The 72,089-nt window shown below is 40.9% G+C and overlaps 2 protein-coding genes and 4 pseudogenes across 2 annotated transcripts; 4 read left to right on the top strand and 2 right to left on the bottom strand.

The window, feature by feature from the left end:
* The first annotated feature begins 3,932 nt into the window (after positions 1–3,932).
* LOC125929133 (olfactory receptor 7A17-like) lies at positions 3,933–4,940 on the top strand. Its single transcript, XM_049640058.1, has one exon. The coding sequence runs from the start codon at positions 3,933–3,935 to the stop codon at positions 4,938–4,940; it is 1,008 nt and encodes a 335-aa protein (XP_049496015.1).
* A 17,512-nt stretch (positions 4,941–22,452) lies between these two features.
* LOC125928741 (olfactory receptor-like protein OLF4) lies at positions 22,453–23,370 on the top strand (annotated as a pseudogene).
* An 8,466-nt stretch (positions 23,371–31,836) lies between these two features.
* LOC125929136 (olfactory receptor-like protein OLF4) lies at positions 31,837–32,850 on the bottom strand. The gene has a single exon (XM_049640061.1). It carries the CDS (start codon positions 32,788–32,790, stop codon positions 31,837–31,839), a length of 954 nt encoding a protein of 317 aa, XP_049496018.1. The 5' UTR covers positions 32,791–32,850.
* Positions 32,851–42,976: 10,126 nt separating this feature from the next.
* On the top strand, positions 42,977–43,206 carry LOC125929137 (NADH dehydrogenase [ubiquinone] 1 subunit C1, mitochondrial-like; annotated as a pseudogene).
* Positions 43,207–44,704: 1,498 nt separating this feature from the next.
* LOC125928740 (olfactory receptor-like protein OLF4) lies at positions 44,705–48,351 on the bottom strand (annotated as a pseudogene).
* A 12,629-nt stretch (positions 48,352–60,980) lies between these two features.
* LOC125929132 (olfactory receptor 7A17-like) lies at positions 60,981–62,015 on the top strand (annotated as a pseudogene).
* Positions 62,016–72,089: the final 10,074 nt, after the last annotated feature.

Genomic DNA, 72,089 nt, shown 5'->3' with positions numbered 1-72,089 from the left:
ATGGAGGGAGCCACAATCTTGCAACTGCAGTTCTGAAGACATACATTTCACAGAATCTTCTCTCACATTAGGTATTCATTTAAAATTTTTATTTAAAAGACAAACAGGCATATGCTAGAGGGCTTTATTTTCCACTTATTTCATTACCTGGAGCCGGAAAATATTTCTGGGTTCGTTAGCCATTTACTTTCTCTGTCGTACTTATTTGGGAAAGTTCTTTGCCTTGTATCCTGGGGTCTGAACATTCTTATTCCTGCTTTTGTTTGTTTGTTTGTTGTTCTTGCTGAATCACTTTCCTTTTGCTCTTTGATTGCATTCTTTCAACGAATAATTCTCCTCCTACACCGATATTAAACTGTATGCTAACCAACTAGAATGTAAATAAAAACATGAAGCAAACAAAAGAAATAATTGCAAAATTTTAAGCCAAGTTTGCTATCTGCTGTTTAATTCTTGTATGTATGTACAGATATATTTTCTGGGTGGTGTGAGAGTTTATAAACTTTGAGTGGTCAAGTCTATCAGTCATATTTTGTCTCCCACCCATTGCTTTTTATGTGCCTTGTAGTAATAAACTGCCTTTTGTATGTATTGCCACCTTCCCTCACATCTGTGATTCCTCACTATCTTTTGCTTCTTGTGATTAGATCCGTCCTCAGAGCTAGCAATCATCCTTCTACCATCCTGTGGAGACATGAATTCCTCTTGCATTCAACTTATATCTTTCTCACAAGAATGTGTGACTCCACTTATGTTTATATAGGATGAAATTATAATTTTAGATAATGCTCCCTGCACTACTTTTAAATGAATGATAGTTATAAATTATATTTTCATATCTGCTTTTGGTTGTTGCCCATGCCATTTTGATATAGAGACCTGTGTTAATGCGATGAAATTATTGTTATTTTTAACCTTTTCTTGCAGAAGACAGTCTTTTAAAATTCAATTTCAATTAACAAGGTTGTTTTGAATCCACTATGTTTATCCTGGTTTTCTTGTTCCTGCTGTTCTTTTTATTTTATAAACTCCACTTTCTTTTTTTAAAATTTAATTTAATTTAATTTAATTTAATTTAATTTAATTTAATTTAATTTTCAAGTTGGTTAACATACAGTGTGTACAATGTGCTCTTGATTTTGGGGGTAAATTCCCATGATTCATCGCTTACGTACAACACCCAGTGCTCATCCCAACAAGTGCCTTCCTCAATGCCCATCACCCATTTTCCCCTCTACCCTGCCCTCCTACCTCCCCATCAACCCTCAGTTTGTTCTCTGTATTTAAGAGTCTCTTATGGTTTGGCTTCCCTCCCTCTCAGTTTGTAACTATTTTTCCCCTTCCCTTCCCCCAAGGTCTTCTGTTAAGTTTCCCAAGTTCCACATACGAGTGAAAACATTGATACCTGTCTTTCTCTGACTGACTTATTTCACTTAGCATAATACCCTCCAGTTCCATTCACGTTGCTGCAAATGGCAGGATTTCATTCTTTCTCATTGCCAAGTAGGATTCCATTGTATGTATATACCGCATCTTCTTTATCCATTCATCAGTTGATGGACATTTGGGCTCTTTCCATAATTTGGCTACTGTCGATAGTGCTGTCGATAGTGTAAACATTGGGGTACATGTGCCTGTATGAGCCAGCACTCCTGTATCTCTTGGATAAATTCCTAGTAGTGCTATTGCTGGTTCGAGGATGTGGCAAAATGGGAACACTTTTGCACTGTTGGTGGGAACGCAAACTGGTGCAGCCACTCTGGAAAACAGTGTGGAGGTTCCTCAAAAAATAAATTCTATTTTCTAGAAGGGTGTTTCTATCTCAGTGCACACCTTTATCAAATGGCAAAAATGAACAAAGGAGGTGAGGTCCTGCTCATTTGGATCTTAGATTAAATGAAGAAAGTAGACTGGGTGACATAAATGTGTGTGCGACATAATGCACTCAGGGATATACAGATGAAGAAAGGAAATAGGTTTTTGAGGCACGTACAGGATTTTATAGGGTAGACTGTAGGGATGCCTACACACGTTGGACAAAAATCAGAAACAGGAGGAGAGTTGCCCGATGAGTTTGCCAAAAAAGAGATTAAAACCCAAAGCCCAGGAATTACAAAGGAATGTGAGGGAAGGGCCAGCTTCATCTGTTCCTGGGCCATATGAGAATAGATTTGTTGGTGTTCCAAGTTCAAAGAGCAAATATCTGTAGATTCCAAATTTGAAACCCAAGTTTCTGATTATGCAAGTTTGGAATTATATATTTTTTAGAAAAAGTTTTTTTGAGCAAATAATCTTTGAAAATCTCCCATTTTTTTGTACTCTGTGCATTTCATTTTGTGAATTGTTGGTGTCTTTCCTTGCTTGTTATTCTGGTGGGATGTCTTGATAACATGAAGACATTCATACGTTTTCTTTTGGATAAATTGTTTTTGCTGCTTTATTATTCTAGGCATCAAGGAGATGTACCTGGGGTTGGGGTGTCACCAGAACCAGGGACACCTTTCTCATCACCATCGCTAGGGGCCACCTGAGCTCATCAGATCTTTCTCCCCACTTTTCTTGCTCTCAGTTTTTGAATTTGATTTTTTAGTTTTCTTTAAACACTGGACATGAAATGATCTTATTAAAATGAAGACCCATGTTTACATGCTCATGGAATTTGGACACATTTTTACATCTTTAGAGGAAAGACAATCTGATGTTGACAGCCTGCCTTGTATCATTGTTTGTATAATATTGTGGCCATAGGTGAGAATAGCTATAGGAGGCTATAGTGTGTGTGTGTATGTGTGTGTATGTGTGAGTGTGTGTGTGTGTGTGTGTCCACGTGCGACATAGTGGTTCTCAAGGAGAAGTCCTGAAACCCATAGCTCTAATACATGACCCTTAAAATACAGGTGCCAGATTACTACCAACATATGAAGCTAAGAAGGCCCATTTCTATTCAAAGATTCCTTGGAAACGAAATTAATAAAGTGCAAGGAACACCATGTGAAGGAGGGATTCCTTGTGCTGGGAAGTTTCATCAGTGTCAGGGAGGCCACCTCATTCCTCCACATTCCCTGCCACCACCTCTCATCAGTCTTCCTCTCGCTCCTTCCCCTGGACACACTGGCTTTCTTTTGAGCCTGGGTCTTTAACACATTATGCAAACAACAAAAGGCAGGATGGTGAAGGGGAGTGGGAGACACTGGCTTCCGGTTAAGGAATTCCTTCCATGTTCAGGAAGGGGAGACTCACAGGAGTAAAAGGCCCAGCGGAGGGAATACTGTAGTGATGCTGTCACAGGCTGTGTGGTGACAGATGGCAGCTCCAAGCCTGGTGAGCAGGGCGTGATGTTGACACTTGTTGAATCACTGTGTGGCGCCCCCCAAACTAACGTGACCTGGTGTGTCGACCACCCTCATGCTTTAAAAAATTAATTTAGAAAAACCCACGTCTTTCCTCAGAGCCGTCACACTCATAGTTCCCTCTGATGGGCACGCTCTTCCCCAGAGGACCTTGTGTCTCCTGTCTCCTCGAGGGCTCTGTTTACATGTGTGCCTGTGTGCCCGAACAACCAGGAAGAGCCATCCCTCCATCCACGCTTCCCTTTACACAGGCTTTGTTTTTCTTCACAGCACCTGTCACCCCTGATATTTTATCTGGTCTCATTTGCTTATCCCCTTTCTCCATCACTGAACCCTCCAGGCTTTTGTTTCTAGACACTTATACACTTTGCGTGAAGGTTAGTCAGTGCTCAAGGTTATTCCTCAAACGGGTGACAGAATTCCTCATTAAAAGTATAGAAAATATGAGCACTTGGGGAAAATGTTAAGTGTGGGAAGTGAATACCTATTCAGAGCTGGCATGGAGATGCTAAGAGGGGACAAGTTCCATACAAAAATGATGGATATTCACTTTTGATGCAAAATAAGAATTGTAGCATTTCAATGATATTTGCAATGTTCATTATCGAGAAAATTAGTCATGTTATTTTTTTGTTCCCTGGTAGTCACCTCCAGCACACGAAACCAGGAAATGATACACATATTTCTGAATTTTTTCTTCTGGGATTTTCAGAAGGTCTAGAACTGCAGCCCCTCATATTTGGGCTTTTCCTCTCCATGTACCTGATCACTGTGTTTGGCAACCTGCTCATCCTCCTGGCCGTCAGCTCTGACTCCCACCTCCATACGCCCATGTACTTCTTCCTGGCCAACCTGTCCTTTGTAGACATTTGCTTCACCTCCACCAGTGTCCCGAAGATGCTGGTGAACATCCAGACTCAGAACAAAGTCATAACTTATGCAGGCTGCATCACACAGATGTACTTTTTCCTACTCTTTGCTGGATTGGACAACTTTCTACTGTCTGTGATGGCTTATGACCGATTTGTGGCCATCTGTCACCCTTTGCACTACACAATCATCATGAAACCCATCTTCTGTGGACTGCTTGTTCTGGTGTCCTGGATGGTGAGCACCCTGAATTCGTTATTACAAACCTTAATGATGTTGTGGCTGTCCTTCTGTACAGAAGTAGAAATCCCCCACTTTTTTTGTGAAATCAATCAAGTGGTCCAACTTGCCTGTTCTGACACCTTTCTTAATGACATGGTGATGCATTTTGCAGCTGGATTGTTGGGTGGTGCTTCCCTAGCAGGGATCCTTTACTCTTATTCTAAGATAGTTTCCTCCATACGTGGGATCTCATCAGCTCAGGGCAAGTATAAAGCATTTTCCACCTGTGCATCTCACCTGTCAGTTGTCTCCTTATTTTACTGTACAGTCCTAGGAGTGTACCTCAGCTCTGCTGCTACCCAGAGCTCACGGTCAAGTGCCACAGCCTCGGTGATGTACACGGTGGTCACGCCCATGCTGAACCCCTTCATCTACAGCCTGAGGAACAAAGACATAAAGAGGGCTCTGAAAAGAATCGTTGGGGTTCCAGGGACGTAAGGGTCAATTGTCCTGGGGCTGAAGATGTGCCCATGATTGCAGGGCTCAAAGCCTCAGAGACAGGAACTGCTATCCCTTTATCAGACTGTGGAAGTAGAATCTGATCTTTCTATTTCTTTCCTGGAATTTCCATTTGTTTGATTTCAACTTCTCTATACATTTAAGTAAATCATTTTATTAAGCTTCTGCTCTGTCTGATGTACAGTTTATCCTTTGTCCATTTTCATACGTTCCCAATGTTTTCCCCATCCTTGGGTCACAAAGGCCTAGAAATTTCTGTATCTTACAATGGGAAAGTTGGATTTCTTTTTCTTTTCAAGATTTTATTTAAATTCATGTTAGTTAACATATAGTGTAGTATTGGTTTCAGGAGTAGAACTTAGTGATTCATCATTTACATGCAACACCTACCACTCATTAGAAGTGCCCTTGTTCATGCCCATCACACATTTAGCCCATCCCCCCACTCACCTCCCTCCAGCAACCCTCACTTTCTTCCCTATCATTAAGAGTCTCTTATGGTTTGCCTCCCTCTCATTTCTATTTTATTTTTCAGAAGTTGGATTTCTTAAAAATATTTTCATTTCAAATGACTTCTATCATGCCAAGTAGATTTCCCCAAGATTTCCCAAAAGAATAATCATTCCTCACATGGAAGAAAACTACAGTTGGCCACTAAGCTCTTTACATAATTCTATTGTCCAGGAGAATACAAAACCACAGTGTTCACCTTGAGTCTGTCAATCTTTTTATATCATTACCTTAACTACTCTTCCTGAGAATGTGGACTCTAACAGTGTTCCTTAAAATGAACAGGCTAAATGTCAGGATATTGACATCGATGTCTAAGGTAGGAAAGCCCAGGCACTCACCGATGCCCATGAACATTCCCACAGACATTTCCCTGACCAGAGCCTATGCTGTGACTGCACTGGCCCTTGGGGTACTTACTGTGATTGCAAGGCACACCTCCACAACACCTATCAGAGAACTCTAAAAAAACAAGGTTTATTACTTATAGTCTCTGCAAGGAATAGGCAGAAAGGTCTGGAGGGACCGTACGGAAATTCAGAAGGAGAGAGAGAAAGGCCACAATGGCAGGCCCTGACTTTATTGGGGTCTCTGGTCAGAGTGTCTAGGGGTTTGCAGGTTCCCTCTTTGTTGACAAATTTAAAACATAAATTCTGGCACAGAAAGGGAAAATCAGGGTCACTCATGTGTCAGTATGTAGGTTACCCACGGCTTTCTGAAGAGGTGCTTCAGACTGGGTGTGTTCTGAGTAGTTCTCTGGTAAGTAGAAGCGTTCACCTAGGTGTCTAGAATGCCACCATCACCGCTTGTTCATAAAGTCATTGGAAATAAACTAGAATAACAGAATGATCATGACTGCGCTCCTCAATTGTCAGATCATGTGCCATAAATAAAAAGCAGCATCTTCTGGGGCCACTGGGTGGCTCAGTTGGTTAAGCACCCGACACTTGGTTTCAGCTCAGGTCATGATCTCACAGTTGATGAGATCGAGCCCCGCATTGGGCTCCCCTGCTGACACCATGGAGCTTGCTTGGGATTCTCTTTCCCTCTCTCTCTGTGACTCCATCACTCTCCCCCACTCTCTGTCTCTCAAAATAAATAAATAAACTTAAAAAAAGCATCACATCTTCTAATTGCCTCAGGTCTGTTCGCTTGGGTTATTGTGTCAGTCAGCTATTGCTGTATAACATGCTGTCCTTGTCAAATGAGATATCATTATACCTTTACAATCAAACGGAATCATATGCTGGGGAGTGTTTCTGATCTCTGCTGGGCTCCTCATGGGTCTGGGGTCAGGTGTGAATCTCTACATTGTGTTTCTAAGGCTCATGTGTGATGTTGTGTTTGGCTGTAGTGCTCTTCTGTCTTCAGTCAATTTACGGGCTCTTGTTACTACATTTGTACATGGAGGTTAATCTTCTACTTACAGAAAAAATTTGTTTATTGTGGGAATTACTTAATGTAATTCCATAGTTCATAGACTCATATTAACACTTGAATTTCTTCCTCATTAGAAGTGCTATCTCGCACCCCTCTTAAGTGAGAATCAGCTACCTGGTCTCCAGATCCTACCCTTAGCTATGCACCATTAGTTTTTTTCCCACTGAATTAAATCTTTGGAGTATAATTGTACACACCAACCTGCATATGTAACGTGTACACTTTGGTGAATTAAAGGAACTACACAAAAATGAAGAGTACTCAGTGCAAGTTTCTATTTGGGTATAACTTAAGACTGTTACATAGGCTTTAACTGCTTTGTTAGGTAATTACTAAAAATTTAAGCATCCCGGGCATCATATTCCCTATTTTTGATGGTAATGTGGGATTCGAAACATACCTGCATATGGACATTGCTGGGAATGATAAAATATGTGGAACTTCTTTTTTGACCTCAAAGAAAACATTTTAGGGTAATGGTTGTGTCTTGGGTATGTGTGTGTTTGCATACATTTTTCTTGCAAGTAAGTTCAGTCATCGCATATGCACACACACAGATGCATTTACGATTTCATCTTTTATGTTGGAAGGAAACCTGAGAGAGAACTGGGGAAGATGGCACTGAAAAGAATCCACATGAAATGGTTGCATCAACATGAAATGAAAGGATGCAGAAATACAGCCAAAGATTGAAATGACAAAGAATGACTTTAAGTTTGATCAGACTTCCTTCCTGTCTCACTGGCTCAAAGGCCTCATAGACCATACCCGCATTTATGCCCTGAGGAATTAATTCACTCTACCAGCTAATGGGAAAGAATATCTCCAACTTGATTTAATTTTTCCTTTCTACCTACTGTGTTTTTGATATCAATTGCCCTTATCCAAGGGAAGCTGATGAGAGAATTGAGTCTTAAACTCAGTTCCTGCAAAGAATTTTATTGACTGTGTCCCTATGAGGTTTCTACTGCTGCTGTAAACTATCCCCATGCTAGCTGCTTAAAACAAACACATACACACTCTTACAGTTTTGGAATCAGGGCTTGGAGGGAGTCTCATCGGGGTAAGAGCAAGATGTCTGCAGTGTTGAGATCCTTCTGGAGGCTCAGAGGAGAATCTATTGCAGTCTCTGTTGCTGGCCACCTCTTCCTCCACCTTCAGAGCCAGCGGGGTAGCATTTTCAAAGTCTCTGTGACGCCAACTTTTTGTCTCCCTCCGCAACATTTGGAGGACCTTTATGGTTACCTTAGTCCCACCTGGACAGTCACAGTTAACCTTTCTATCTTTTTGTCTTTTTAAAAAATCTATTTTCCCTCAAAAATTTTTTAACCAAAGTGTAATTAACATCCACTGTTTTATTAGTTTCAGTGGTACAATATAATGATTCAACCATTCTATACATTTCTTAGTACTCATTAGGATAAGTGTACTTTCTTTTTAAAGTTTTAATTTAAATTCCCTTTCATTAACATACAGTGTAATATTAGTTCCACGTATACAATTTGGTGATTCAACACTTCCATAAAATACCAGGTGCTCATCCCAACAAGTGCAATCTTCAATCCCCATTTCCTATCTCCCCCTACCTCCCCTCTGTTAACCCTCAGATTGTACTCTATTATTAAGAGTCTGTTTCTTGGTTTGCCCCTCTCTCTCTCTCTCTCTCTCTTTTTCTCTCTCTCTCTTCCTTTGCTCGTTGTTTTGTTCCTTAAATTCCACATATGAGGGGCACCTGGGTGACACAGACAGTTGACCTTCCAACTCTTGTTATAGGCTTAGGTCATGATCCCAGGGTTGTGGGATTGAGCCTGCATTGGGTGCTGTGCTGAGTGTGGAGCCTGCTTAAGATCCTCTCTGTTTCCTTGCCCCTCTCCACCTCTCATGCTCTCTCTCTCTCTCTCAAATAAGAAAATTCCACATATGAGTGAAATCATATGGTATTTGTCTTTCTCTGACTGACTTATTTCACTTAGTGTTATCCTCTCTAGCTCCATCCAAGTCATTGCAAATGGAAAAGTTTCATTCTTTTCTATGCCTGAGTAATATTCCATTATACACACACACACACACACACACACACACACACACACACCTCTTCTTTATCCATTCATCAGTTGATGGATACTTGTGTTGCTTCCATAATTTGGCTATTGTAGCTAAAACTGCTAAAAACACTGGGGTGCATGTATTCCTTTGAATTAGTATTTTTGTATACTCTTTGGGTAAATACCTAGTAGTGTAATTGCTGGATCATAGGGTAGTTCTATTTATAACTCTTTTGAGGGCTCTCCATACTGTTTTCCACGGTGGCAACCGTGCACGGTGCAACAGTTTGCATTCCCACCAACAATGCAAGTGAGTTCCCCTCTCCCCACATCCTCACCAATGCCTGTTGTTTCTTGTGTTGATGAACTACAAAAGACCCCGAATGGCCAAAGTGACCTTGAAAAAGAAAAGCAAAGCTGGAGGTACCACAATTACAGACTTCAAGTTATATTACAAAGCTGTAGTGATCAATACAGTATGGTACTGGCACAAAAGCAGACACGTAGACAATGGGACAGAATAGAAAACCCAGAAACGGACCCACAACCTGTGGTCAGTCTTTGACACAGCAGGAAAGAAAATGCAATGGGAATGAGAGAGTCTCTTCAACAAATGTTGCTGTGAAAACTGGACAGCAACATGCTAAAGAATGAAACTGGGCCACTTTCTTACACCACATGCAAAAGTAAATTCAAAATTGATGAGAGACCGATACGTGAGACAGGAAACCATCAAAATCACAGAGGAAAACCCAGGGAGTAATCCCCTTTGACATCAGCCTTAGCAACTTCTTTCTAGATGTGTCTCCTGAGGCAAGGGAGACAAAAGCAGAAATAAACTATTACGACTTCATTAAAAAAAAAAGATAAGTGCCCCCTTAATCTCCTTTATCTTTCTCACCCATCCCCCTGCACAACTCTTCTGAGGAAGCCATCATTTATTCTCTATATTTCAAGAGTCTGTTTCTTTTGTCTCTTTTTTTTCCTGTTTTTTAAATTCTACTTATCAGTGAGATCATGTGGTATTTGTCTTTCTGACTGGCTTATGTCAATTAGCCTTATACCTTTTAGGTCCATCTGTGAAAATGACATGATCTCAATCTTTTTTTGTAAATGAGTAATACTCCATTGTATACTATATACCACATCCTCTTTACCCATTCATCTATTGACGGACACTGGGTTGTTTGCATATCTCAGCTATTATAAATAATGCTGCAAAAAACACAGGGGTGCATATATCTTTTCCTATTAATGTTTATGTTTTCTTTGGGTGAATATCCAGTAGTGCATTTACAGGATCATATGTTAGTTCTATTTTTAATCAATATTTCATTCCACGAGGCCTCACCAATATACATTTTCACCAACAGTACACAAGGGTTTCAATTTCTCCCACCATCACTAATCTTTCTCTCTTACTGTAAGTTGATTAGCAATCCTGTTCAATCTGCCACCTTAATTCTCCCTCGCTGTAAAAAATAACATGTTGATAGGTTCCTGGGGATTAGGGAGTGCACATATTTGAGAGGCCCTAATTTTGCTTTCTAAAAAGTGTTTTCAGAAGTGTATTAATTTGTGTCACCCAAGGATCTGTATATGAACGAAGCAAACAGAATTTACACAGCCTCTAAAATGAGTGGGTACATTATTCCCTCAAAATGAGACGCAATGATGATCTTTGGTGCGGAAGACCGAAACTTCCTATGCCTATCTCTAACACAGGATCCCAGGCTTGCTCATCAAAGAGTGGTCTATAGACCAGGATTCATGCATCAATGTCACCTAGAAGCTTGTTCTAAAGGCAGAATCTCTGGGCCACCGGGACTTGTGATTCAGCTCCTGCATTTGTAGTGGGATCGTGTCGAATCATGGACACCTTGCAGACCAGGTGAAGTTGGAGAAGTGTTGGTCTAGAATAGGTGTTCTCACTTATTAACTTTGACATCTGGGACAGCATAATTCTATTTGTGGAGGGTGTTTTCTTGTGGACGTGGGTGTTGAGAGCATCAGGCATTACCAGCCATGCCCAGGGGAAAATTCATTTCTGGTTGAGGACCACTGTCCCCAAGCTTGAGAACTAGAAGCATCCTGACAGAATCACACTCATGGCCCATCGTATACTTGAGCAACGACTTTGGGCAGATCACTAGATGCCACCAAGTGCTATTCCTGCATGGAGAAGGGAGTTCAGAAACGTTGTTCTTCAGGGATAACATGTTTACAGAAAACTGAATCAAATAATCCCCATAAGGTGCTCATTACAAGTGATAGCACATACAAAGACCTAAGGATATATCTTATAATTAACAAACACTTTATAAGTGGGACCAAGGGACAGCTTTTAGCTTGAGATAAAGTAAGAAATTCCTAATTGTAATGGCAAACGTATCTTGAACCCAATGTGCGTTGTGCCCAAGGTTTATTATCAGAAGAACCAAGTTCTCCACCTCATTTAAAAGAAGAATAAACATGACTGGAGATCTCTGGGTCCCCACCACAAGTCAGTGCCTTGAAGATAAAGAGACCTAGCCCTAGCGGGTTCCTCAGTCTTAGACCTGGAGGAAACTATAACTGGGAGCTGAGATGAAGTGCTAGGAGATTATCAGGAAGGAGGCAAGTTCAAAGAAAAGGAGTGAAAAAAAATCCACCACAGTTTCGCCTTGAGACTGTCGATCATTTTATATCACAACCTGCATCATTCCTCCTGATGATGTGGACTCTAACAGTGTTCAGTTTCAGCCTCTGGCTATTGACACGGTGCTCTGGCTATTGAAAGCCCAGGCACTCGCCTGTGCCCATGTGCCTGTGGACATTCCCATGCACATTCCCTGGCAGCCTATGCTGTGACTGCACTGGCCCTTGGGTTCTTATTGTAAGTGCAAGAAACACCTCAGGAACACCCATCAGAGAACTCTAAAAATGCAACATTTATTACTCAGGGATCCTGGAGAGCCCGTGGGACACCCTAAGGCCATTTGAGGAGGTGTCAGTGGGAGAGGGAGACATTGAGAGGGAGGGAGAGAGAGAGAGAGAGAGAGAGAGAGAGAGAGAGAGAGAGAACTGCTGAGGCATCTGGTTTATTGAGGTCCATGGCCAGAGTGACTAGGGTTTTGTGTCTCACACCTTAGTGGACAATTATATATGAGTAGATTTTGACTACTGAAGGGGAAAAGCAGGTTGATTCATGGGAAGTTATTTGAGCTCGCCAGGGCTTTCTAAACAGGTACTTCATGGCAGGGGCAGTCTAAGTAATTGTATCACACACCTGACAATATATTTATTCAACATGGTTGTCTTTGAAATGGATGCCTCAGAAATCAAAAGCTTAATTTCAGGCACTTACTCTTACCATGCTACTGTATTTCATAACCGGTCTTCTGGTTTATTCTGTTATTCAGCTTGGTGTCCAGAGAGCCTACCATAGCCACTGGCAAACCTGATTAGCATAAGGTAACTCCCAGTCGAGTCTTCGGGGAAAGACACACTTGAATAAACAGATCAACCTGTTATTTCCTTAGTGTCAGGATGACATAAATATGAGGCCAAATTTCAGAACACGCATTTTGTTACTAAACAAAATTTTCTTTTCTTTTATTTTTTTCCTTTTCTCTTTTCTTCTTTCCTTTTTTCTTTTCTTTTCTTTATTTTCTTCCCTTCCCTTCCCTTCCCTTCCCTTCCTTTCCTTTCCTTTCCTTTACCATCAGAGTTCAGGCTGTGCATCTATGTATTAAAGATTCGTGTCCACAACTGATGGGGCTTATTCATTGAGGTACAGGATTGCTTAATGTCTTCTATGTTTTATCACTGAATTCTCTTCCTGTTCCTATTTGAGAACTTCCAATATTACCTGCTAATATGACTCTTTATGGTGTATATGAAATAATTTCTTTTCTTAATATTTGTCATAAATGCTAAGGGATCCAAATGAACACCATCAACATCATCCATTTCGTACCTCCATCTTGCCCTGAAATCTCTCCCACCTGCATGACCAGAGGATGCTTCACACGAGAGCTGGATGTCCTGCTGGCGTGTGGGTCAGGGTCCCCAGTTCTTCTGCACAAACGTGCATGTCCTTCAAACTCTCCCAGTAACCCTGAGGGGAGCCCACATGTAGTCACTTGTTCATAAAGTCATGGGAAGTAAACTTGCATCTCAGGATGATCATGACTGCTCTTCTTGATTGTCAAATCATACGTCACAAATAAAAAGCAGCACATGTTCTGATCGCCTCAGTCTGTTCACTTGGATTATTGTGTCAGTCAGCTATTGCTGTATAACAGGCTGTCCTCGTCAAATAGGATATCATGATGATGCGAGGTCACCAAGCACAATGGTGAAGAAAGAATTCTTGAGACATTTTATGGTGCACAATTATGCTTTTATTATGGCTTGTGGACAGAATCTGTGGGCAGAAAGAGCTACACTTGGATTGTGAAGAGTGACTGATGATATACTTTTAAGTTTGTGGAGAGGGGGAGTAGAGATAAGGAAGTTTCTAAGGAATTTCTGTAAGCTGAAAGTGAGGTTGACAGGACCTTGGTGGTCTGGCTCTTTTCAAGATAAGGTTGCTGTCAATCTCTAATAAAACATAAACATGAAGGCAGCCATGAGTTCCTGTAGAAGTGTCACACTTTACATGTCTTATGGATTTATCAGTGGGCTGCAAGTTGACATTGACTTTTAGCTACATTTCTCTTGCTTTTGTTCTTCTCATCAATAATAGCTTTACAGTCAAATGGCATTATATTCTTGGAAGCATTTCTGAACTCTGCTGGGCTCCTTATAAGTCTAGAGTCGGGTGTGAATCTCTCTGTTGTGTTTCTAAGGCTCATCCATGATGCTGTGTGTGGTTGTAGTGCTCTTCTGTTTTCAACCAATTTATAATCTTATTACTAAATTTTTATTTTTATTTTTTTAAATGTGAAATTTATTGTCAAATTGGTTTCCATACAACACCCAGTGCTCATCCCAAAAGGTGCCCTCCTCAATGCCCACCCCCACCCACCCTCCCTCCTACCCCCCATCAACCCTCAGTTTATTCTCAGTTTTTAAGAGTCTCTTATGGTTTGCCTCCCTCCTGCTCTAACTTTTTTACCCCTTCCCCTCCCCCATAGTCTTCTATTAAGTTTCTCAGGATCCACATAAGAGTGAAAACATATGGTGTCTGTCTTTCTCTGTATGACTTATTTCACTTAGGATAACACTCTCCAGTTCCATCCACAAAAGACCATATTTCATTCTTTCTCATTGTCATGTAGTATTCCATTGTGTGTATAAATTTACTACATTTTTATATGTAAGTTATTCTTCTATTTATAAATTAAGTGAAATTATCATGTGTATTCTTGTTTTTAACTTTATTTTTTATTTTTTTAAAATTTACATCCAAATTAGTATATAGTGCAACAATGATTTCAGGAGTAGATTCCTTAGTGCCCCTTACCCATTTAGTCCATCCGCCCTCCCATGACTCCTCCATTAACCCTCAGATTGTTCTCCACATTTATGAGTCTCTTCTGTTTTGTCCCCCTCCCTGTTTTTATATTATTTTTGTTTCCCTTCCCTTATGCTCATCTGTTTTGTCTCTTAAAGTCCTCATATGAGTGAAGTCATATGATTTTTGTCTTTCTCTGACTAATTTCATTTAGCATAATACCCTCCAGTTCCATCCACATAGTTGCAAATGGCAAGATTTTGTTCTTTGTGATTGCCAAGTAATACTCCATTGTATGTATATATATATATATATATATATATATATATATATATATATATACCACATCTTCTTTATCCATTTATCCATCAATGGACATTTGGGCTCTTTCCATACTTTGGCTGTTGTTGATAGTGTTGCTATAAACCTGGGGGTGCATGTGTCCCTTCAAAACAGCACACCTGTATCCCTTGGATAAATGCCTGATAGTGCAATTGCTGGGCTGTAGGGTAGTTCTATTTGGTTTTTTGAGGAGCCTCCAGACTGTTTTCCAGAGTGGCTGCACCAGCTTGCGTTCCCAATCATGTGTATTCTTTGAATTTAATTCCACTGCCTTAACACTTGTTTTCCTTCCCTGTTAGAAGCTATCTCCCAAACCTGTAATGGAGAGTCAGCTTCTGTGCTCTCAATCCTACCCATAGCCCTGCACCATAGAGATTTTCCCAATTAATTAAATTATTAGCATATAATGACGCTCAATAATCTGTATTAAAGTATACAGCTAAACATAACTTCCTATGAATGTTGTAAGGCAAGAATGAAATGCATGGAAGTTAATTTTTTACTCCAAAGAAAACATTCAAGTGTAGTGGTTGTGTCTTAAGTGTTTGTGTGCATATACTTTTTTTTTTCAAGTGAGCTCAATCAGATGTGTACACCCACATATGATTTATGATTTTATCTTTTAAGTTGAAAGAAGACTTGAGAGAAAGTTAGAGAGGATAGAGAAAAGATTGGATGCTTGAATAAACATAAGATAAAAGGATGCAGAAATAAAGGCAAAAGTTTCCATTGCAATGGGTGACCTCAATTTTTGTTTTTAAATGTGTTTAATTCAAGTTAGTTAACATGCAGTGTAGTCTTGGTTTCAGGAGTAGAACCCAGTGATTCATCACTTACATATAACACCCAGTGCGCATCCCCAAAAGTGCCCTCCTTGATACATATCACCCATCTAACCCACCCCCCATCCACCTCCCCTCCAGCAACTTTCAGTTTGTTCTCTGTCTTTACAAGTCTCTTATGGTTTGCCTCCTTCCCTATTTTTATGTTATTTTTCCTTCCCTTCCCCTATGATCATATTTTTTAAAATAATTTATTGTCAAATTGGTTTCCATACAACACCCAGTGCTCATCCCAACAGGTGCCCTCCTCAATGCCCATCACCCACTTTCCCCTCTCCCCACCCCGCATCGACCTTCGGTTTGTTCTCAGTATTTAAGAGTCTCTTAGAATTTTCCTCCCCCCAGATGGCTATCTAGGGGAATTCTACCAAAGATTAAAAAAGGATTAACACCTATTCTTTTGAAGCTGTTCCAAAAAATAGAAATGGAAGGAAAACTTCCAAACTCATTCTATGAGGCCAGCATTACCTTGGTTCCAAAACCAGACAAAGAACCCACTAAAAAGGAGATTTACATACCAATCTCCCTGATGAACATGGATACAAAAATTCCCGATAAAATACTAACAAACCAAATCCAACAACACATTAAAAGAATTATTCATCAGTATCAAGTGGGATTTATCCCAGGAGGCAGGGCTGGTTCAATATCCACAAATCAATCAGTATAATGCATCACCTTAATAAAAGAAAGGATAAGAACCACATGATCCTCTCAATAGATGCCAAAACAACATTTGACAAAATAACTCATCCTTTTTCCTACGGATGGGTAATTCCCCAACCAAGGCCATTACCCCTTTGGAATGCATTATGGTTCATTTTCTTTTGCACAAAGGCTTGGCCCCAATACAAATTGGAAGAGGGAACCTGGTCACCAGAGGGAAATATCAATGACAATACTATCCTACAAGTGGACATGTTTTGCAAATGTGAAGGGAAATGGGGAGAATTCCCCTATGTTCATTGTTCTTGGGCTTTAAGGAAAAAATTGAGATATATGTAAGCAACGTAAGGTGGATCATCATTTAATGGCAACCCTTTCTAGAGCCCAGCAATCAGGAGGGGACACAATTAAGGGCCCCTCACCTGTACCCAAAACAGACCTAGAGAAGGAAGAAGGGAACTCTCCCTCCTCCTCCTCCTTCTCCTCCTTGGGTCCTCAATCTACATATAAAAAAATGCAATTCTGTTCCCTGCTACCCACCTTATCCAGGCCCTCCCCGTAAAGGGCATGTTTCCCTTACAAGAAGCTAGAATGCCAGAAGAAAAAACCTTTACATTACAAGGTTTAAGACAGGTAAAAGGAGATCTAGGTACATTTTCTGACTGAATAAGTATATAAAGCCTTTTCAGAATATTATGTATGTTTTTGAGTTGACCTGGAAAGACATAATGCTTTTGTTAAACCAGACTCTTAGTGAGATAGATGCTTTATAAAAAAAAAAACAACTAAGGAAATCTAAGATTTGGCCCTTAAATTATGCTAAATTAGCCACTATTTTACAAACAAAAAATGAGAGCCAGAGGGCCTTCCTGGAAAGGTTGAGGGAGGTTCTCATTAAATATATGGCTATCTCCCCTGACACCCCTAAGGCTGAGATGATTAAAAGGACAAATTTGTCGCTCACTGAGCCCTACGTATTCAGAGAAAATGTAAAAGTTGGCTGTTGGCCTTGAAGGGACCCTGGAGGAGCTCTTATGAGCTGCCAATTGGGTATATTACAACCAAGATCAAGAGGAGAATAAAAAAAAAAAAAAAAAACAGAAAAAGAGGCTTAAAAAAATCTGAGGCCTTAGTTGTGGCCTTAGGTACTATGTGAGATCGGGCTTCCCGAGGTCCTGGCACCAAGTGCCATTTATATGGCCGCTGAGAGCACTAAAATGAGAATGTCTTCAGAGGGGACAACCAAAATGAAAACCCCAAAAGCCATGCCCCTTATGTGGAGACAATCACTGGAGATCTGAATACCCTGGGGGACCTCTGTCTGTGAGGGCTCAGATAACAATGTCCCTGGAAGGGATTAACCGGGGCCTGGGGCTCTTCACGGTGGCCCCCCCCCCAACCCAACTGTCTATCAGAAACCCAGAACCTCGAGTAACTCTAAATATAGAAGGGAAGGAAAACTAGTTGATTTCCTTCTCGACACCAGAGCGACCTTTTCTGTCCTCCTTTCCACTCCAGGCCAACTATCCAAATGCAGCAGGATGATTAGAGGCATCTTCGAGAAACTTCTAACTAAAATTTTCTCTTAGCCCTTGGGATATATATGAAAAAATGTAATTTTTTCTCATTCTTTCCTGATAATGCCAGAGAGCCTTACTCCCTTGCTAGAAGGGGACATTAGAAGTAAATTAGAGACTATGGTGCTACCAACTCCAGGACAGATAAACAATTATGTGAGTTTTTGAAAATTACTGGATATTGTAGGCTGTAGATACCAGGGTTCAGGAAAATAGTTTGCCTGCTATATCAATTATTAAAGGAGACTCAAGCCGACCTACTGTCCCCCCAAAAATAATAAACTGGGGTCTAACTCCTAGACACTGTCTCCAGCCGTTGGAATGGTTACAAACAGAGCAGGACAATTACTCTTACAAAGATCTCAGAGTTAAAAGAGCATTAAAACACAGCATCAAGCCTTTTATTTAGGGAGGGACAAAACATCTCAAATGGCCCAAAGGATGTTTACCCTAATGATGTCTCCTCCCCAAAATTTGTCAAGGACGGTTCTGCAAGCAGGATCATCCTGTGAAGTATGTCTTAGAAACACTCCTGTCAACCACAAACTTGTTATCCCAGGCAATCAAGAAACTGGAGGCTGTCCAGGAAAGACTGACAACTAAGTTTCACTCATATGCCAAGGTCAAAAAAAAATTCCAACATCTGTTGGTATGAGTTAATACTTTTACTAATTGGGCAAAGGCTTTCCCCTATGAGACAGAAAAGGCACAAAAAGTAATAAAACTTCTGCTTTATCAAATAATGCCTAGGTTTGACTTACCTAAATATTTACAAATTAATAATGGTCAATGGCTGCCTTGACTCTTTCTCTGGTAGCACTCCTGGCTCTTGGAAAAGTTTTACATCTCAAAATAAAGCAGACTGTCTGTTTACACTCAGAAAAGCTCTAAATAACACCTCACAAGCATTAGATGCTTTAAAAATTGTTTTTAAATTAAGTTAAGGCCAAACTCTTGGAAATAGAGCCACCGTTGATTACTTACCGCTCCTGCTTCTCCATCACCTGGGTCATGAGAGATTCCCTGACATGTGTTGTTTACAAAGGTTGTTTGACAGGTTTGGAAACCATAGACATGATCTTAAGTTGCCATCTTGTTGGTCAGTATAATTTTTCCTTTGTGTTTTTCTCTGTGTCTGCTAATGCCTGCCAGCCTTCCTGCAGAACCATACTATGGGCCATTCCACCGACCCCTTGGGTAGACTCCAACTGCTGTACCCTTATCTCCTACACCATCCCTTATCAGCCTGAAGAAGCCAGAACAGTCGTTGCCCCTGTTCCCTAACAGCGGTTCCAGGCCCTGTTCCAGCAGAGAAATAAATAGGGAAAGGGTTGACATTAGGCAGGGAGAGAGAAGGGACCTTCAGGGAGGCAGAGGGCAGATGCAGGTGGGAGGCTGAAGAAGCGGATGGGGTTCTCCCCTTATGAAATCCTTTATGGGCGCCCCTCCCCCATTATCAAGGGCATAGGGGGAGGGATCTAAATGAGATAGACCAACTAGCCCTGAGACAACAGATGCGAGGCCTTGGCTCTACCCTAACCACCTTACACCCCTGGGTCAGGGAGCGATTATCTGAATCTGACCACAGACGCTCATCCCTTTAAACCAGGAGATGCGATAGGGATAAAGGAGTGAAATGTCCAACCGCTAAAACCCCTCGGGAGGGGCCCGTTCACTGTCATTTTGTCCACCCCTACCGCAGGAAAGGTGGCCAACGTGGGTCCCTGGATTCGCTACAGCAGAGTGAAGCCGGCATCTCAAAACTGGGAGTGCATTCCTGACCCATCAATGCTGTGCAAACTGACCATACGGAAGATTCTGCAACTCCAGAGGCTCCAGGAGACTGCAGCCCTGCTTTTGTCACTCCAGAAGCTGACCTACACATGGCAGAAGCTTGAGGAATCGGCGGTCTGGAGAAACAAAAGACCGTCGTTATTTTCTGTATGTTTTCTTGTTGTGATGCACTGTCATGCCTCGTTTCTCACTATTATCATGATTCTTGCTCTGCTCTTTGCCATAGGATTGGCCGAGGCCACCCCAGCCAGCTGGAAACGTGGTGAGAGGTTTCTGTGAACACTCACCCTCCCTTTGTGGATCGGATACTTCGCTGGTACCAACACGGGGAAACAATGGCCATAGAGACTAGAAAATTGGATCCCCACAAACCTTATAGTAAAACAAAATACCCCAGTCCTACGACCAGGGTTTGGCTTCTCAGAAGCTCAATTATTGGGAAAAAGTGTCCTGCCTGGTGGGGAAAAAGTTCATTGTCGTCTCTTAAAAACTTAACATGCGTAAGCCAAAGATTTTATAACTCAACTGTCCGGAAAACCCAATGGTGGGGGACCCCAGATCACCTTGAGCCAGATCCCCACCCCTTGTCTAACTTCTCTCATCTCTGAGAGGCCTGGGACAAGGTCAATACAGCCATCAAATGGCGGGTCCCAGGTGGACTAGCCTGGATATGTGGAAGGAAAGCCTATATATATAGTACTTCCCTCAGTCTGGTCAGGATCATACACTCTGGGAACTCTTCATCCATCTTTCTTCGTGCTCCCACTTGCCAGAAGGAAACATTTGGGAGTCCAAGTGTATGGGGACAGGGAGATTCAAAGAAAGCGGTATGCTTTACAAATTGGCAACTAAAAAGATGATGAATGGCCTCCTGAGCGTATAATCCAATATTATGGCCCTGCCACCTGGACAGAGGATGGGTCCTGGGGCCACTGTGCTCCCATTTACATGCTAAACCGCATAATCAGACTACAAGCAGTTATAAAAGTTATAACCAATGAAACTGCCAGAGCTCTTAACTTACTAGCTAAGCAACAAACCAAAATGCACAATGCCATTATCAAAATCACATGGCCTTAGATTACCTGCTTGCTTCCGAGAGAGGTGTTTGTGGAAGATTTAACCTTAGCAACTGCTGCCTACAGATAGATGAGGGAAAAGTCATAGAGGAGATCACAGATCAAATAAAAACGTTGCTAATGTCCCTGTCCAGACCCCGGAAAAGTTGGGAGCCTGGGGAGTTATTTGGAGGATGTTTTTCAACTCTCAGTGTATTCAAAACCCTCATGAGAATCTATCCTCCTAATTTTGGGAGAATGCTTAATCTTACCCCTGGTTGTACGGATGCTTACCCCTGGATGCTTAGCTCCCCTGGTTGTACGGTCTGCCTCCAGTCTCATTGAAGCCATGATTTAGAAAGGACGGCCACTCATGTAATACTGTTATAAAAATATTAACCTCTAAACCAAGATGATGCTCTTTGTCCCAAAATAGGAGGGGTCTGAGCATCAAAGGGGGGGATGTGGTAGGGTCCCCTCCCTAAGGAGAGAAGAAAAAAGAGAGAAAGGGAAAAAAACAAGATAGCCTGGCCATGTGCCTACGTGACAATATCCCTCATGACCTTGTGAACTGAGACTACTTAATCAGACTACATGTTTTTGTATGTTACCATATACAGGAGACAAAGAAATAAAAATATATTAAAAAAAACTATGCCACGGGACGTTGGGGGCTCAGTTCTTTGGGTACAAACCCAACTGAGCAGTGCCGGCCAGAATCGAGTTGCCTCCTGGAAAGAAAAGCCTTGGAGTCACGACTCTCTGTGCGAGAATCCTGCTACGTTATTTCACTCAGTATAGCACCCTATACTCTCCATCCATGTTGTTGCAAATGGCAAAGTCTCATTCCTTTTTACGGATGAGTAATATTCAATTTTTTGTATATAAATATATAAATATATTTGCCAATCTACTTTACACATTCATCTGTCACTGGACGCTTCCAAAGAGTGGCTAGTGTAAACAATGGTGTAATAAACATGGGGTGCGTATATATTTTCGAATTAGTGTTTTTGTTGTCTTTGGGTAAATATCCAGCAACAGAATTACATGATCATGTAATTGCTTTGAGGAGCCTCGATACTGTTTTCCACAGTGGCCACACCAGTTAGCATTCCCACCATCGTGGATGAGTGTTCCCTCTTCTCCACATCCTCACCAACATTTGTGTCTTGTCTCCTTATACTAGCCATTCTGACTGGTGTGCGGCGATAGCCTTCTTCTTTGGGGTGTCACATAAAGGGAATTGTTTTATTTCCTTTTCAGATCATTCATTCTTTGCATGTAAATATGCAATTGATTTTTTGAGGGTTGGCTGTGTACCCAGTTTCTTGGCTGAATTAATTTATTGGAGGTGCTAGTTTTTTGGTGTTATCTTCAGGATTTTCTACATACAAGATCACATCATCTACACGCATAACTTTATTTCTTTCTAACCATTTTGGATACCTTTTCTTTCTTTAATTGCTCTGGCTAGAACTTCCAGTGTCGAGTAGAAGTTGTGAAAGCGGGCATCCTTTCCTTGCTTCTGATCATGCAGGAAAATGCTCACTGTATCACCCTTGAGCACGTGTTTGCTGTGGGGTTTTCATACAGGGCTTTATGTTGAGATAGTTTCCTTCTATTCCTAGATTTTAGTGTTTTTAACATGTTCCATTTACAAATGTAAAAATTAATTTCCTGACTGCAAAATATAAACAATGATGTATCTTCCAGATCAGCAATGCATGGTCGTGTCATGCTTTTTTTCTCTTATTTTGATAGTCACATCGACTACATGGAACTAGGCAATGATATACGAAGTTCAAAATTTCTTCTTCTGGGATCTTTGGAGGAACCAGAATTGCAACCCTTCCTCTTTGGGCTGTTCCTGTCCATGTACCTGGTCACCATACTTGGGAATCTGCTCATCATCCTGGCTGTAAAATCTGACTCCCACCTCCACACGCCCACGTACTTCTTCCTCGCCCACCTGTCCTTCGTAAACATCTATGTCGCCTTCACCACGGTCCCCCAGATGGGAATGTACAAACAAGAGAAGTTGTAAAAGTCATAACTTATGAAAGCTGTGTCATGCAGATGTACTTTTTCATACTCTTTGTAGGTTTAGACAACTTCCTCCTGACTGATGACTTATGACAGCTTTGTGGTCATCTGTCACCCGCTACACCACCCAGTCACCATGAACCCCTGGCTCTGTGGACTGCTGGTTCTGGTGTCCTGGACAATGAACATCCTGCATTCCTTGATACAAACCTTAATGGTGTTGCAGCTGTCCTTCTGGACAGGCATGCAAATCCCCGATTTTTCTGTGAGCTCAATCAGATGATCCAACTTGCCTGCTCTGCCACCTTTCTTAATGACACGGTGTGCTGTGCTGTTGGGTGGTGCTCCCCTGGCTGGGATCCTTTACTCTTATTCTAAGATAGTTTCCTCCATACGTGGGATCTCATCAGCTCTGGGCAAGTATAAGGCATTTTCCACCTGTACATCTCACCTCTCGGTTGTCTCCTTATTTTATTGTATGGGCCTGGGAGTGTACCTCAGCTCTGCTGCTACCCAGAGCTCCCACTCAAGTGCAATATCCTAAGTGATGTACACAGTGGTCACGCCCATGCTGAACCCCTTCATCTACAGCCTGAGGAACAGAGACAGAAAGGAGGCTCTAAATGTATTTTTCAGAGGGAAGCTATAAAAGAGCCATTTTCCCAGAAGTACCTGTGATTGCTGGCTCAAAGCTTAACAGCCAGAGATTGTGATCCTTTAATCAGATCATGGAAGAACTTAATCCCTCTATTCATATCCTGGAATTTCAATTTTTCCAAAGTTCGACTGCTTTATTAAATTTAAATAAGTCCCTTTGTTTAACTTTATGCTCCTTCTGGTACCCACCAGTTTTTCCTTTCTTTTGTTTTCTAACTTTCCAAAGTTAGTCCAACCTTGAATCAGAAACAGTTTGGAGATTCCCATTTGCTTCACATAGTGATGAACTGTACCAGTTTTATGGAATAAACTATATTTGGCAACTGAGGCCATTTATATAATTTTACTGTAGAGGAAATTCTGTGACTGCCCATTCCTTTCTACATGACTACCTTGAATGCTTTTCCTGATAATGTAGACTTTAACATATTAGTTTGTTTTGTAGTTAGTCATGGGGTTTTAGGATCCTCATTAGGATCCTGTTCTCTCTCTTATCAGCTCAGCATCCACAGTATCCCTGGCACAGAATAGTAAGGCAAAAATTCCTTATGAAAAACATGCTCTGCTCCAAGTGTAAAGTACAGAAAGACAAATTTGCATAAACCAAGTGACTAATATGGGGTTACTATCCGAGAAGACCTGAAAAAATGATGACATAAAATTTTCAATCACGCCGTATTTTATTGCAGAAAATATGTTTTTGATGATGTATATCTTATTGAGGTGTGAGATATTTGGTGTCCATGTTTAAAGGGTTTTATTAATTGGAGTGAAGAATTTAGTGGCAGATTTTATATTATTTAATTGGATGATTTTTTTGTTTCTACTTGAAAATTTCCAGTGTTGCCTACAAGTATTGTTTCCTCCATTGTCCTAAACTTAATATCTCATCTTTAAAAATGCTGTCATAAAAATTACAGTGTGAGTGAGTGAACCATATGTGTATTCTCTCTGGGATTAATTTCTTTACCTTTTTTTATGCTCTAAACTCTCTTCAATCCTCATGATCAGAAAATGATGTGGACAGGAGCTTGAATTGCTGCCCAGTAATGCTCTGGGTATGGAGTCTTGTGACCAAGAGTCCCACAAATTATCCACACAAAAAACATATAGGTCTTTCCAATCTCTACCAGTTACCTAGAAGAGAACCTGACTGGTAGTCACTTTTTAGTACATTTATCTGAAATAAATGTGAATAACCAGGTCATTATGAATGCCGTCTTCAAATATCAGAACAAATGCCAAAAATAAAAAGCAGTAGATTATTCTTAATTGTCTCAGATTTTTTCATATTGGTTATTGTATCAGTAAGCTATTGGTGCGTAACAAGCCTTGCCAAAGGTAAATGATTTAAGATAATGCTTTCTAAAATTTTAAAATTTATATTTTAATTAGTTAATATGTAGTGTGCTATTGGTTTTAGAAGAAGAATTTAGTGATTCATCACTTACACACAACACCCAGTGCTCATCACAACAAGTGTACTCCTTAGTACCCATCACCCATCTAGCCCATCACCCACCTACCTCCGTCCATCAACCTACACTTTCTTCTCTATCATTAAAAGCATCTTGTGGCTTTTTTCCCACTCTTCTCTCCCCCCATATGTTCATCTATTTGGATTGTTACATTCCACGTATCAGTGAACTCATATGATATTTCTCTCTCTCTGATCGACTCATTTCAGTTAGCATAACACATTCTATCTCCAACGATCACATGGGAATCTATGTTTGGGAAGTCTTCCCCTCTCTGTTGGTCTCCTCATGAGGTTGTGGAGGGCTGTGGGTCTGCTGGAAGTGCTCTGTTAATCCTGGCTGCATTCTCACATCTGGGAACTTGCTGGTTCCTAGATAGGCTAGGCTAGGTTGACCATCCTTACAGCAACTGGGCTCTGCTCCACATGATTTCTCCATCTACAGTAGGCTTGCTTGGACTTGTTTCAATGGCAGAGGCAGGGTTCCAAGAGAGCAGCAGAAACACGCCAAAGACCCTTGAGGCACATTGTCATTTTTACCAGATAGTATTAGCCAAGGCAAATAAAATACTAAATTTAACCCAGATTCAAAGGTGGAGAAGTGGGAGTAGCTTCCCAGTCACATTGCAAAGTACATGGATACAGGGATAAGTGGTATTTGGGGCCATGTCTGCAAAAGGTGTACCACATGTGTAATTTTCAATTCAATAAAGTTGTATTGGTGCAGGGCAGAAAATCAACACACAGAACAATGTAGTTCGGTACAACATAGTGATTCAACAATTCTACATGTTACTTGGTGCTCATCATGGTGAGTGTGTTCTTAAGGGTTGAATCTAAAGGGTTTTCTATATTCAGTTCATATCATCTAAAATCAAGACAATTTTACTTCTTTCTTTCCAATTTAGAATCCAATGAAGAAATGAGCAGAAGACATGAATAGACACTTTTCTAAGGAAAACATCAGGATGCATTTTTTTTATCTTGCCTGAATGCTTTAGCTAGGTGGACACCGTTGTGTTGCCGATGATCTCGGAAGAGAAGTTTTCTAACCTTTCCATGATGGAGTACAGTGTTATTGTGGGTTTGTCATATATAGCCTTTTTCTTTCATGTTGAGGTATGTTCTCCCTATACCCAGTTTGTTGAAGATTTTTTTTTTATAATCGTGAAAGGATGTTGTATTTTGTCAAAAGCTTTTTGCATGTATTGAGATGATATGATCATGATATTTCATTCTATTAATGCGGTGTATCACCTTTATTGATTTGCTTGTGCCGAACCATCCTCTGTATGCCAGGGATAAATCCCACTTGATCATGGTGTATAATTCCTTTAATGTGTTGTTTGATTCAGTTTCCTGATATTTTTGAAAAATTTTGTGTGTGTGTTCAGCAGGGATACTGGTCTATATTTTTCTTTTTTTGTACTGACCTTTTCTACCTTTGGTATAGGGTAATGTCAGCCTTGGAAAATGAGTTTGAAAATGTGTCTTCCTCTCTAAGTTTCTGGAAGAGTTTGAGAAGACTTATCATTAATTCTTCTTTATATGATTAGTAGAACTCACCTGTGACGCTCTCGGATTCTGGGTGCTTTTTTTTGCCGGAAGATTTTTGATTACCAATTTAATATCCCTACTTATTATTGGTCTCTTCACATTTACTATTTATTCCTGATTCTGTTGTTACATTGTACATTTCTAGGGATTTATCTATTTCTTGTAGGTTGCCCAATTTGTTGCTGTGAGATAGTTCATAGTGGTCTCCCATGATTCTTTCTATTTCTGTGGTTTTGGTTGTAAAGCATCACCATTTGCTATTGATTTTATTTATTTGGGTCTTCTCCCTGCCCACCCCCCCCCTTTTTGGTCAAACTAAAGGCTTGTCAATTTTGCCTAGCTTTTCAAAACATTGGCTCCTCATTTTATTAATCTTTTCTACTGGTTTTCTGGTCTATATATCATCTATGTCTGCTCTGATATCTGTCATTTCTTTTCCTCTGCTGCTTTGGACTTAGTTGGTGCTTCTTTTCCTGGGTCTTTCAAAGATAAAGTTAGGTTATTTTCTTAAGGTCGTTTTTTCTTAATGTAGGCACTTATTACTATAAACTTCCCTCTGAGAACTGCTTTTGTAACATCCCATAAGTTGTGATATGCTATGTTAACATTTTCATTTGATTTAAGATTTTAAATTTGCTTTTTGATTTTTTTCTTTCACACATCAGTCATTCACGAGTGCATGGCTTAATTCCCACGTATTTGTAGGATCTCAGGTATCTGTACTCTCACATCCACTGCAGCATGATTCACAATAGCCAAGACATGGAAACAGCCCAGCATCCATTGACAGATGAATTAATAATGATGACATCTATACAGTGGAATTCACCAATTCAAAAGGAAGACATGCTTTCCTTTGCTCAAAGATGGATGGACCCTGGGGGCATTATGCTAAGTAAAAGAATCAGACAGAGAAAGACAAATACTTTATGATCTCATTTATATGTGAGATATAAAAATCTGAACCATAGAAACAGAGAGTAGGTTGATGTTTTCCAGTGGCTAGGGTTTGGGGAAATGAGAAGGTGCTAGTGGAAGCCTAAAAACTGTCTGTTATAAGATGAATAAGTTCTGGGAACTTAATGTACAACGTGGTCATTATACTTAACTATATTGTGTTGTATATTTGAATGTTGCTGACAGAGTACATAGTAAATGTTCTTCCAACAAAAAGAAACGGTAACTATGTGAAGTGATGGATGTATTCACTAACCTATTGTGATGATTATTTCACAACATATAAATATGTGAAATCACCAAGTTATATGCTTAAACTTCCATAATTTTATTTGTCAATGAAATTTCAATAGAGCTGGATAAACGAAGAAAATATGTTCCAATGTCTCTGTCTTTTATTTACATTTCCAATGTAACCTCCTCCCAATGGAACCCTCCCAATAAACAAACAAACAAACAAACAAACAAACAGTACCAGGATGAAAACCTTTATGAGTATGTCAATGGGAAGGTCAATCAATAGAAAAACAGTATCTACAGAAGGATGCCATAAAAATAGCATCAGTGATACAATAGTTGCTAACTTCATTAATCAACGAGTTAGATACAGGGTCCCCAGTCTCTCTGAGGCAACTGGAAAGAAAACCTTGGTTTCTTTGTCCTTTTCTTTTAATAAGAATGTTGATCTATAGGCAAGTGGTGAGGAGGAAACTTACATTTGGAGGAAAGCTTGACCATTTGGAGTAGAACTTCCATAACTGATCATTAGACACCTAATTCTCACTCTCTTGTCAGATCATTGCACTGCTGAAGGTGGAAGTGGAAATGAAACCTACTGAATTGAAATTAACAACCATGGTAGAATATTTGCAGAGGTGGCCCCAAATGCCGTCTTTCTCTGTAGCCATATCTTTGACAATGTGCACAGTACCTTACATCAGGAGGTGGAGACTATTCTTCCACCTTTGATTCTGGATGGATTAGGATTTTTCATTTACTGCAGCCAGCATAATATGATAGAAGTGACAGTGGAACTTAAAGGCCTTGTGCATTTCTGCTGCTCTCTCTTGGAACTATGGCTCTGCAAAGTGAATAAAATGAGATGGCCTGCAGAGGAAGTGGGGACATATGGAGCACAGCCCAGTTGTCCAAGTCAAGGCCACCCTGGATCAGCCACAGATAGCTGGCCTAGCCCCAATTATATTAGAATGCCCTGGAAAGATCAGCAGAGCCTCCCCAGCTGACACACAGCTGACTCAAGACCCTTGAGGAGATCAACAGAGATTAGAACAACTCAGCACCATACAATTCCACTGAATTCTAAAGACATTCTACCAAGCCCTTTGCTTTCAGGATGGTTTGCTATGCAGCAACATTCATGATCATTCTGTTATTCAAGTTTATTTTGGATAATTATTAAAAAATTATTCCTTTTCAGTTATCAGTAGAGGTTGGAAGGATTTGCATTTGGGTGGAAAAAATATGGTGTCCTGGAATCACATAACTGAGCAGGAATTCAAGCTCTCTTGTGCCCTGCAAAGACATCTTGATTTTAGCCCAATGAGACTCATTTTTGGCATTGACCTCCAGACCTGAAAGAGTGGAAATTTGTTTCTTTTAAACCTTTAATGTGATAATTGTATAAAGCAGCAGTTGGAAATGACAAAGACATTCATCCAAAAAATTTTCTTTGAAGAAATAGAACCCAAGACTCTCAACTCATTTACGTAGCTTCCTTGACTAAGGGCATTTTGTGTTGAAACCCTACTTCAGTAGAAGAAACAAAACCTGAAGTCAGTTTGGAGATACTCAGCCTTATGAGCTGGTACACAGGATTTCTCCTTACATAAATGCAAATATGATACAGTTTCTGAGACCTCTGGGCATTAAGATAAGAAACATGATTCATTGTTAAAAATAAGGCCACCTGTTCTACTCTAATTTTTTTGTCTAAATTTCTACATTCCTAGAATTCCAAGTTAAGGCAAACCTTCATTCTCTTCCTTTCTTTACCCTCAAGTTTCTCTCAAGCTTTCTTTCAACACAACATGTAAGTTATAATGAGTTACAATAAGGGTCATGAATTTCATGCATGTACATCTATGTATGTGAGTGAGTTTGTTTGAAAGAAAAATACACAAGTTAGAGATGGAGGGAGGCAAACCATAAGAGACTCTTAAAAACTGAGAATAAACTGAGGGTTGATGGGGGGTGGGAGGGAGGGGAAAGTGGGTGATGGGCATTGAGGAGGGCACCTGTTGGGATGAGCACTGGGTGGTGTATGGAAACCAATTTGACAATAAAGTTCAGATTTTAAAAAAGAAAAATATACATAAATACACATACATTTGTATGTACATTTGCATACACAACCCTTATTCTTGAACATTCTTTGGACTCAACAGTATTTCTACATGTCATCGTTCCTCACCACATCTCTTGAAGTTATGTTTATCTTCCACATTGCCTTCAGAAGAAAGCAATGGGTAGAGTGATCATATCCTAAAAATCACACAACAAAGCAGTTAAAACTTACCATGAGCCTTCTTGAGTACTATATAAATGGAATCATGCAGTATGTACCCATGATTTTTCAATGGCTCTTTCAATTTAAAGTTGTATACTTTAAATATGTGCAGTTTGTCGCATGTAATAATGCTCCAATAAGTTAATTAGAAATTAAAAATTCTAATGGTGCATGACTCAGGGTCAGATCTGGAGCACAGTGAGCTGAGTCACACCTAATGGGGTGGGAGATCTCTCTACCAGCTGTGAAAAAGCAAATGTTCACATGTAAATATTAAAATAGTGGAACTAAATTAAGACAAATCACATTCAATAAACTCACATTTTGTAGACTAGAAGATTAGCCCACATATAGAAAAGGAGTAAACTGACATAAGTCAGTTCAAGACAGAAAGACACTAGAACCACACACCTCATGGACGAGCCTTCAAAACACAATGTAGAGATTCACACCTGACTATGGACTCATGAGGAGCCCAGCAGAGATCCGAACAACTTCCTACCCTACAATCCCATTCAATAATAAAGATATGTAGTAAGCTATTTTATTTGAGGATGCTTTGGACACAGCAATAGATAACTGATATAATAATCAAATTGGGCAGAAATGAGGCCATTTGTCATAATCTGATTCTTTTTATTCTAGGAGTTTGTAGGTAGCATAATTGAAGCATCAAGATTATTCTATTCTTCAAGTTTATTTCAGATAAACGTATTAAAAAATGACCCCACTGAGTCCCTTTCAGGTAACACGGAAATTTTGGAAGGTCATGTATGTTTTCACAAAGCTTGTGACTCCGATTCACCTACCTGGACAGGAATCCACACTTGCTGGGGAGTCATCCAGCGATTAAGAAGGAGGAAGATGTGAAACAGACAATATGGATAATATTCATTTGCTGCCTCCTCAGTGGTTTTGGCAAAATTTTGAATAGTGGGAGATATTTCATTTAGAGAAATGGAAGGGCTCACATTTATAAGTAGCACTGGACATTTTCAGAAACCAGAAAATAATTTAATAAAACCCAAAACATGCCACCAGCCTTTCATCTTAATGAATACACTTTACACATGAACCCTGATATTCCGTAATTCAGTGAGCAGATAAAGTGTCTGAGAAGGAAATGTTTTGCATAGTGATAAATGCATGACTTAATATTTTGTGCCATCATACTTAAAGTCAAGTTTGACTTAAAAGGCCATATTATATCAATCTATTTTTTACATGTTTCTCTTTCTTTGTAGATTCCACTTGGAGACATGCATTTTATTATCATTTTTTTTTTTTTGTCAGTGACTATGGTAAGCATGATGGACACAAGCTGTGTGACAGAGCAGGTACCTAATGTGTAGGAAAAAAAACCCACGATCAGCGATAACAACCAGTACATAAAAGTCTGCCTTATCAGGAAGAGCAGTTAATGTAGTGATATAGAAAAGAATGATGTTCAAAAGAATGAAGTCTGGTGGTCTCAGATCTTTCTCTGTTTTAAACTTATATCAATAGCTGTGGTAGCCAAGACTAGACTTTCCATAGGACTAGTATGAGTCATGAATGGTCGTTTTGTTGTTGTTATTGTTGTTGTTGTTTTTGGTCAAACAAAAGAAAAAGTACTCCCTATGATACATTTCACATGAGAAGAAATTATTCTTAATATATCCATGTCGTCCTTTGAAAAATATGTAAGAATTTCCAAATATTTTAATCCAAAGTAAGGAATAACCTTGGGAGAGGAAGAAAATGACAACGGGAAAATCTCTTGGATGTAAGAGATATCAGAAAGCTTAATGAAGTGAGTTAAATAAATTGTGTAGAGAGGGTGAAAGAAAAAAATAGAAATTCCAGGAAAAAATAGAAGAGGTATCTTTCACCTCCACAATCTGATGAAACAATCTCAACATTTGGCTCAGACTTTGGGCCCTGCAATCATGGGAACTTCTTCAGCCCAGGACAATTGGCCCTCTTGTAGCTATCATCCCAGAGAATCTCAGCAGAGCCTCCTTTATGTCTCTGTTCCTCAAGCTGTAGATGAAGGGGTTCAGCATGGGTGTGACCGCCACATACATCACTGAGGATATTGCACTTGAGTGGGAGCTCTGGGTGACAGCAGAGCTGAGGTACACTCCTAGGCTTGTACAATAAAATAAGGAGACAACCGAGAGGTGAGACACACAGGTGGAAAATGCTTTGTATTTGCCTTGAGCTGATGAGATTATACATATGGAGGAAACTATTTTAGAGTAAGAGTAAAGTATTCCAATGAAGGGACCACCAGCCAGCAACAGAGCTCCAAAATACAACACCATGTTATTGAGAAAGGTGTCAGGACAGGCAAGTTGGATCATCTGATTGAGTTCGCAGAAAAAGTGGGGGATTTCCACCTCTGTACAGAAGGACAGCCGAAACGCCATTAAGGTTTGTAACAAGGAATACAGAACACTCATGATCCAGGACACCAGAACCAGCAGCCCACAGAGCCGGGGGTTCATGATGACCGTGTATTGCAGGGGGTGGCGGATGGCCACAAACCTGTCATAGGCCATCACACTCAGGAGAAAGTCATCCATCCCCGCAAAGGTTATGAAAAAGTATATCTGTGTGATGCAGCCTGCATAGGTTATGACTTTGCTCTGGGTCTGGATGTTCCAGAGCATCTTTGGGATGGTGGTGGAGGTGAAGCAGATGTCTACAAAGGACAGGTTGGCCAGGAACAAGTACATGGGGGTGTGGAGGTGGGAGTCAGAGCTGACGGCCAGGAGGATGAGCAGGTTCCCAAACACAGTGATCAGGTACATGGAGAGGAAAAGCCCAACTATGAGGGGCTGCAGTTCTGGTTCTTCTGAAAATCCCATAAGAAGAAATTCTGAAATTCCTGTATCATTTCCTGGGTCCATGTGGTGGAGGTGACTACCAGTAAAGGGGAAAATAACATGACTAATTTTCACATAAATCGCTTGGCTCACGTGGTTCAAATGCTACAATTTATATTCCCCAGTCAAGAAAGTAATTTCGATATTTTGTGAATGGATCTGAGTCCTTTGAGGGGATCCTTATTTCCTCTCTTACTAGGAATTTTCATCCCAACGTCGATGTTTTCCAATAGGCTAGGTTTTGTACATTAAAATTTTTTTTCAGTTTATTTATTTATTTTTAAGAGTGAGAGAGAGAGAGAGAGAGAGAGAGAGAATGTGTGCATGTCAAGAAGGGGCAGAGAGAAGGAGAGACGGAACTCCAAGCAGCCTCCACGCTGTCAGCGCAGAGCCAGACGTGAGGCCCCAACCCACAAACCGCGAGCTCATGATCTGAGCCGAGATCAAGAGTCAGAGGCCTAACTGACTGAGCCCCCCAGGCGCCCTTGTACATTTTTAATAAGAAATTATTTAATGCATTTGAGGAATATATAGAGCGTCAATCGTGTTTTCAGCATTTCCAAGTCATAAAGTAGAGGGTGCTGAACAGAAAAATTACCTAATATTCAGTGATGTGCATAGGATATATGCATACATAAAAATTAAATAATCTTGGGATGGAGATAGAGGTCATGAGGAAAATGAAGCAGGTACAGGAAGAGAGTGGTTGGGGTGTGATGTTGGGTGTTTAGTCAAGATTGGCTAAGAAGGTGACATTTGAACAGAGACCTGAAAGACTAGAGAAAACTGCCTGGAAACTGCCAGAGCGTCGGCTAAGGCAAAGGTCTTGAGGAAGCGCTTTTTTTTTTCCCAGAAAATCAAGGCTCAGAAGGAAGCCAGTGTGTTAAGGACTAAAGGCAATGGCTGTGAATTTTGTAGAACCATGTTGCCTCACAGCTGCCTAAATTCAAGACACAGGGAGCTCCTCGTCCATACTGTGTACCTCTTTCACTTTATTTATCTGGTTACTGTAGTGTCCTGTCCGTGGAACATCTCTTCTCAGTATCATCTATTGAGTCTGGTCTGTGTATTATAGGGTCACCTTGGAATAGAGGAGCCCATGTACCCCTGCTTGGAGACCTGCTTTCACTGCACACACACACACAAACACACACACACACACACACACTTTCACATACACACAACACAATGCATCATATCCTCCTGGTGTGTGTTACTTCTCTGTCCTTCTCACGTCCCCCTGCCTGCCTCAACACACTGTTTAGGATATGAACGCAAACACATCACAATACCTTTCCCAGAAAGAAGGTAGAAATCGTACCCCAAAAGTCCTATTCATAGCTTCCCAAGGACAAATAATCCCGGGGCTCCATTTTGGAATGGTCACTTTCTGACCTGTATGTAATGAAACATAAAAAATTATGTGCGATGAGTAGAGAGAGAGAAAATGATGCTGGTGGCACCCAATCCTGGTCGTATCCCATTTGTCTCCAGCAAAAATGATGAAAGGACAAAAATAAGTTTGTCCAAAGGACAAAAGTAATGCTATCTTTATGGTGTGAAACATCTTACATATTGAACATCACAAAAGAATAGAACACTTCTCACAATTTGGGCATTTTTATGCCCAGAGAGCAGAAAGAAGAAGACTTGATTTTCCTGTGTCTATTCTATCTTTGTTCGACTGATCAGTTTTTATATGGCCCAAGAGAGGATGAGGCAAGCCTGTTTATCATTTTTCTTATGTGACATCTTTTTTCGTGTATTTGTTATTCTTACACTTTGGGTTTAATCACTTTCTTCACAAGTCTGATGACCACAACTAGGGATGGTTTTGTTCCTTGTCCAACATGCAAAGACATCCCCAGACTCTATAAAACCCTACACACCCCATGACAGTCTCTTCTCTTACTCTGAATAATCTGCATGTGACTTATCTGAGGACACTATTTTGCACTCACATTTATTGGACTGCACTCTTGTCTGTCATTGTGATGTAATTATCAAAGGAGCAGGAACTTCTCTTCATCTTCTTCTTTCCAAAATATGTGCATGTATAGGCACTTACATGGAAACAAAGTCAAGAACATGAGACATTATGAAATACAAAGAGTGATAGAGGAAATAAAACCAGGTTAAAGAGAGCGGTTTCAGTACAACTGTATTAAACAAAATTGAATGGAGTTTTGAGCAGTAACTGAAACATGATCTACAGGACCAGTAAGTCAACAAAATCAACCCAGATGAATCATAAAATTCCCCAAGACCTGGAAATAAAAGAGCATAACATATAAAGTTCTGAGAAATTTCTGGTACTAGCAGATGCACTTTTCGTATTGGTTGAATGAATCAGGAATTAGGTCTTATTATATATGCACTTTTAGCGTGACAAAGCTGAATTTAAATGTGGTTAAAAGACCGGACTGTTGAGTGAAAGCTGGCACAAATGGCTTTCTACGTGGAAGGAAGTGTGGTGCTTCCTCATTTCACACATCTCACAAAAAAATCCAAAAGAGTAAACCCTCAGTGTAAGAGTATCCGCTGCATTTTAGATACACATCTAGAAAACTACATGTCAAAAAAATCTACAGGTGGACAAACCATCATAATTAAGGCAAAAAAAAACAAACAAACTCAGAAACGAAAATACCTAACTAAAAATCAGTACAGAAGTGTGATTTACAACAAGTATTCGAAATGCTGATACTTACAGATAAATAGGCATATAATACGTGGACATATAATAATAACAGACAAATGAACATAGTGATCAAATATATGAATCTTTACTGGAGCTCACTAATAGTTTAAAAAATCAACAAGAAATCTCTTTCACACCCATTTCCCTGAGAAATCACTCAAAGGGCTGTCACATTGAGTGGGGTCGGAAATTTTAACCAATTAACAAAGGGGCACTTTCTAATTTTGCTGTCATAATTGTGAAGTGTTATAACATCTTCGGAGGCTGTGAAGACAATTACAAATATTAAAAATACAGATCCTCTTGGGGCGCACGGCTGGCTCAGTTGGTAGAGCACACAACTCTTGAGCTTGGGGTTTGAAGTTCAAGTCCCATGTTGGGTGTAGAGATTTTTGAAAAAAAATGTTTAAACAAAAACACAGATATTTTTTAACTCAGGATTTCTCAGTCTCTATTGTATGGACATTCCCGGCCAGATCCTTCCCTGTGGGGTGTGTCCTATATATTGTAGGATTAGAACATCCCTGGCCTCCACGCACCCCTCTTCAGTGTGACAGCCAAAAATGTCTTTGAACATTGCTAAATATCCCCTGGGGGACAAAATCACTTTTGGGTGAGAAATATAGTATTAAGTATTTAAAAATATTTTGAAGCATTGATATAATAGTAATTTAATGAGAAAAATATGAAAGACTATCAAAGGTGTAAATGGCACAGCCACACCATGATGAGTCACACCGGCCTTGAAATAATAAATCAGGGGCGCCTTGCTGGCTCAGTAGGTAGAGAGTGAGACTCTTGATCTTGAAGTTGTGAGTTCAAGCCCCATATTGGGTGTAGATATTGCTTAAAAATAGAATCTTTAAAAGAAAAAGAACTAACGAATCAGCATTATACTACTTGACTAGAGGGACATAGGTAAGGTACTACTGAGTTAGAAGGACGGGCAGAGAAAAGCTAGAAAGAACGATGGTGTCAGAACATAAAGAGTGCTTCCAATATGCATTGCTGTCTTCCTATACATTTGAATTGAAAGTGTGTGAATATGTATGTGTGCGTAACAGAAAAATTTTAAAAGCAATGAAAACTTTTAAGAAAGAGAAACAGCGAAAATGCACTTGGGTTAGGCAGAGTGGTTCAAAAACCACCGCATGAAACAAAATTGAAGAACCAAAGCAACTTCTGAATAAAAAGATTTAAAAGAATAACAATTTAATGATAGTTTCGTGGGTCCAAATCTAATTTAGATTGCTAGGGATTCAGGAATAAAAGAATATGAAAAAGTCTTTTCATGTGGAGAGAAAGTGATATCTACGCTTTTAATTTCACGTCACATAAAGATAGATGGACCAGCTATGCTTATGGAAGATAACGGTTGATTCTTTTTTTTTTTTTTAATTTTTTTTAACATTTATTTATTTATTTTTGAGAGACAGAGAGAGACAGAGCACAAGCCAGGGATGGGAAGAGAGGAAAGGAGACACACAATCTGAAGCAGTCTCCAGGATCTGAGGCATCAGCACAGAGCCCGACATGGGGCTCGAACTCACAAACCGCGAGATCATAACCTGAGCCGAAGTTGGAAGCTTAACCGACTGAACCCCCCAGGCACCCCAAAGATAAAGGTGATTCTTAGTGAAGCATAAAAAAGAATGCCTTACAAGTGTTGGAATTCTGATTGTAGAAATAGATCCAATAATAAAAGGCCAAAAGGAACAAACGAGGAATACAGAGAAGTGAAAATTAGTTGGAAATATGTAGAAGGGGTGATTTATGAGCACTAAGTAGCAGAAGGACATTGAATTTAATTTTGTGGACAGTAGGGTCTTCACAAGGGAAGAATATTAAGGTGACAGATCAATTCTTTCAGATCAATTCTTTCAGGAAAATACAAATAAATAAAAATAGAAAAAGCTGTGGAGGGAGTAAGACTATGTCATAGACTACCACACAAAATTTACACACTCTCATACATTCTGCACAAATACATTTATAAGTGCATTAAAAAATAAACAAAATGGCAAGTAGTTCACAAAATAGATGCCAATTCTTTTTCTGAAAAAAAAAGGAGTAAAAAAAAACAGAAATAAAACCATTCCAACCCCACTATGCAAACACCAAGGACTCCCACAGACGACTTTCAATAGAGAAAGTGGGTGGCTAGCTAACCCAGAATACATTCAGACTCACAGGTTGTGAGCTGATTGTGAAGGGAGCTCATTAGCATACCCCGTTTCACATAGTACACTTAAAATTTTTATTTTTTTAATGTTTATTTATTTATTTTGACACAGAGAGAGCATGAATGGGAGGGGGCAGGGAGAGAATGAGAGAATCCGTAGCAGGCCCCGTGCTGTCAGAGCAGAGCCCAAAGTCGGGCTCAATCTCATGATCCCTGATATGAATTGAGCTGAAATCAAGATTCGGACCCTCAACTGGCTGATTCAGCCGGGTGCCCCTAAAAAATTTCATTTGAATACTCAAGGAGAGAAGGTGCTGTGATATGTATGTTTCAAGTACTGCTCTTGCAAGGATGCACTTGCAAACATTCTTTCATCCGGGTTTTTCTCATCAGTATGGAATTGTAGTGTATGTCCCATCTTAAAAATGAAAAGACATGTCCTCACTTCAATGTACATCCCTCAACAACCAGTACTAGACTTTTCTACTCTGGTTAATTGCAAAGATCCTCGGTCTCAGGTTCTACTTTTGTGCTTCCCATCCCCCCTCTAAATGAGTTTCCATTATTATCACTTAGTTGTTAACGTTGAACATTGCATTTCTGACTTCAATATTTACTTCTATTTATAGCATCATAAATACATTAATCAATCAATCAATCAATCAACTTACTAATCAAGCCAGCAAACAACTACAGCAAACTCTCAGCTCTGGCTAGGCTAGATTGGCTCTCAGGTGACCTCAGGTAAATGTTCTTGACTTTCATTCTCTTGACCTTCTCCGGTAGTACTTACTGCGATGTAAAACTCATCTAGATGGGGTCTCTGGGAGGAAGGTCTCTACATGCAAATCAAAATACCCATCTCGTTGGTAGATGGTGGAGGATGAAGCTCTGTCCCAGACGCGACAGCCGGGATGGGTCAAACTTCAGTGTCCCATCCAGACTTAGGACTGCAAAAGAAACGACCATGTCTTGTCCAGCCCGAGGTGTACACACTGTGAGGCTGCAACAGAGGAGGTATTTGCAGCCTCTTAATTCTGCTCATTAGGCACATTTCCCTCTTGTCTCTCCCACCTTTAGGCACGTGATTACCCTACGGGACACCAGGGTGGACAGAAAGGAAATTTTCCCTGTTGAATTTCTGTTGCTAGGAGACCAGGTGATAAGGCAGCTGAAGTCCATTTTTCTTACTCTTTTTCTATTACTTCTGTCTTTCAGAGATCTAAACTCCCAGCATGTTATCTCAATCCTGAATGAACATTTTCTCCTGTTTAAGACTGAGAAATCAGTTTTTGACTAGGTCCCTTGGACTCTTCAAAGCATTGACTTGGGTTAAAGACATAGCCCCTAATATCTTTGGAAAGTAACTTTTCTCTTTTTCAACAAAGATGTGAGGTTTGCTCCTTTGATATAAAACCTGGGGCACTACACTCGTGGGCTTCATGATAGTTTTGCCAAAACAATTAGGGATTTCATATTTACATCACCAGTTTAAAGGCATTACTTAAAATGCCATTATAAAATGTTTGTTAATTGTCAGAGATATATTTACATCTTTTTATGCACTGTAACCTGAGTTCAGCAGCTCTAGGAATAGCCTGATTTTTATAAAAGTATATTCTGTAAGAAAGTACTAGTGTGAACTCCATTCCCCATGGAGAAATGGGGCTTGAAGAAGTTAGTGATCTTCTCAAAGTTATCATTGTGGAAATAGATGGGTGTTCATTGGATCCTGTCAAGACGTTCCCAGTTTTCGAACTCTGCACCCGTGGTTCCCTCCCAGAGATGAGTCTTTCCCCCTGGGGTATTTGACAATGTCTGAGGGATGCTGCTAAACACCTATGGTGAGCAGGACAGCTCCCAACACAAATAATCATCCTGCCTCAAAGGCCAAATTGAAAATGTGAGAAAACCTACTCTAGCCCAGCACTTCTTCAACTTCAAGGTGCATACGAATCACCTAGAATTCTAGTTTAAATGCAAATTATGACATTGCAGGTGCTGGTGGGCCAGGAGTTTGGTGTGTCTAACGAGCCCCTGAATGATGTTGATACTGTAAGTCCTGGTCCATGGACCACTCTTTGAGTAGCAAGGTTGTGGTCCTGGGATAGAGCAAGGTGCAGGTGGTCGTAGGTCTTCTTCACAAAATAAATTGTGTTTGCATAAGTTTTGGAATGCTAAGCGTATCCAGTCATTCTAGGGGCTGTGATAAATTCTGTGTTTGTTTCTTTTACATAAGGGCCTTTGAGTGACATGAAATAAGTAAAGGGCTTTCCAGTAGGCAGAATAAGAGCCTTCTGATGTCCACATTCTAAACCCTAGAAACTTTCAATGTGTTTATTTTTATAGTAAGGGGGGGAGATTAAAGTAGCAAGTGGAACAAGGCTGGTAATGAGCTGACCTTAAACTAAGGTTGGCCAAGATTGTGCAGGTGGCACTAATGTAATCACCATGGTCCTCCAAATGTAGGAGAGGAAGGCAGAGTAGTTGGATCAGAGAGAGATGTGAGGACACCACATTGCTGGCTTTCAAGATGCAGAAAGGGCAACGAGCCAAAGGATGCTTGTTGTCCCTAGAAACCACAATAGGAAAGAAGACGGTCTCTCCTGGAGCATCCATGAAGGAACCAGGCCCTGCAGACATCTTGATTTTAGCCTATGGAGACTTACTTCAGGCTTCTGACCTCTAAATAGTAATAGCATAAATGTGTTTCTTTTGAGCTTCTAGTGTGGTAATCTGTTAATCAGAAATAGCAATGTAATATAGAAATTCATCCAATAAAATGGTTTTGGAGGAAAAGGCATTTTAGTCTCTCAGTTAATTCATTTCTCTTCTCTTGGTAAGGGCATTCTGTGTTGAAATCCAACCTCAACTGGAAGAAAAAAAATAAAGTCATTTTGGAGCTTCTGCTCCATTTCTTAAAAGGAATGGAAAAAGTGAACTCCTCATTGATAAAATATAAATGTGACTCTATCTATCTATCTATCTATCTATCTATTATCTATCTATCTATCAATCTATCTATCTATCTATCTATCTATTTTATATAAATACGCCTAACATAGGGATTGAACTCATGACCCTGAGATCAAGTGTCACATGCGTGCAGCTCTTGGTTGGCTAGGTCCATGGAGGGTGGGAATCTTGATCTCAGGTTTGTGGGTTTAAGCCCAATGTTGGGTGCAGAGATTACTTAAAAATAATATCTTTCCCCCCAAAAAATTGCATGCTCTACCAACTGAGCCAACCAGGCACTCTGTGACTTTAGATTTAAACATAAGTTCTGGTTTTGAGGCCTTTATGCATTGATATAAAAAAAGGTAATCTGGGGTGCTTCAGTACCTCAGTCGGTTAAGCAACTGGTTCTTGATTTTGGCTAATATCATGATCTCGTGGTTGTGGGATCAACCCCACATTGGGCTCTGGTTTGACAGTGTGAAGCCTGCTTGGGATTCTCTCTCCCTCTCTCTCTCCCCATTCCCCATCCACCTTCTCTTTCTCTCCCTCTTTCTGTGTCTCAAAGTAAATAAGTAAACATTGAAAAGAAGAGCAAAAATGTCATTTATTACTAAAATTAAGTTCACCCATTATACTTTAAGTATTTGAGTCTAAATTCCTACACTTTTAAAACTCCATATTAATTCAAACATTCATTGGTTTGATTTCTATCCTCTCCAAATATCCTTTCAACATTGAAGATGGGATTCCTGTGTCTGTGTCATACATACATTGATAAGAGTGTATTTGTATGAAATAATATACAAATGCATAGATATGTGCACGTACATACACTCCCTACTTATGAAAGACTTCTTGGACTCACCCAGTATTTCCAAACACTGTACTTATTCCTAAACACAGCTGCCTGAATTAGACGTATTAACCCACATCACCATCAGAACTAAGAAAACAGAGGTTTCGGGTGGATCACAATGTTTACGATTATGTAACAAAGCTTTAAAGCTTTTGTGCACTTTCTTGAATTACATTTAAATGGATTTAGGCAGTATGAACTCGGTTTTTGTATGATTCCTTTAATTCAGAATATTTTGCATTTTACTATTTTTTTAAAATTTATTTATTGATTGATTGATTGAGTGCAAGAGCAGGGGAAGGGCAGAGAGAGAGAAATAGAGAGGATCCGAAGCATGTTCCATGCTGTCAGTGTAGAGCTCAGTGTGGGGCTTGACCCCACAATTGTGAGATCGTGATGCGAGCCGAAATCAAGAGTCAGTTGCGTAACCAACTATATGGCATTTTAAATATGTTTAGCTTATTGTGTGCCATTGCATTTCAATGGATTATTTAAAAGAAAAAAATCCCTTATAACTGAAAAATGAATTCAGCAGGCTATAACGTCAATATACAAAAATTGGCTGCATTTCTGCACACTAATCACAAACTATCAGAAAGAAAAATGAAGAAAACAATCTCATTTACAACTGCATAAACAAGAATAAAATACCTGAGAACAAGGTTAATCAAGGCAGTGAAACACTTGTATACTGAAAACTATAAGACAATTGCTGAAAGAAATGAAGTCACAAATAAATGAAAAAATAGGCCATGCTCATTGACTGGAAGAATGAATACTGTTGAAATGTCCATATACCCAAAGCAATCAGTGGATTCAGAGCACTCCCTGTCAAAATTCCAATGGCACTTTTTTTTTAAATAGAAATAGAACAAGCACTTCTACTGTATGTCTGGAACCACAAAAGAACCAAATAGCCAAGCAATCTTGAGAAAGAAGAGAAAAGCTGGAGGCATCAAACTATGTTACAAAGCTATGGTAACCAACACGGCATGTTATTGGCATAAAAAACACACAGATCAATGCAACAGAATCGACAGCCCAGGAACAAATCCATTGTATATATGGTTAATTAGTTTATGACAAAGGAGGCAAACATATACAGTAAGGTAAGAACAGTCTCTTCAGCAAATGGTGTTGGGTAAACTGGAGAGCCACACGCAAAAGAATAAAACTGGACCACTGTCTTACACCACAGGCAAAAAGTAACTCAAAGTGGATTAAAGACTTGAACATAAGACCTGAAGCCATAAAACTCCTGGGGAAAAAAACATTTTGATTTTGGCAATGATTTTGGGATCTGACATCAAAAACAAGAGGACAAAAGCAAGAATAAGCAGGGTCTACATCAAAGTAAATCTTCTGCATGGCAAGGAAACCATCAACAAAATGAAAAGGCAACCTCTCGAGTGGCAGAGAATATTTGCAAATCATACATATCATAAGAGGTAAATATCCCGAAGTATATAAAAAACTCAATAGCAAAGACAGAAAAGGACCCCAGCCCAGGAAGATGGCCCTGACTTCATTGTTGCACCCCTTCTCCAAGCTTCTGGATCTGGCCAGACTCCCAACTGGTCTTCAGTGCCATCAAGGTCCTACATTCAGGAGCTGCCACGTGACAGACCCGACTGGATGAAAGTTGGGTTGACCTTGGGCACCTCCAGCTTCTTGTGGATCTATCTGACCAAACAGCATAATGAAGATGTTTTAGAGTATAAAAGAAGAAATGGGCCGGAATAAATGACTGAAACACTAATACAATATACTCCACATAGTAATGGCACCAGCTCCTTTGGATTCAGCAGTGTGTTGAGCTGTAGACATGAGAGAAAAGGTTCTATGCGGATGTATGTCAAATCAGCTTTCATGAATGAAAAATAATGAAATGAAAAAAAATAAAAAGAAAAGCAAACAATATGATTCATACATGGGCAGAGGATCTGAATAAGCATTTTTCCACCAAAGACATACAGATGGCTAACAGATACATGAAAAAATGTTTGCCATCACTAACCCCCAGGGAAATACAAATTAACACTGCAATGAGATATCTCTTCATGCCTATTAAAATGGTTACTTTCAAAAAGACAAAAACAACATGTGTTGGTGAGGATGTGGTGAAAAGGGAACCCCCGCGTACTGTTGGTGGGAATGTAAACTGGTTCAATCACTGTGGGAACCTGTGTGGGGGTTCCTTGAAAAATTAAAAATTGAACTACCATATGATTGAGCAATGAAACTTCTGAGCATTTATCTGAAGAAAACAGAAACACAGATTCAAAAAGATATACACACCCCCATTTCATTGCAACATGATTTACAATAGCCAAGACATGGAAACAACCGAGATGTTCAAGTGGATGAATGAATAAATAAAGTGTTACTAATGTAACACTGTAGGTTAATGATACTGGAATTAAAACAAATTAAAATTAAATTAAAAAAGAAATTGTTATATATGTATGATATATGTCATATATACATGTGATATATATCATTTGAGAAGAAACATTTCTTTAAAAAAAAATTTTTTTTAACATTTATTTATTTTTGAGACAGAGAGAGACAGAGCATGAACGGGGGAGGGGCAGAGAGAGAAGGAGACACAGAATCGGAAGCAGGCTCCAGGCTCTGAGCCATCAGCCCAGAGCCCGACGCGGGGCTCAAACTCACGGACTGCGAGATCGTGACCTGAGCTGAAGTCGGACGCTTAACCGACTGAGCCACCCAGGCGCCCCAAGAAGAAACATTTCTAAGACATCATTAAAGCTGTCCTATAAAAGATATGGAAATTTTCTTTTTTTAAGGTTTAGTTATATTTTTTTTTGAGAGAGAGAGCAGGTGAGGGGGAGATACAGAGAGAGAGTGGAACAGAGGATCCGAAGTGGTCTCTGTGCTGACAGCAGTGAGCCTGCTGTAGGGCTCAAACTCATGAACCATGAGACCATGACTTGAGCTGAAATTGGACACTCAACTGACTGAGCCACCCAGGTGCCACAAAAAGATGTGGAAATTTTCAAATATGTCTGACCCAAGGCCAGAAAGAATTGTGGGAACACATGAAAACCGACAAAGGGAAAAACTTGTGTATATATTGGACAGAGCAGACAGCTTAGTAAACTGAGTTTTCTGAAATTGTATAGAGAAGCTGATTTCTAAGAAATGGAAATTTCAGGAAATACATAACAGCAAATTCTATTTCACGATGTTCAAAGAATCATGGCTTTGAGCCCTGCAGTCAAGGGCACTTCTTCACTAGCAGGACAATGGTCTCTTTTACACTTGCCATCCCGAAGGATCTCATCAGAGCCTTCTTTATGTCTTTGTTCCTCATGCTGTAGATGACGGGGTTCAGCATAGGCATGATCATTGAGGCTGTTGCTCTTCAGCGTGAACTCTGGGTAGCAGCAGAGCTAAAGTATACTCCCAGGACCGTACAATAAAGTAAGGAGACAACCAAGAGGTGAGACGCACAGGTGGAAAATGCTTTATACTTACCCTGAGCTGATGGGATTCTATGTATGGAGGAAATAATCTTAGAATAAGAGTAAAGGATCCCAGCAAGGGGACCACCAGCCACCAACACGGTTAAAAAATACATCACTGTGTCATTAAGAAAGGTGCCAGAGCAGGCAAGTTGGATCATCTGATTAAATTACAGAAAAAGTGATGTGTGTGCAGAAGTACAGCTGCAGCACCATTAAACTTTGTGATAAGGAATGCAGGACACTCATGATCCAGGACACCAGAGCCAGCAGCCCACAGAGCCGGGGGTTCATGATGCCCGTGTAGTGCAGAGGGGGTGACAGATGGCCAAAAATCGGTCATAGGCCATCACGGTCAGGATGTAGTTGTCCAGTCCCATGAAGAGTAGGAAAAAGTACATCTGGGTGATGAAGTCCTCATAGGTTATGACCTTACTCTGGGTCTGGATGTTCCAGAGCATCTTCAGGACGGTGGTGCAGGTGAAGCAGATGTCTACAAAGGACAGGTTGGCCAGGAAGAAGTACATGGGGGTGTGGAGGCGGAAGTCAGAGCCAGGAGGACGAGCAGGTTGCCAAACACAGTGATCAGGTACATGGAGAGGAAAAGCCCAAATATGAGGGGCTGTAATTCTGGTTCCTCTGAAAACCCCCAAAGAAAAAAATGAAATGTGTGTATCATTGCTGAGTCCCATGTGGTGGAGTTGAATACTAGGAGAGAAAATAATAACATGAGTATTTTTCAAGCAAATGAGCTTTACTCGTGTATTACCATTTATTTATTTTTCATTTTTTAAAGTTTTGATTTAAGTTCCAGTTAGTTAACATGCAGTGTAATATCAGTTTCAGGTGCACAGTATAGTGATTCAACATTTCCATAAACAGCCGGTGCTCATCACAACAGGTGCAACCCTTAATCCCCATCACCTATTTTACCCATCCCCCCACCTTTCTCTCCTCTGGTAACCATCAGTGTGTTCTCTATCGTTAAGAGTGTGCTTCTTGATTTGTGTTATTTTTCTCCCTTTTCTTGTTTTCTGTTGTTTCTTAAATTCCACATATGAGTGAAATTTTACGGTTTTTGTCTTTCTCTGACTTATTTTGCTGAGCATACTACTCTCTAGCTCCATCCACATCATTGCAAATGGCAAGATTTCATTCTTTTTGATGGCCGAGTGTGTGTGTGTGTGTGTGTGTGTGTGTGTGTGTGTGTAAACTCTGCTTCACCCGTTCACCAATCGATTGACACTTGGGCTATTTCCCTAGGTTGGCTATTTGAGATAATATTGCTATAACATCCTTGTGCATGTATCCCTCTGAATTAGTATTTTTTTATCCTTTGGGCAAATACCTAGTAGTGCAACCTACGGAATGGGAGAAGATATTAGCAGAAGACCTATCTGACAAAGAGTTAGTATCCAAAATCTGTAAAGAACTTATCAAACTCAACACCCCCCAAAATAATCCAGTTAATAAATGGACAGAAACTTCAAGACACAGGGAGTCCTTCCTTCCCATGGTTCTTTGCATTTTATTAATTTTTCCCAAGATATTCTGTGAATAGAGATATTCCCTTTCTTATTTCCATCTGTTGGTTGACATCCTGGTATTTAAGGGTCACATATTGGAGTATATGAACTCAGGTACAATTCATTGCCCTGAGGACAATTCATACCCTACAACACAGACATGCACACACATGCACACACACACACACACACACACACACACACACACACACTGAGTGCATTATGGCATCCTGGCACTGATTGCTATCAGGCTTTTCCCGCCCTCAACCACCATACTTTTGAAAGAAATGGTACAAGGCAAGCTGTCAACATCAGATTACCTTTATCCTAGAGAATGTGTAAATAGTACTTAAATTTTGTTGAGTATGCCTCCAATGGACATGTAAACATGGGAGCCCTTTTAATATGATCATCTTGTGTCCTGTATTTTCTTTAAAGTATACTTATTTAAGGGACAGAGAGAGAGAGAGAGGGAGGGAGAGAGAGAATCCTCTGTGCTGGCAGCACAGAGCCCGACACGGGGCTTGAACCCCCAAATTGGGAAATCATGACCTGAGTTGAAACCAAGCACTGAGTGCTTAACAGACTGAGCAACTCAGGTTCCCCTTGTGTCCTGTATTTAAAGAAACATAAAAAAGCAGTTCCAAAAACACAGACAGGAAAGAAATGGAACAGGGGAAAAAAGATCTAATAAGCTCCAATTGTCCCTGAGAGACTGTGATGAAAGGAAAGCTTCCCTGGTTCTGGCAGCATTCCAGCCCCAGTTACATCCATTTGATGCCCACAATAATTAAGATAGCTGGGAAAAAATGTACCTAAACAAGAAAGGAGGGGTATTTTTTATGATGTCAGGATCTTTTACTGATCGCATGTCTCTCTAGAAAATGTGCGAAGGGAATAAACCTGCAATTGACAACAGAAAATATACACTGTACAACAACAGAAGGGGATTTTTCAAGCTGCAATAATAAAAGGTTTTTCTGAATGATTTTAAATGCAAAGCATTTGGAATCAGAAAACCAGGCTTCGAAGGTCAGATCTATCCTATTAAGCTATTTGAACTTGGGAAAGACAATGAATCCATTCCAAATGTGAATATCCTTACTCAAAGAGTGGGGAGAGCAGTGTCCATCCTCCTAGGGTGGTAGACAGCGTTAGTCAGTGTATGTAAAAGGCTTACAATGGTTCCTTCTCATTAGTAAGTGGATGATTATCACTGATGAAGAGATTGGCTGAGTTTTTTCTTCTATGTTGAACAAATATCTTCCTAGTTTCTATACAACTTGGTAATGAAGTATTACGCAGTAAAGCTAGTTAGCATACACTCTTTTGCAAATTAAACACACATTTTTATGTGAATACTCACCGTGAAAGATGATGCCAAGAAGTGTGTGTCTCAAGAAGTGCTGTTACAAGGAAACAGCTACCTCTATGGCTCTGGGTCTTTCTATAAATACAGAGCGTGCTCAAAACCACCATTCCTTAAAAAGCTCAGGGCACATGCCTCCAAGCCTAACACTCTGTTTTCCTACTCTCCTTGGCTGCAAAACTCCTTGGACATGTTCTAATTTCACTGGAACCACTTTATGCCCCTCTATTCCTTCCTCAGTCTCATCCAACTGGACTTCCGTTCCCACCACTCATTGTCAACAATGATCCCTGTATTGCTGAGTCCAATGGACGCTTCTCTTTTGAACATACTATGTAAATTAATTATAAATGTGTCTACCTAGTCTCAGGTAACCTCAGGTGAAAGCTCTCAGGTTCCAATCTCTCAGAACCTTGCTTGAAATACCTGCTGAGCTCTCAGACTCATCTGGTTGGGGTCTAGAAGATGAAAGTCTCCACTTGGAGGTCTGACTTCCTCCCTGCATGATTGATCACGGAGACCGAAACTCTTTTCCCAGACAGGACAGCAGGAAGGAGTGAAACATTGGTCCCTCCTCCCCCAGACTTGGGAGCCCCAAAGCAACAACCATGTCCTGGCCATTCCAAGGTTTCATATGCTATGGTTTTGCAGTGAAGGAGACATTTCCAGCTCCTTATGTCTGCTCATTAGACGCTGTTGCCATTGTTACTCCCACCTTGGAGCACATGATTTCTCCATGGACCACTGGAGTGCACAGAAAGGAAAAATTTCCTGCTGACACTCTGTTCCTGGGAGTTTAGATTAGAAGTCAGGTGAGTCCAGTTTTGTATTACTCACGCTCATGAACTTGCCTGCCTTCCAGAGGTCTAACCAGCTTGCACTTCACCTTCGCCTTGAGTTGATAGTGAATTCATTGAATTGAGGGTTTACTTTACCATTTATAGTTTTGAAGTAATTTTAATAAATGAGGCACGTGATCCTCTTCATGTATGGTTTTGAAAGAAAAGTCTAAGGACTCACCCTAGAGTCCGAAATAAAGTCTGTGTTTGATTCTTTAATCTGAGGGACCCTGAGCTGACCCCAAATATACCCCTGAAAAAGACTTCTAGTAGGCAGAATAATGTCCCCCAAATATGTCCACATCTTAATCTCCAGACTTTTCGAATATATCTTGTGTCACGGCAAGGGAGAATTAGGGTGACAAATGGTATTAACATTGTTAGCCAGCTGACCTGAAGATAAACTTGTTCTGATTATCCAGGTGGGCTCAATAGATCACAAGGTACCTCCCGATATGGAAGACAGAGACAGAAGAGTAGGAATCACAGAGAAATTTTGAGATGCTATGTTGCTGGCTTTGCAGATGAAGGGAGGGACCATGAACTAGGGAATAAAGGTGGCTTTCATTCCCCAGACCTCCAGAATGAACTCTTCTCTGCAGAGTGATTTTAGCCCAGGGAGACCTACTTCAGACTTCTGACTTCCAGAACTATCAGAACATAAATGTATTTGTTCTAAGCCTGCAGCATGGAATTTGTCTCAACCACAATAAATATCTATTCCAGATAGTTATCCAATAACACTCTCTTCAAGGGAAATGAAATTCAGCCTTGAATATTATTCATTCATATTCTCTCAGATAAGGACATTTGGTGTCGAAATATCAGTTTATGTAGATTAAGAAATCTAAAGTCACTTTGGAGTTGCTCAACCCCAACAGCTGGTAGAGAAAATCTCCCAAGCTATGAGCCATACTGACGTGCAGGCACTGAGGGACAAAACCTGAAATATTAAGGTCACTTGTTCTATCTTAAATTTTTATGTCCAAATCTTTATATGCTTTTACTTTCATGTTAATCCAAGTTTTCATTCTTATCATTTTTATCCTCTCCCACTTTCTCTCCAGTTTATTTTTGACATGAAATATTGCCTAATAATGAGTCTGTGTGTATGCACATATGTTTACTTGAAAGAAAAATGTGTATAAACACACACGCACACACACACACACACACACACACACACACACACACCATACCCCTTGAACATTTTCTTAGGAATCAAAATATTACCACACATTTGTTCATTCCCCACAATATTCCTCTGAAATTAGTTTTGTTATCCTGCATTACCTTCAGAAATAAGAAAACTGAGACTCAAGAAAATTAAATTTTAATAAGTTACAGAACAGGGGCACCTGGGTGGCTCAGTCTGTTAAGTGTCCGGCTTCAGCTCAGGTCACGATTTCACACTTCGTGGGTTTGAGCCCCGCATTGGACTCTGTGCTGACAGCTCAGAGCCTGGAGCCTGTTTCAGATTCTGTGTCTCCCTCTCTCTCTGCCCCTCCCCCCACTCGCACGCTGTCTCCCTCTGTCTCAAAAATAAATAAACATTAAAAGTTTTAATAAGTTACAGAACAAAGTAGTTAAAGCTTATTGTGCACTTTCTGGAATTACATATAAATGGAATCATTCACAATATGCTTCTAAATATTTATGACTCCTTTAATTGAGCAAACTCTACAATTTATTTTAAAAAATTTTATTGAAGTGTCATTGATAGTTTCAAGTGTACAACATAGTGATTTGACAGACGACTCTTTATGTTGTGCTCACCACAAGGGTCCAACTGTAAACTTTAAATGGGTGCAGTTTATTGTATATAATTACACCTCAGTGATAGGGTTAAAAGGAAAAAAGTCTAGTGGAGCATGGCTGATGGGAGGATCTAGAACATTAGTAGCTGATTCACATCGAACCAGGATGGAAGGTCTGTCCTCTAACTAGAAAGAACTAGAAAGAAAACAGGTGTCTGTATGGATACAGGACCAATGAAATGAAGTTAAGGCCATTCATGTTTGATATGCCTGCTCTAAATTACTATCAGGTACTATTTTGTATTCAAAATATTCTTTCCTGAAGACTAAACAAAGTCGAATGTGAGCAAAAGAAAGGAAATAATAAAGATCAGGGCAGAAATAAATGATACAGAGACTAAAAAATGCAATGGAAAAATACCAGTGAAACCAAGAGCTGTTCCTTTGAAACGATAAACAAAATTGACAAACCTTGAGCCACATTCATCATGAAAAAAGAGAAAGGACCCAATTAGTAAAATCAGAAACAAAAGAACAGAAGTAACAATTGACACTACAGAAATGCAGAGAATGGCAAGAGAATATTATGAAAAATTATATGCCAACAAAGTGGACAACCTAGAAGAAATGGATAAAGTCCTAGAAACATACAATCTTCCAAAATGGAACTGGGAAGAAATAGAAAATCTGAACAGACCAATTGTCAATAAAAAATGGGATTGGAAATAAAACATTAAAAAAAAATTTTTAAAAAGGGGTGCCTGGTTGGCTCAGTCGGTTAAGCGTCCGACTTCAGCTCAGGTCATGATCTCGCGGTCCGTGAATTCAAGCCCCACGTCAGGCTCTGGGCTGATGGCTCGGAGCCTGGAGCCTGTTTCCGATTCTGTGTCTCCCTCTCTCTCTGACCCTCCCCCGTTCATGCTCTGTCTCTCTCTGTCTCATAAATAAATAAAACATTAAAAAAATTTTTTTAATGGAATTGGTAATCAGAAAACTACTCAAAACTAAAAGTTCAGGACCAGATGGATGATTTACAGGTGTATTCTACCAGACATTTAAAGAGTTAATATCTATTCTCCTCCAACTCTTCCAAAGTATAGAAGAAGAGGGAAGGCTTCCAAATCCATTCTATAAGGCCAGCATTACCCTGCTACCAGAACCAGAGACCCCACAAAAAAAGAAAACTATAGGCCACTATCCCTGATGAAGATTGATGCAAAAATCCTCACGAAAATACTAGCAAACCACATACAACAATATATTATAATAATCATTGACCTTGATCAGGTGGCATTTATTTCAGAGATGCAAGGATGTTTCAATATTTGAAAATCAATATCATATACTACATAAACAAAATGAAGGATAAAAAACATATGATCATATCAATAGATGCAGAAAAAGCATTTGACAAAATTCAGCATTCATTCATGACAAAAACTCTCAATAAAGAGGGAACATACCTGAACATAATAAATGCCATAAGTGAAAAACTCACAGCCAGCATCATACTCAATGGGGAAAAACTGAGATCTTTCCCCCTAATGTCAGGAACAAGACAAAGATGTGCACTCTCACAGTTTTATTCGACATAGTATTGGAAGTCCTAGCCTCAGCAATCAGACAAGAAAGAGAAATAAGGGGTATCCATATTGGTAAGAAGTAAGTTAAGCAGCCACTATTTTCAGATGATAGGACACTATACATAAAAATTCCAGAAAATTCTACCAACAAATTACTAGAAGTATGGATAAAGAAGATGTGGTATATAACATATGGTAGAATATTACACAGCAATCAAAAAGAGTGAAATCTTGCCTTTTGAAACAAAGTGGATGAAACTATAGTGTATTATGCTAAGAGAAATAACTCAGTCAGAGAAAGATAAATGTGATGATTTCACTCATATGTGGAATTTAAGAAACAAAACAGATGAATATAGGGAAAGGGAAGGAAAAGTTCAATAAAAACAGAGAGGGAGAAAACCATGAGACTCTTGAATACAGAGAACAGGCTGAGGGTTGCTGGAGGGAACCCAGCAACCATGGGGGATGGGCTAAATGGGTGATGGGTATTGAGGAGGGCACTTGTTGGGATGAACACTGGGTGTTATATGTAAGTGATGAATCCCTGGGTTCTACTCCTGCAACCAATACTACACTGTATGTTAACTAACTTGAATTTCAATCAATCAATCAATAAAATTACTAGAAGTAATAAATTAATTCAGTAAAGTACAAGATAAAAAATCAATACCCAGTAATAAGCAACATTCCTATACACTAACAGTGAAGTAGCTGAAAGAACAAAAAATGTTTTTAAACACCATTTACAATTGCACCAAGAAGAATAAAATCTTTAGGAATAACCTCAACCAAAGAAGTGAAAGACCTATACTCCAAAAACTATAAAACACCGATGAAGGAAATAGAAGATAAATAATTGGAAAGATATTCCATGCTCATGGGCTGGAAGAATCAATATTGTGAAAACGTCCGTACTACCCAAAGCCATCTACAGATTCAATGCAATCACTATTGAAATACCACCAGTAGTTTTCACAAAACTAGGACAAATAATGCTAAAATTTGTATGGAACTATAGAAGACCCTGCATAGCCAAAGCAATCCTGAGAAAGAAGACCAGACCTACCAAATTTCAAGATATACTACAAAGCTGTTGTAATTAAGACAGTATGGTATTGGTACGAAAGTAGACACATAGGTCAATGAAACAGAATAGAGACTCCATGACCATGATTATATGGTCAATTAATCTATGACAAAAGAGGTGACAATATTGGGCAAAGACAGTCTTCTCAATAAATGGTGCTGGGAAAACTGGACAGCTACATGTAAAACAATGAAACAGAACCACTTTCTTATGCCACACACAAAAACAAACTAAAAACAGATTAAAGACCTAAATGTGAGACCTGAAACCATAAAAATCCTAGAAAAGAACACAGGCAGTAATTTCTCCGACATCAGCTATAGCAACATCTTTCTAGATAGGTCTCCCAAGGCTAGGGAAACAGAAGTAAACATAAACTATTGGGGCTGCATCAAAATTAAAGGCTTTTACACAGCAAAGGAAACAATAAAACAAAAAAAACCCCTAGTAAATGGAAGAAGATATTTGCAAGTGACATATCTGACAAAGGGTTAATATCTAAAATACATAAAGAACTCATACAACTAAACACCAAAAAAAAAAAAACCCCACACAATCAAATTAAAAAATGGGCACAGGACCTGAATAGACATTTCTCTAAAGAAGACATCCAGATGACTACAGACACATAAAAGATGCTCTGCATGACTCATCATCAGGGAAATGCAAATCAAAAGCACAATCGGATACCACCTCACACCTGGCAGAATAGCTAAAATCAAATACACAAGAAAAAAACAAATGTTGGTGAGGGTGTAGAGAAAAAGGAACCCTCATGCACTGTTGGTGGGAATGCAGCCACTGCGGATAACAGTATGGAGGTTCCTCAAAACTTAAAAATAGAACTATTCTATGATCCAATAATTCCACTACTGTTTCCAAAGAAAACAAAAACGCTACGTTGAAAAGATATATGCACTCCTATGTTTATTGCAGCATTACTTATTATAGACAAAATGCGGAAGCAACCTAAGTGTCTATAAATAGACAGATGGATAAGGAAAATGGGGTACGTACACACACACACATGTACACATATGCATACACACAATGGAATATGTATCCCATATGTTAGTTGAAAATATCTTCTCCATTCCTGAGGCAGCCTTTTAGTTTTCTTGGTTGTTTATTTCACTGTGCAGAAGTTTCTCACACTGATAAAATCCCAACAGTTCATGTTTTTTTGGTTGTCATTGTTATTTCCCTTGCCTCCAGGCAACATGTCTAATAAGTTGCTATGGCCAAGGTCAAAGACATATTTCGCTGTGTTCTCCTCTAGGTATTTTGGTTACTTCCTGTCTCACATTTAGGCCTTTCATCCATTTGGGATTTATTTTTGTGTATGGTGTAAGAGAGTGGTCCATTTTCATTCTGCATGTTGCTGACCAATTTCCAACGCTATTTGTTGAACAGACTGCGTTTTTTCCATTGGATATTCTTACCTTTTTTGTCAAAGATTTGACCATATCATTGTGGGTCCATTTCTGGGTTCTCTATTGTGTTTCATTGATCTGTGTGTCTGTGTTTGTGCCAGTACCATACTGTCTTGATGACTACAGCTTTGTAATATAGCTTGAATAACCAAACGTCTAATAAATGTCAACTTAAAAATACATAACTCCTACTTGACTTGTCAAAAGAATTATGAATCCAAGGATTGTTGTACCCATGATTTCATAGCAAAGGAACCTACCTTTGCTTGTTGAAGAAGGAATAGAAATTTTCTGGAGCTAGTAGGAGTTGTGTTCTCACCAAAACACAATGTTTTGGAGACCCAGGTTCCTGAGTCTTATATTTGGAAAAAACTTTCACTCCGGGCTGTGAAAAGTTTCAATGTTAGAGCTCTGGAAGCCAGGAAAGTTCAAGGAGGAATAATAAAAATTGGATACACCTGAATTGTTTTTTTTTTTTTTTTAATTTTTAACATTTTACTTATTTTTGAGAGACAGAGACAGAGCATGAGTCGGGGGAGGGACAGAGAGAGAGGGAGACTTAAAATTTGAAGCAGGCTCCAGGCTCTGAGCTGTCGGCACAGAGCCCAATGTGGGGTTTGAACCCACCAACCATGAGATCATGACCTGAGCCAAAGCTGAACACTTAACTCCCCGAGCCACTCAGGCACCCTGGATATACCTGGATTCTAACCTGATCTCCTGGGAACAGAGAACCTATAGGAAAAAATTCCATTCTGTCCAGATAAGTTCCCATGGGGAGATGTGCTCAGAGGTTGGAGTAATAATGGGAAATGTGTCTAATGAGCAGTTATAGAGAACAGATACAGCAAACATAAGAGACTATAAATATCTCCTCTGCCGCAGACCCTGAACATGTTCTACATGAAGCTGGAGGAGACATGGTTTTTGCATTTGGGGTCCTAGCACTCCTTCCGGCTGTCTGGAAATAGAGCTTGCTCTCTATCATCAACCAACAGGGAGGAATTCTGACCTCCACTTGGAGACCTTCCTCTCAGAGACCCCAAGCAGGTGAGTCTCAGAGCTCAGCAAGTATTTCAGGAAAGGTTCAGGGAGAATGGATGAGGTCACCTGAGAGCCTAACCATCCTGTCCCAGATCTGAGAGATTGTTGTGTTTGTTGGTGTGGTGAACTCATTCATTCATAATCAATATATTTAAAATGTTTTTTAAAAAAGGAATGTCTGTTGAAATTGCTAATGCAAGGATTATTGTCGACAACTAAGTGGTGGTAATCAAAGTCCAGTTGGGTGAGACTAACGAAGGAGTGGGAGGTATCGTCTTCCTGGAAACTTTGAACACTTCCAAGGAGTGTTGCAGTAAAAGGGAATAGGAAAATACACTATTAGGTATGGAGGGGGGTGCAGTGCAGTGAGGGAATTTAAAAAATATTTTTAAGATGGGGTATTTTGGAGCATATTCTGTATCCGTTAGAAAGATCCAGACCAATGGAGGGAGCCACGATCTTGCAACCACAGTTCTGGAGACATACATTTCACAGAATCTTCTCTCCATTAGATATTCACTTAAACAGTTTATTTAAAGCACAACAGGAATATGCTAGAGGGCTTTACTTGACAATTTTTTCATTACCTAGAGACGGAATACAGTTTTGGGGTGTTAGCCATTTACTTTCTTTGCAGCAAATTATCTGCAAAAATTCTTTGCCTGGTTTCCTAGGTTCGGAGCATTCTTATTCTTGTTTTTGTTTGTCATTCTTGCTAAATCATTTTCTTTCTTCTTTTTGATTGCATTCTTTCAAATGCGTGATTTGACTCCTGAAACCAGTATCACACTAAGTTAACCAACTAGAATTTAAACAAAAATGTGAAACAAACAAAAAACACAATTGCAAAATTTTAAGCCAAGTTTGCTATTTGCTGTTTAGTTCTTGTATGTATGTACAGATGTATTTGTTGAGAGTTTATAAATTGTGAGTGGCCAAACCTGTCAACTAGTCATAGTTTGTCCCTCACCCATTGTTTTTTATGTGCCTTGTAGTAATAAACTGCCTTTTGTATGTATTGCCACCTACCTCCCATCTGTGCTTCCTCACTGCTACCTTTTTTTTGTGATTGGATCTATTTTCTAAACTAGCAATCGTCCTTTTGCCGTCCTGTGGAAACATGAATTCCTCTCTCATTCAACTTATATCCTTCTCACAAGGATGCGTGATTCCACCTATGTTTATTATATAGGATGAAATTAGAATTTTAGATACTGCTCTCTGCGCTATTTTAAAAAGCAGTGATAATTATAAATGATATTTTCCTATTCTTTTTTATTAGTTTTTTTCCCCATTCCATTTTGATTTAGACACCTGTGTTAATGTCATGAACTTATTGTCATTGTCTATCTTTTATGGCAGAAGACAGTCTTTTTAAAATTGGATTTGATTAACAAGGTTGTTTGGAATCCACTGTGTTTATTCTGCTGGTCCTCTCCCTGCTATTCTTTTTATTTTATAAATTCCATTTTCAAAAGATGTGTTTCTGCCTGAACGCACACCTTTATGAAATAGCAAAAATGAACAATCAGGCGAGGTCCTGCTCATTTGGATCTGACATTAAATGAAGAAAGCAGAGGGGGTGATGTAAATGTGTGTGTGACATGACGTCCTCAGGGATATACAGACGAAGAAAGGAAATAGGTTTTGGGGGCACGTATAGGATTTTATAGAGCATGTTGTAGGGACGCCTACACACGTTGGATAAAACTCAGGAAGAGTGGAGCCGCCCAATGAGTTTGTCAAAAAAGAGATTAAAACCCAGAGCTCAGGAATTACAAAGGAATGTGAGAGAAGGGCCAGCTGCGTCTGTTCCTGGGCCATATGAGAGCAAGTGTGGTCCAATACATAGGAATAAATAGGGAATAAAAGCCAAACAAGGGCCCGATGTGGACACTGTATGAAGCGAACGGATGTTCGCTGAAGTGACGCCAGCACCCGCCCTGGCTGCCCACTGTCTCTGCAACCTGGCTTCTAGAATAGGCTCCTTATTCATGTTGCTTTCCCCTCCTTAGCAGGAACTACCCTTCTTTTGAAACTATTCTTGCATGTACTGCCACGGATAAGAGAACTTTGACTTTACCCCGGAGCAAAACATGCCATTTACATGTGACCCAGCACGTTGCAGGGGCAAACACAGAAACACATTTGTGCACACGCACGCGCCCATGTCTACGGCTCTACAAGGAGAACCACGAAATGGCTGCGTTTGCAGCCTGACCACGTCTGATGCGCTCTGATATTTTCTACTGTGCCTTATTTTTCCTACTCTAGTTTATTCTTGCAGACCAAGCTTGACCCCACAAATGCTCCCATTCTAAGAACATGGACAACATTCTTCTCTCGCGTCCTCTGTTCCGGTGCTAGTAGCTCCCTGATTCTGTTCTCTCTCTCATCACTGGCAACTTCTGTGAGCACAGAGCCTCTCATTCCTTCATGCAATATGTATTTATTCCTGGTGATCCCAACTAAGCTATGTCTGGGGGTAAAGGGTGGGGGTATGCATAATAGCCCCAGGGCGCCCACAGTCCAGCAGGGAAATGAATGGCATTAAATAAAAGTTACACATTGATAACCCTGACATCTAAATTATCACAAGAGAAAGTCTTTTTTTTCTGTGAGACTATTAAATAGGCTATTTAATATTCTGTGAGACTATTAAAAGGAACTACACCCACGAAGATTCATGAGGGAGAGGACTCCTTGCTTCTGAAAGAGGAGATGGGATTTTCAGGATAGAGAAAAGGTGAAAAACTCCAAACGGACCAGGGGGTGACTCCAAGCAGAGGGAAGCAGGGGTCTAGAGGCTCTGAGACCTGAGCCAGGCCTTCCAGGGAAGCTACAACTCAGGCTCGGTGTGTGTGAGATCGAAGGGGTGAGGCGGTGTGAGTGTGAAGCAGGTGGGTCGGTCAGGAGAGGCAAGCCAAGTGTTGGAAGGTATGGAATTGGGGGTTCATTCTCCAGGGGGGAGTCACTGGGAAGGGGTTAAGGTGGACAGTCGTGTAATTGCAATATTAGAAAGACCTCTTGGGTAATTGTGACTATCGGCTAGAGAGGCGCCAGCCCATGATAGGTGGAGACAGGACAAGGAACTGAAATAAGCCAGTGGATTTGGGACCCCAGAGGTGGGGAAGCGATGGGGACTTTGAGAGAAGAAAAAAAATCAGCCAAATCTCCTCACCAGTGAGAAGCACTCAATGTCAACACAGGGAGCAGTGCTAAGCTCTGTATGACGTATTCACTAAATCTGCCAACTACCTGAGTGGGATAGATACCTCTAGCCCTACCATTTGGGGAAGCATATTAGCATTGACAATAGTTTGGTTGGGTGGTGGGGGAAAAGAAGGGAGGGAAACAAACCAGAAGAGACTCATGACTATAGAGAACAAATTGAGGGTTGATGGAGGCAGGTGGGTGGGGATGGGCTAGATGGGTGGTGGGATTAAGGAGGGCAATTGCCGCCATGAGCACTGGGTGTGGTAAGTGATGAATCACTGAATTCTGCTCCTGAGACCAATATTACGCTGTATGTTACCTGACTCGAATTTACAGGGGGGAGAAAAAGAATAGTTTGGTTGGTTCTCCAAGTCCAAATAGCAAACGTGTGGAGATCCCCAATTCAAAACCGGTTTCTGATTGTAAAAGTTTAGCATTTTATATCATTTAGAAAAGTTGTTCTTTAGCAAATAATTTTCTAAAATCCCCCACTTTTCTTGTACCCTGTGTATTTCCTTTTGTGAATTGTGGGTGTTTTCCCTTGTTATTCTGGTGGGATGTCTTGCTAACATGAAGACATTCCTACTTTTTCTTTTGGATAAATTGCTTTTTGCTGCTTTATTATTCTGGGCATCAAGGACATGTACCTGGGGTTGGGGTGTCGCCAGAACCAGGGTCACTTTCTCGTCACCATCACCAGGGGCCACCTGAGCTCATTAGATCTTTCTCCCCAGTTTTCTTGCTGTCAGTTTTTGAATTTGATTTTTATGTTTCTGTAAATACTGGACACAAAATGATCACCTTAAAATCGAGACCCAGGTCTCCATGCTCACGGGAGACTTAACCACTAGAATTTGAATGTTTTTGCAACTTATAGGAAAGACAATCTGATATTGCACAGCTTGCCTTGTATCATTGTTTGCCTAATTATTGCGACTGGAGGTGAGAATAGTCTGGTTGTGACATGGTCCAAGGAGGCTATAGAGCATGCGTGTGTGTGTGTGTGTGTGTGTGTGTGTGTGTGTGATGAGCAGTTCTCAAGACAGAGGTCCTGGAACCCATACCTCCAATACGAGACCCTTAAAATACAGGTGCCAGATTACTACTGACAATGAATATAAGAAGGGTGCCTATTTCTATTCAAAGATTCCTTGGAAACGAAATTAATAAAGTGCAAGGAACACCATGTGAAGGAGGGGTTCCTTGTGCCGGGAAGTTTCATCAGTGTCCGGGAGGCCACCTCATTCCTCCACATTCCCTGCCACCACCTCTCATCAGTCTTCCTGTCGCTCCTTCCCCTGGACACACTGGATTTCTTTTGAGCCTGGGTCTTTAACACAATATGCAAACAACAAAAGGCAGGATGGTGAAGGGGAGTGGGAGACACTGGCTTCCGGTTGAGGAATTCCTTCCATGTTCAGGAAGGGGAGACTCACAGGAGTGAAAGGCCCAGCGGAGGGAATACTGTCAGTGATGCTGTCACAGGCTGTGTGGTGACAGATGGCAGCTCCAAGCCTGGTGAGCAGGGCGTGATGTTGACACTTGTTGAATCACTGTGTGGTGCCCCCCAAACTAACGTGACCTGGTGTGTCGACCACCCTCATGCTTTAAAAAATTAATTTGAAAAACCCACGTCTTTCCTCAGAGCCGTTGCACTCATAGTTCCCTCCGACGGGCACGCTCTTCCCCAGAGGACCTTGTGTCTCCTGTCTCCTCGAGGGCTCTGTTTACATGTGTGCCGGTGTGCCCGAACAACCACGAAGAGCCATCCCTCCATCCACGCTTCCCTTTACACAGGCTTTGTTTTTCTTCACATCACCTGTCACCTCCTGACATTTTATCTGGTCTCCTTTGCTTATCCCCTTTCTCCATCACTGAACCCTACAGGCTTTTGTTTCTAGACACTTATACACTTTGCGTGAAGGTGCACTGAGTAGTGCTCAAGGTTATTCCTCAAACGCGTGACAGATTTCAGAATTTCTCATTAAAAATATATAATAGATGAGTAGTTGGGGAAAAAGCTAACTGGGGGATGTGAAGTCTTAGTTAGAGCTGGCATAGGGAGGGGAGGAGATTTTTCCCTGAGAGGCGAAAAATTCTGCAAAAAACCTATGGAAATTGATCCTCTGAATAGAATATAAAATTGTAGAATTTCAATGATATTTGCAATGTTCATTTTGAGAAAATTAGTCATGTTATTTCTTTGTTCCCCGGTAGTCATCTCCAGCATATGGAAACAGGAAATGATACCCAAATTTCAGAATTTTTTCTTCTGGGATTTTCAGAGGAACCAGCATTATAGCCCCTCATATTTGGACTTTTTGTCTCCATGTACCTAATTGCTGTGTTTGGGAACCTGCTCATCATCCTGGCTGTAGGCTCTGACTCCCACCTCCACATGCCCATGTACTTCTTCCTGGCCAACCTGTCCTTTTCAGACATCTGCTTCATCTCCACCACCGTCCCGAAGATGCTGTGGAACATCCAGACTCAGTGCAAAGTCATAACCTATGCAGGCTGCATCACACAGATGTATTTTTTCATACACTTTGCAGGATTAGAAGTCTTTCTCCTGACCGTGATGGCCTATGACCGCTTCGTGGCCATCTGTCACCCCCTACACTACACGGTCATCATGAACCCCCGGCTCTGCGGGCTGCTGGTTCTGGTGTCCTGGATCATGTGTGTCCTGAATTCCTTGTTACAAAGTTTAATGATGTTGTGGCTGTCCTTCTGTACACATTTGCATGTCCCCCACTTTTTCTGTGAACTCAATGAGATGCTCCAGCTTGCCTGTTCTGACACCTTTCTTAATGACATGGTGATATATCTTACAGCTGTGCTGCTGGGTGGTGCCTCCCTGGGTGGGATCCTTTACTCTTATTCTAAGATAGTTTCCTCCATACATAGGATCTCATCAGCTCAGGGCAAGTATAAGGCATTTTCCACCTGTGCGTCTCACCTCTCGGTTGTCTCCTTATTTTATTGTACGAGCCTAGGAGTGTACCTCAGCTCTGCTGCTACCCAGAGCTCACTCTCAAGTGCCACAGCCTCGGTGATGTACACGGTGGTCACGCCCATGCTGAACCCCTTCATCTACAGCCTGAGGAACAAAGACATAAAGAGGGCTCTGAAAAGAATCGTTGGCGTTCCAGCAATGCATGGGACAATCATCCTGAGGCCAGAGATGCGCCCATGATTGCAGGGCTCAGAGCCTCAGAGCCAGGAACTTCTAATCTTTGATCAGTCTGGGGAAGTAGAACCTGCTCCTTCTATTTATTTCCTGGCATTTCCGTTTGTGTGAATTCAACTTCTCTATACATTGAGGTAACTCACTTTATCAAGCTTCTGCTCTGTCTGATATACCATTTCATCTTTCTCCACTTTCATACCTTCCCAGTGGTTTCCCAATTGTTGGATCACAAATGCCTGGAAATTTCTGTATCTTACAATGGGCAAGTTGGTCTCCTTAAAAATAATTTCATTTCAAATGATTTCTACCATGCCACATAAATTTTCCCTAATTTTCCCCAAAGAATAATCCCAAGGTGGGTTATTCATGTGGAAAAACACTACACTTGGCCCCTAGGCCCTCTACGTAATTTTCTTGTAGATGAAAATACAAAACCACTGCTTTCACCTGGAGTCTGTCAATCTCTTTTAAGACCCTTCCTTAAGAACTCTTTGATGATGTGGACTCTAGCAAGGGTCCATTTAAGCATCAGACTATTGACACCAATGCTTAGGTAGGAAACCCCAGGCATTTGCTTATGCCCTTGGGCTTGTGGACATTCCCACAAGTGTTTCCTTGACCAGAGCGTATGCTGTGACTGCCTTGGCCTTTGGGTTCTTATGTGGGTCACAAGACACACCTCAGCAACACCCACCGGAGGACTCTAAAAACACAAGGTTCATTGCTCACAAACGTTGAGGGCACATGGGATTCCCAAAGGCCATTCAAGGAGGTCTCAGAGAGGGAGAGACTTTAACAGGGAGGAAAGAGAGCACTATGAAGGATCTGGCTTTTGGGGGGTCCATGGGGGGAGTGACTATGTTTTTCTGGGCTCATTTTTTATGGATGAATTTAAAACACGAGTGGAGTTAGAGGATGGGCCGAATGGGCCAAGGAGAGGGGGAATGGAGTTATGGAATGATCAATGATGAGAATGGAAGACACAGTGTGTGGAATATAGTCATCGATGATGTACTAGGGGTATAATAGGACAGGTGTCAGTACACCTGTGTGAGCCCCGCATAAAGTACAGAGAAGGTGAACCACTGTATTGCAGACCTGAAACTAAGGTAACATCGTGTGTCAACTACACTCATGTAAACAGTTAAAGAAAAGGAATAATAAAATATTATCCCCCAGTACTCAAAAATAACAATAGCAAAAACCAGACAAAAAGCCCAGTAACGGAATGTGGGCACCGAACGGGAAAAGCGGGGTCACTCACAGTTGTTACCTAGATTACCAGGGCTTTCTAATGGGGGGATTTGTGGGAGGGGGGCCTGCATGTTTGTATAGTAACTGAATCATACGCCTGCCAATGTGTTAATATGAATGGTGGTCTTTGAAATGGATGCCTCAGAAATCAAAAGCCTAATGTCAGGCAATTACCGTACAAACAGGCTTCTGTGTCTCACAACTGGACTCTGTTGTTGTTGTTGTTGTTGTTTTTCTGTTATTCAGCCCGGCGTCCAGGGGCCTATCATAGCCTCTGGCAAAAACTGATGAGCAAATATGTACCTCCCCGTGGAGTCAACATGGAAAGACAAATTGGAATAAACAGATTGATCTAATATGTTCTTGGTGTCAGAGGAGACCATAAACCCGAGGAGGCAAAGCACCCATTGTGTTCCTATGCAAAATATTTCTTTTTCATGTGCTGCCTCCATTTATTGAAGCATGGAGGCTTTTGTCCGCAGCTGAGGTGGTTTGTTCACTGAGGTACGGGGTTGCTTAGTGTCTTCTGTTTTATCTCCGAATTCGCTTCCCGTTTCTTCTGAAAGCTTTGCAACGCTACCTACTACATGAGTCTTCCTACCGTCGCATGAAATAGGTTCCTTTTCCCAGTATTTGTCACAAATGATGGCAAATGAACAGTATCAGCCCCACCCATTTCGTGCCTCCGTCCTGCCCTGAAATCTCTCCCACCTGCACGACCAGAGGATGCTTCACACGAGAGCTGGGTGTCCTGCTGGCATGTGGCTCAGGGTCCCCAGTTGTTCTGCACAAACGTGCATGTCCTTCAAACTCTCCCAGTTACCCAGAAGGGAGCCCACTTGTTCGTAACGTCGTGGGAAATAAACTTGAATCACAGAACGATCATGAGTGCTCTCCTCAACGTCAGATCATTTGCCACAAATAAAAATCAGCACATCTTCTAAGTGTCTAAGGTCCGTTCGCTTGGGTTATTGTGTCAGTCAGCTACTGCTGTATAACAGGCGGTCCTTGTCAAATGACATATCATAATACCTTTACAATCAAACGGAATCATATGCTGGGGAGCGTTTCTGATCTCTGCTGGGCTCCTCGTGGGTCTGGGGTCAGGTGTGAATCTCTACATTGTGTTTCTCAGGCTCATGCATGGTGTTGAGCTTGGCTGTAGTGTTCTTCTGTCTTCAACCAATTTATGGTCAGATACGGTTCCCATATGGAGGTTAATCTTCTTCTATTACAGAAACAAGTTTCTTTCTCCTGTGGTTTACTTAAATTTAATTCCATTGTTTGTGCATCCATACTAATGATTTCCTCCCCATTAGAAGTGGTATCTCCTAATCCTCTTAAGTGAGAATCTACTACCTGTGCTCTGGATCCTACCCTTACCCATGCACCATCAGACTTTTTTTCCACTGAATTAAATCATTGGAGTGTAATTACACACTATAACCTGCATATGTAAAGTGTATACTTTGGTGAATTAAAGGAGCCACATGCAAACGAACAGTAGATGTTTCAAGTTTCTTGTTGTGTATGATTTAAGACTGTAACATAACCTTGAACTGCTTTACTGGGTAATTTCTTTTTTTTAAATTTATTTATTTTGAGAGAGAGAGAAAGAGAGAAGGAGAGGGAGAGAGAAAGTGCAGGGGAGGGGCAGAGAGGAGAGACAGAGAATGTCAAGCAGGTTCCATGCTGTCAGCCCCGACGTGGGACTTGATCCCAAGATGTTAGGTACTTTCTAAAATTGAAGCATCCTGAGCCTCAGTCTCCTTATTTCTGAAGGCAGAATGGCATACTGAACCATGTGGAGGTCGTGAGAATGAATAACATGTGTGGAACTTCCTTTGTAACTCAGAGAAATCATTTGAGGGTAAAAGGTTTGTCGTGTGTGTGTGTGTGTGTGTGTGTGTGTGTGTGTGTGTTTATATCCAATTTTCTTTCAAATAAGCACACTCACCACACATGTACACACACAGATGACTTGTGATTTCGTCTTTTATGTTGAAAGGAGGTGTGAGAGACCGTTGGAGAGGATAGCACGGAACAGATGAATGGTTGAATTAACATGAAATAAAAGGATGCAGAAATACAGACACAAAATCTTAAATTACAAAGGGTGACCTTAATTTTGATCACGGGTTCCTTTTCCGGACTTGCAGCCTCAAAAGCCTTGTAGTCAGACGACACTCACATTTCTACCCCGAGGAAATCACTGTACCAGCTGATGGGGCAGAATATATCCAAATATATTTCATTTTTTTCCTACTTACTGTGGGTTCCTCACATGTCAACCTTTTCCCGGGGAAGATGATGAGTGAATTCAGAGTCTTAAACTCAGTTTCCTCAAATAATTGTATTGACTATGTCAGTATGAGAGTTCTACCGCTGCTGTAAAATATCTCCACACTATCTGCTTAAAACATACACACCTTTACAGTTCTGGAGTCAGAGCTCGGAAGGAGTCTTATTGGGCTAATAGCAAGAAGTCTGCAGGGTTGACTTCCTACTGGAGGCTCAGGGGAGAATCTGTTTCCTTTCCATTTCCAGTCTCTGTCGCCGGTCACCTGCATTCTCTGGTCATGGCTCTCTCTCCACCTTCAGAGCCAACAGGGTAGCAGTTTCAAAGTCTCTCTGACACCAACTCTTTTGACTCCCTCCTCAACATTTGGAGGACTGTCGTGACTACCTGAGTGCCACCTGGACAATCACAGCTAATCGTTGTATCTGAATGGCAGCTGATTGGCAGCCCTGTTCAATCGCCTACCTTGATTCCCTGAGCTCTAGAAAATACCATGTTCCTAAGCACTGATTACGATGTGGACCTGCTTGGGAGGCTCCTCCTCTGTCTTCTAAAAAGTCTTTTGCAAAAGTGTATTGTTTTCAGGTGATTTGACTAGTTTATACATTATGCTCTGTCACCATGAGAGCAGCGACTGTCTGTCCCCGGGCTGCACCATTACAATAAATTGGCCGCATTCCTTATGCTGGGCCTTTTATTCCCATGACTTGTTTGTCCCATAACTGGAAGCCCGCACCTCCCACTGTTGTAACCTTGTGTGTCAACTGTACTAAAACTATTACAAAATAATAGACACATGAAAAAATCAAAACCCGGGTGTATTATTTCGTGTCACAGTAGTGCCTGCCTATAAAAGAAACAAACACAGAATTGACACAGCCTCTAGAAGGAGGGATACATTATTCCCTCCAAATTACACGCAACGATGATTTTTTGTATAGGAGATCTCTAAAACTACCTACATCTGTGTCTAACACAGGATCACACCCTTGCTAACCAAAGAGTGGTACACGGACTGGAACTTGCACATAAATAACAAGTGAGAGCTTGTCAAAAATGCAGAAGCTCTGGGCCACCCGGGGACTATCACTCAGATGTTGCATTTGCAGCAGGATCCGTGTGGATTCATAAACATTTGTAGACCATGTGAGGTTGGAGAAGGGCTGGTCTAGAATAGGTTTTCTCACTTGTTCACCAGACCTTTGGGACAGCTTAAGTCTATATTTGGAGGCTGCTTTCTTGTGGACAAGGTGTTTAGCAGCATCCCTTCAGACGTCACCAGACATCCCCAGGGGAAAATTCATTTCTGGTTGAGAACCACTGCCCCCAAGCTTGAGAACCAGAAGCATCCCGACAGAATCCCACTCAAGGCCCACATCCTCGAGCACTGACTTCGGGCAGGTCACCAGATGCCACCAAGCACATTCCCACCTGGAGAATGGACTTTAGAAATGGAGTTTGTCAGGGACGACACGTTTACAGAACATTGAATTAAACATTCCCTGTAAATGCTTGATACAGGTGATAGCATGTGCAAAGACCTAAGTATATCTCTTATAATTAACAAGGCCTTTATAAGTGGGGCTAAGTGACAGCTTTTAGCTTGAGATAAAGTAAGAAAGTCCTAATTGCAATGGCAAACGTATCTTGAACCCAATGTGCGTAGTGCCCAAGGTTTATTATCAGAAGAACCAAGTTCTGCACCTCATTTAAGAGAAGAGTAAACACGTCTGGAGATAGCTGGGTCCCCACCGCAAGTCAATGCTTTGAAGATAAAGGGACCTAGTCCAGGCAGGATCCCTCAGTCTCAGACCTGGAGGAAACCGTAACTGGGAGCTAAGATAAGGTGCTGGCAGATTTACTCACCAGGAGGGAGGCAAGTTCAAGGAAAAGAGTAAAGAAAACCCAACTGGATTCACTACTTGTAAACTGGTCTCTTGGGAACATGATTCATTAGAGAAATTTCCTTTGTGTGCAAAAGTGTTCTGCTTGGGAACTGTGCTGGAGTAAGAAGAAGGAATATACCTAATGAGCACACACAGGGACCTTTAAATACCTCCTGGTCTCCTGTCTGTCAGCCCATGCAACCTTGCACAGGAAGGGGCATGGTTCTGAACCCTAGTTCTGGCTGAGGACTGATGTTTCACTGCCTCCTGCTGTCTCAGGTGAGGGCAGAGCTTTAGTCCCTATCATCTGCTATCCAGGGAAGAATTCAGGCTTCCACAAGGAGACCTTCCTGTCAGACACCCCAGCCAGGTGAGTCCAACAGCCCAGTGGACCGTGGGTGAGAGGGTCAGAGAGAATGGAAGCCAAGATCATTAACTGTCACCACTTGAGAGCCAATCCAACGTAGCCCGGAGCAAGTGGTCACGGTGTTTGTTTGCTTAATTAAGTAATTCATGTATTTATTCAGTGGCTGTGTCAGTTTCAGAGGGAGTGCCATTCACACTCTTGAAGATCTTTCTTATTCTTTATCATTCAATCGCTATTATGGCCGTGCTAGAAAAACTATGTTGAGATTGTTAAATTCAATGTGTGTTTCTAATCGAGTATAATTTTGTCCCCCAGGGGACATTGATCAATGTCTGGAGACACTTTGTCTGTCAGGCTGGAGAGGTCACGCACAGAGGTCACAGATGCTCTGAACATCTTACAGGGCCCAGGACGCTCCCCACCACAGGGCAGGCTCTGGGCGGGATGGGTGCAGAGACTGGGAAACTCCTGGTTAAAGAATGTCTTTGTCTGTAATACAGCTGCTTTCAGGTTCTGCCTTCAACCTTGTAACACTTACTCTTAGGCCAACAAATTCAGAATAACCCTTTGGCTCCTTTTTGAAAGTTTCAACCACAAACAACGTAACAGCCCTGTAAGTTTTTTTCCAGACCGCTGGGTGAAGGAGACAGTTCTTGTTATTTTCCTAAATCTTGTTATTTTCCTAAACTATCCCTCAGTTTCAGCCAAGGTCATATGTTTGATGACCGTCTGGTTGGTTTTATTATTATTATATGCCCATAGGTTTCTCTCTCTGTCTCTCTGTCTGTCTCTCTCTCTTTTTTTTTTTTTTTTTTTTAATTTTTTTTTTCAACGTTTTTTAATTTATTTTTGGGACAGAGAGAGACAGAGCATGAACGGGGGAGGGGCAGAGAGAGAGGGAGACACAGAATCGGAAACAGGCTCCAGGCTCTGAGCCATCAGCCCAGAGCCTGACGCGGGGCTCGAACTCACGGACCGCGAGATCGTGACCTGGCTGAAGTCGGATGCTTAACCGACTGCGCCACCCAGGCGCCCCTCTCTCTCTTTTTTTAAAACACTATCAACATTTCAAATGATTTCCTGAGATCATTGTTTCTCAATTGATTTTTGCAACATATTTTGATCATAAAAATTTTTAATTTTATTTAAATAAATCTATCTTCCTACTTCTGAGATTATGGCTTTATTTAGTGGGTTTGCTCACCTGTGAATGTTATATGTAGTTTCCTTGATGTTCTGCTATATTGTATGGTTACACTTACACTGGGGTCATAATCCCTCTGAATTTTTGTGAAGTGTCTGAGGAGGGGACCAATTGCATATTCTTCCACATAGATATCCATTGCTGCCAGCACTGGTTTAGATATTCATTTATTCTAGCTGTTATATACCAGTTCAATCTTTTCCAACTAAACAGAAATTAAACCTTGTGAACAAAGAAGGTGAAATCCCTTCACTAGCGTATGTTTCTGTGTAGCACCAAGGACAGAGAACAATAATATAAATATACGGATGGCATCATGCGGTCAAGCAGAATCATATGAAACAAATTATTTGGTACAAAACTGGACTGTTGTGATGTCGGGAGCATTTACAGAGCATGGTCTGGGGAAGCCTCTGTCCACTGGCTGACATACAGAATGAGGATTCGAGGTGTCCCTTGGGTTTGTGAAAAAGAGACCAATACCCAGAGTCCAAGAGTATCAATGAGAGGACCTCACATAGGGAAGGGAGAGGAGCGCCTGGGTGGCTCAGTGGGTTAAGAGACCTCTTCTTGGTTTCGGCTCAGCTCAGATCTCACCGGTCATGGGATCCAGACCCTTGTTGGGCTCTGTGCTGACAGCATGGAGCCTGCTTGGGACTCTCTCTGTCCCTCCCCTGCTTGTGTTTGCTCTCTCTCTCTCTCTCTCTCTCTCTCTCTCTCCCTCCTCCCCTGCTTGTGCTTTCTCCCTCTCTCCCTCCCCTGCTTGTGCTCTCTCTCTCTCAAAGAAATAAACATTAAAAAGCGAAAGGGATAACAGGGCTGCCCTCACCTGCTGTCAGCCCCCATGAAGATGAATTGCCCAAGTGAAAGCAAAGTCTTCCGTGGTTGACCTTGTAACTGTGCACCTTGCAGCCAATCGTGTGTGCTTCCTTTTGTGAAGTGTTGGCTTATCCTCTTGCTCATTTTTTCCCTTGGGCCCGCCATATGTAAGGTGTTTGACATTAGGAAGATTTCAGCACTTTCGTCTTTGGGGGGACGTAAATGTGTTCTCACATAGTTTTTGCTGGGCATCAGGGGAGGTGGTCGGGTGCAAAGCTGCCAGAAGCGAGGAGGTTACTGGTCGTCACAGTCCCTCGGGGACCCCCTGAGCTTACTGGATCCTTGCTCTGCTGTCCTAGACTCTGGGTCTTGTCTAGCAAGGGAAGATTATAATGTGAGTGAGGCTAATGTCAGGGAGGAGACCAGAGCCCCAAGTAAGTGTCCTTGCTCTGTTTTCATTAGGATCAGGAGGCTTACAGGCTTGATGGGTGTTCACAGAGACAATGGAACCGTCCATATTAACCCCTGGGTGTGGGGGAAGCGGGGCTTTGAAGAGGTGTGGTGTTAGGGGTTTGGGTCAATGCAAAACAAATCCTGGGGCCAGGCAGAAGGTTGTTTACAGCAGACATGAGGCCCACCTCTGTTTACCTAAACTGGCCTAGGGGCAAGCCAGACAAAGCAGGCTCCTAGGGGTCATCAAGGCACCTTTCTTTTGCTAATTAGCTCCCTTTGGGGCAACTTCCCCTTGCTGAGGTCTACAGCCCTGTTTACCCATTTACCTAATTTTAGTCCTTCCTTCCTGGAAAGCAGCTTTCTGCTATTGTATTCAGTTGGGGGGCATTTCAGTCCTGAATACCTAATCTTTTTCCCTCATTTTGGATGCTTCTGTGCAGAGATTTCCCATTCCTATACTTTTGTCCTATGGTGGGGACCTTTGCCCTGTTTACCTAATGTTGGATGCCTTCATCCTGTGTCTCTTTATGCCTTGTTAATGCATCTGTGCAAGCTCAGGGAATTCCTAAGCTTATTCCCCACAGTTCCCCCCTTTTGTTTTTCTTGGTTCTTCTAGTTTCGTGTTCCAGGACTGTCATGATGAGCTCCTGGTCCTTCGTTTGCTGTCGGAAGGCTTGGAGGGTGATTCCGCAAAGACACAAAAAGAGCCTCAGTGGAAGCATTCTGCTTCCCAGAGTTATCCAGAATTTGAGATGAGTGTTGGCTGTAAGTGAGAAAGGATTTAGGTCGCGTCACATTGCCCAGGAATCAGCCCGTTCATTTTTAAGCTGATCTTCTGCATATTGTAGCTGTCGGCACAAGGTCACATCTAGATTTTCTATATTGTTAGAGTTGTAGGAAGAGAAGACACTGCAAAAGTGTGTCTGGACAGCATCCCAAGCTTGGGAGTGATTATAAGGAATGCCAGCCATGCAAATATGCTGGTAGTTAGGGTCGCAGGACAGTTTAGAGCGGAGGGACAAGGCCTTCTGTCTTTTTCCAATAAATTCCACTGACGCCTGAAGAGCTTCGAGGCGGGCCAGAACTTGTTTATCAATGGAAATCTGGCTTATAAATTCTTTCGTAGTGTTGACCATAAATTTATTAAGGACACGGGCTGTCTGGATAGTATGATGCAGGCTGAGTCCAGCTACAGTGGCAGAAGCGATAATGCCTGCTGCTGCTAGGATGCCCGTGATTAACAGGCCAACAAATCATTTCTGCCTTGCAGCTGAGTGCCAGTGTTGAACAAGCTTGGAAAGAGCTCCTAGTCCCAATGGATGCGTATAGGGCTCAGAGCTATTAACAGGAAACCAGGCCGAGATGCGCTTAAGTGCTAATAAAGAGGAGATGTTTAATTGGGTGATATTATCATTACTTATGCAGGACATGAGCCAGCCCTGGGAGGTAGAGATATTATAATTATTTTCTAGTTGTTTGATCTGTAAAGTGGAGGTAGCAAAGAGAAGGTAGGAAGAAGGGATACAAATAGTGGTCCCTGCAAATTGATGGTTGTGCAGGGAGGCCCAAGTTATGTTAATATGTCAATTTACATAAATTTCACCTTGGCTAACAGTATGAATGAAGAAGGGAAGGCCTAGCTTCCAAAGATTAACAAGCCCAGGTCCTTTTAACTTCCTTTTATGTGCAGAAATTATAGGGCCAGACAAGCCTCTGTCTTTCAAAACAATATTCTCCCTACTAGGCTGGCCAAAAGGTACGGTCTTATTACAGTATTTTGTTTCACGATGTCCTCTAGGACCCCTG

This window comes from Panthera uncia, chromosome A2 (assembly GCF_023721935.1).
Source record: "Panthera uncia isolate 11264 chromosome A2, Puncia_PCG_1.0, whole genome shotgun sequence".
Lineage (NCBI taxonomy): Eukaryota > Metazoa > Chordata > Mammalia > Carnivora > Felidae > Panthera > Panthera uncia.
This window is presented reverse-complemented; position numbering and strand designations above follow the sequence as displayed.

What these genes read in the sequence shown, in the direction of transcription:
- LOC125929133 (XM_049640058.1), top strand. Translation starts at nt 3,933, where the DNA reads ATGATATTTGCAATGTTCATTATCGAGAAAATTAGTCATGTTATTTTT.
- LOC125929136 (XM_049640061.1), bottom strand. Translation starts at nt 32,790, where the DNA reads ATGGACCCAGGAAATGATACAGGAATTTCAGAATTTCTTCTTATGGGA.